This window comes from Schistocerca americana, chromosome 5 (assembly GCF_021461395.2).
Source record: "Schistocerca americana isolate TAMUIC-IGC-003095 chromosome 5, iqSchAmer2.1, whole genome shotgun sequence".
Classification (NCBI taxonomy): domain Eukaryota; kingdom Metazoa; phylum Arthropoda; class Insecta; order Orthoptera; family Acrididae; genus Schistocerca; species Schistocerca americana.
Window position 1 is genome coordinate 48510215 of NC_060123.1, and position 72089 is coordinate 48582303.

Consider the following 72089-nt stretch of genomic DNA (forward strand, 5'->3'; position numbering starts at 1 on the left):
GGAATTGTGCTTTGATATTAGTAACGTTTTCACTGTTCAGATTTCGTTAATATTGATTCCGTCACTGGTTATAGTACTAAAAAGTCACATATAAGAACTTTAAAATTTTCTTGAAATGATTTCAGTCGTTTGGCGGTATTAATTAGCGATTTTACGAAGGCTCTTATAATGCCTGACATAGATTTTTCATTTTGTCAATGTTAAAAACGCCGGTGAGGCGAATAAATGTTGTTAAATCTCTTTCTTTTTTAGGTTCAGCACCTTAACATCCCATTTCTATGCTTCATATCATTTCAGGCAACTACGCCGCTCCGTAATAAATAATGCTGCAGTCTTTGAAAAGAAGTCAAAAACTCTATAAAACGGCAAATTCCACCGCGTACACATCACAGATGATTGTATGTTGTATTTAATCGTAGCGGCACCTATCTCAATAAGGCTCACATTCGTTTTTTATGAATCCCTATGTGTTCACAGACCAATCACTTTGCCGATTCAAAGCTTCGGGTCGCCTGAAATATTTCACCTGTATTTGAAACAGACGTTACACATTCTGTATTTCTCCCTCCCTCCGTCCCTCTATCTATCTCTCTCTCTCTCTCTTTTTCAATTTCATTTTGCAGCACAAGCGCGCGCGCGCACACACACACACACACACACACACACACATTTCTTTTTATTATGAATTTGGCCAGCTATGGACCGCATACAACTTAAGACTTATGGTGTTTCTTTTTCTTCCGTTCTTCCCAGAACTTCTTCATTTTCTCGCCAACTGCTCGTCTCTGCTCATCTGTCCACACTGTCTTGAGTCGAGGTTTTGGCTCATCTTCTTTATAGTTTGCGTTTTCTATAAGTAGCCTAAAGTTATTCCTATCACGTTTATTTCTTCTGTAACACCTATTTTGTTGGCGTCTTTCTTTACTGCTTCTATCCATCCTACAGTATTTTTCAGCTTACTAACGTAATTAAAAATTTTCTTTGTAATCCGTGTTTCTTCCATTCTTTTTAAATGTCCATAAAATTTTAGCCGTCTCTTCCTCATTGTATCTGTGATCTTTTCTGTATTTTTGTATAGGTCTTCATTTCTCCTTTTAATCCACCTGTTTTCCTTGTTTTTCTCAGGACCTAGAATTTTTCTTAATATTTTTCTCTCTCTTTTTTCTAGTTCTCTTAATTCGCCTTTCTTATTCAATGTTAGGCCCTCTGAACCACACACACACACACACACACACACACACACACACACACACACACATATATATATATATATATATATATATATATATATATATATATATATATATATGAAAGATGCGCACCGAAGTTTTATTACCGTAGCTTAAACATGATAAGATGGTAAAGAAATTACAAGACAAGCGAGAGGAATAACTGTATCTGACCGTCGAGTTTTTCCTAAATATCGAAATTGCAGTACATGTTCATCAAAAGCGTACACCTTGATCCGAATTAGTACAAGATGCAAAGAAAAAGGAGAACTATATCTTTGACTCATCACATTCCAGTTGTGTTTGCTCTTCCATTGTTAACGAACATCTTGTTTCATGTTCACGGTAACCTAAATGAGTGGCCCCAAGTCGGGGTACAAAAAACATCACCATCAAATTACAGAACATTCTACAGCCTAAACTACATTCTCCTCATACAGCGCCTTAAACGCCTCATTGGGACGTCGGATAACTCGGCGCCAAAAACCATTTGATAAAGAAATTGATAAAGAAACAAAATCGCGAAATTGTGGACCACACTACACGCCTTCAGTCAGCAACTGGACAGTTTATGATGTGTTGCTTGGACAACTGAAGACGTGCACCTTTTTGTACTGTAGTGAGCAAATGCATTTTTGGAGGTACTCGACTCCAAATGTGTTCTGCACGTATTTCCGTGAGCAACATTCACTGAGCAAATGGTTGAGAGGGACCGGCGTGCTCTGACAGCAGCAATTCCGTCTAATTTGAAACCGATTGCGTTTGATACAGGGTGGTATTCATCTCTGGTACCTGTTGGTTAGGAACTCTTTTACGACTAAGTGCTCAAATTAATGCCTCTAAATTTTTATGTGGAAACTCTTAATGGACTTAAATAAAACAAACGTTATTAGTATTCTCCATCTTTATTCTACATCACAAATTGTAGTGTGTAACGCGGCAGTGTGTAACACAACTATGGGGGTGCCTGATAACAGGGTGCTGTAATCGAATTTCGAATTCGAAGAACTCGTTCACACGTGGAATACCCTCTCCTTCTCCATGAAAGTGACAGACCACACACTGAAACCGTGACTTCTGCACCAGTCCAACGCGTTCGTTTCACTGACGTCCATCGCATCCCACAGCATCCCGACTTGACCGCATCCAATTTTCATGTGTTTGCAAAACTTAAACACATCTTCGAGGACTTCACTTTGATAATGATGAAATGGTGCAAGCAGAGGTGTGGTAGTGGCTCCGCCAACAAAATCAAACGTTCTACAGTGACGGCACCAACAAACTCGTCTCTTGTTGGGAGAACTGTATTCGTCGCCACAGTTGACTATGTTTGAGAAATAAATATGTAGACTATTTTTATTTAAAAAAACGTTAAGAGTTTTAACATAAAAATTCCTGAGGCATTTCTTTTCAGCACGCTTTTATAAAGACATTTCCGTATTGTAAGCATTCTAGGGAAACGTTTAACAGAAAAATAATCATAAAGTCATAAATGAAAAATACGGTCTGTCCGTACATTAAGCAACACAGTTATATCAGGAATCATCACTCCTGATCATACCCTATCAATGAATAACTCTTGAACACACTGAAATTCTAATTCACAAAAGCCGAAGTATTGATGAGTTGTTGGTAAGAGCAAGGGTAGACCAAGTGAGAATGAAGATTCACATGGGAATGGATCTCTTGACGTAAGTACTTCACGTGGCTCGGCCGCGAGATGTGGGAAGAAGGCAACACCACGACGATACCTCGTGCGGCAGTTGCTTCGCCTGAGTTGAACGCCTAAAAAAATGATATTCCAAAAATCATAGCTTATTGCACAGAGGGATGCATGACTTCCCCTGCTAGCTGACACTTGCTAAGCATGCCCAGCTTTCTGTGTCAGAGAACAGTCCATGATGGAGGCCCTACACCAAATGTTCCTCTACTAAAAGAGTCAGTCAGAACAACAGATCTCCACTAAAACCTAATTAAAACAAAGCGCAGGTACCAAGTGGCAGTGTGGTTATGTGCGTTTACACTTTCATTAGCTTACCCTCCAACAGGACCAATCAAATCTGCTATCTGATAACCCACTAGTGCCAATGGCGTCAGCGCATCTAGCCGCCCACCGGGGTAAGAAAGGACTGTTTTAATTGCATCCTCTAGGGACCCCTTGTGAGTGGGGACGTAAATCTCAACAGCCTACCTACATTCAAACGAGCAAAGTCTGGTTCTAATTAGCCGCCACCTTGTGCATTTTAGTTTGTGAGTTAACGACTAATATCATACCTAACGTTAAGTGCAGTGACTCCTGTACCTGGGAATATTAGTTACCCTTCACCTTGTTCAGTTCAGTGAGATTAAAAATGTGAAATTCGTGCATAAAATTTCAATAAATTGAAACTAATCAAGATGTGAAAATTTAAATTAGTTCACTACATTTCTTCCATTTCGCATAAGGGGTTCCGGAAAGGCTCAAAATCATGAAAAGTTCAATTTTTACTTTTTTGCGTTTTCTGAATTTGCAGACTATTACCTTTTAATAGATATATAATTTATTCAATTCCGAAGACTACAACTATTTTTAAATTTTTTTTGAAATGTGTTCTACATGGGCGTGACCCACTGTGGCGCTGTTAAACTGCTGTCAAATGGTGTTATTATTAACGTCCGTGTTCATCAGGTACATTTTAGTCTGCCTCATGCAATAATGGAGGTGATAAAACCTATTTTCAGAGACTTAGCAGCACCTGAACTGTTGAAAAAGTGTATTCACAGAAAAACTCAAAACCCCAATGAAAGTGTAAATAGTGTTATATGGTCGAGATTCCCCAAGACTGTATTTGTTGGAATAGAAACACTTCACTTTGGTGTGTATGATGCTGTTGCGACTTTCAATGATGGCAACGTTGTAAGGTGCAAGGCATTTAGAAATATGGGAATGAAGATAGGTTCTAACATGGTATGAGCGATGCTTGCTTTAGAGAAGGAACGCCTTCGGGCTGCAGACAGGGCTGTAAAGAGTCTAGAAATACAAACAAGAGTAAACAGGAGGAGGAACAAGAGGAAGCTGGAGGAGGAGTTTGCAGAGGATGAAGATAATCCATCCTATGGACCTGGAATGGACTAAAAAGTTAATCCAATCTTTGTCGCTCGATTCCCAAAACTTTTATTTTCTCATACTAATTACATGTTTTCTAAGGATCTTCCAAACATATTTGTTTCAAACTTTCAGTAAATGTTACACAGTACCTTCTGCATAATTTAACACAGCCTTTTTCCAAACAACTGTATATTTTTGAATATATAAATAAAAAATTGCAAAAAAATGTTGTGAATTTTCATTACAATTGAAAAAAAATCATCTTTAATAACTGAACTAAAATTTTGTAAAATCCCTGTGTTAAGTTTTAGCCCATATTCCAATAAATAATCTGTAAAAAGTTCAACTTCCTACCTCAAATATTTTGTGAGGAAAGATGTATTTTATAAGCGTTATTTTAACATTGCAAGTATAGGGCGTTCCGGAGCCCCTTAACTAAATGTTCTACTTCGGCAGGGTAACCTGTAAGTTTTTTTTAAATAAAACTGCCAGTTCGTATCTGGGAAACCACTGATGAGAGGTAGTGAACTGAAATGGAGAAACATGGGAATCAAGACGGTTAACTTTTTATCATTTCAAAAGTTACTGTCATAACTGTTTGTACATTTATGTGGCTGTGAGGCAAGTTGGTCGATACCTTCATAGAAAAATTTCTGCAGTTTTCCCACGGAACCATGATTGTATCCAGACGTGCATCTCTACAGCCGAAGCACGAATATCTTCAGGGCTCCAAAAACATGTAAATCGCATGGGGGAGAGATATGGACTGTGTAACGGAATCCCGGCGAAACTTCTGCAGCATAGTCGAAACGACCTTGGCAACATGTAGGCCCTGATCCAACATTGGCAAAGTCCGATTATATTTCCTCCTCCGTACCTGAGTGGGAGGCTTTGGATTCGTCAATAGCTGGCTTTTCTTTAGTTCCACTTTTATGGAAGAACTTCTTATTCATCCTAACGTATCATTTCTTTCCCTCAGACGAACACGAATACGATCGTCTGGCTCCTGGGTCAAATTCGTTCACCATGTTGCTGAAGGAGAGAACGACTCTGATCTCCTTGTCATTCACCAACATCTGGAGACTGCGCACTGGAAATTCCTGCGGTTGCCGCGCTATCGAGCACATTTTGCTAATATCCTTCTTCTCATCTTCACAGCGTGTTGGTTGAGTTTACTTCTGGTCTTTGGAATCTTCCCTGATTTCGGGTCCCAAATGACGTGAGGCTCCGTTTTGTTAACTTTTTGTCGTTGTAGACATGTAAAAATAATAGAGAGGCAATAGACTGTGAGTGAGTTTCTTGGTTATTTAGAATCTTTTTCTCTTGTTTTGCTTATAATAATTATTTGTCTCTCTATTTTCACGATGATTTTGACTACGGTCTTCTGAATGTTCATGGAAGTGGTGGTGGTGGTGGTTAGTAATCAACGTCCCGTCGACAACGAGGTCATTAGAGACGGAGCGCAAGCTCGGGTTAGGGAAGGATTGGGAAGGAAATCGGCCGTGCCCTTTCAAAGGAACCATCCCGGCATTTTCCTGAAACGATTTAGGGGAATCACGGAAAACCTAAATCAGGATGGCCGGAGACGGGATTGAACCGTCGTCCTCCCGAATGCGAGTCCAGTGTGCTAACCACTGCGCCACCTCGCTCGGTACGTTCATGGAAGTGCCAAGTAAATCCGATAATAAAAAAAAAGGAAAAAAGAAAAAGTGGTCGAAGCGCCTGATTACCATACGGTGGATCGGGTTCGATTCCCTGCTGACCGAAGATTTCGTCCGCTGGGTATTGTGTTGTCCTTATCTTCATTTCTTCAACATCGACGCGTAAGTGGCGTCACATAAATAGACTTGCACTTTGCGGCCCGACGATTCCAGATTACTATTATAACAGTGTTACCTAATGCAATAGAAAATATTATGGAACATAGAATACTAAATTTCATAGAAAAATTAATGAGGCACCAAGTATGTTGGTAAAAGTAATGGAAATGCCTTGTGGCTAGGGTCTCCCGTCGGGCAGACCGTTCGCCCGGAGCGAGTCTTTTGAGTTGACGCCACTTCGGTGACTTGCGTGTCGATGGGGAAGAGATGATGATGATAAGGACAACACAACACCCAGTCCCTGAGCGTAGAAAATCTCCGACCCAGCCGGGAATCGAACCCAGACCGTTAGGCATGACATTCCGTCGCGCTGACCGCTCAGCTACCAGGAGCGGACGGTAAAAATAATGAAATGGTAACAGACAAGAACAGAAAAGTTCATTTCTGTTGCATGAGCTTTCTAAGGCGGTGGACTAAGGTTGCAATAATAAAGAGAATTTGTGAGAAACCTTGAGCTGTGTGGTGAAATAAAACAAAAAATGGTTAATGTTTATGTACATATGCACTCAAGATTTCAGCAACATAATTTAGTTTTAGCTACGGAAACCATTTACTAAGTATTCGAGGATTCCAGTCTGTGTTGTTAAACCAATGCGTGAAAGGTTTCTGGTTTGAGTAGTTCTAAATTTGTTTAAAATGGTTTTTTTTCTTAAATTTTATACATCGTTTATTTTTCTATCTCAGACACACATTTCTTAATTTACGTCTAGTTTTGATCATTCTCAAATTTATGTAGTTTAGTAACCTAGCCTTTTATATCTATTTAGGAACTATACATCAGAATCTGACAGACGTTGGCTTAAGCAGCTACATAGTTTTTGTACATTGGGTTTTAGGAGCTACATAGGCGGAGGAGCGGAAATGAATGTTGTTGCAAAGATGTATAGCTTTATTATCCAAATATACAATTTGCTTACAACCGAATCACACAAGATAATAAGCATCAAGTTTGAAAGATCACTATAGATGCAGGACCTTATTAGAAACTTTTAAGTATACACATAACAGTAGTTAATTCCAAGTTAGACATTCAGTTTCAACATGAAATGCTTGTCAAATAAACGCTTAATAGCAACTGGCAGGCCTTGAATAACTAAAATCCGGTATTGAAGAAGATGATCTGCAAAATTCAAGTCAATGGTCAATAATACTAAAACTGATGTACACTACGCCAAGAAGAAGAATAACAAATCATTATGCTTAAATAAAATTTGCAATAAAAGAACCAGTACTCATAACACCAGAACAACAAATGTAATTACGCTCTACCCGAGCGAACAATTGCAACAACAGCTTGTCTTTCGCACATTTACCCATAAACTAAAACAATAAAATGAATATCAGAATTAACATTTAACAATCACTATTAATTTATCCCCAAAACGATATTTTCTCCAGTTAAAAATGCATCATTAAATTGCATCATTCACTAGAGCTGCAAGGACTGTACGAAATAGTATTGCCCAGGAGGTTCACAAACAGGCGTACCCAACTGCATACAAAACTCAGTTAATGGCAGTATAAGGTCTTGGTCAACTTTGCACCGAAGCGCTGCCCATTTACGCTAAGTAGTACTAGAGCCCGCTCTGTTTCCTGTAAGCAACAAACTTAAAAACAATTTGCACTGGCGCTTGAGAAGTGCTGTACGCCAAACAAACACACCCCAAGACGCCGCCACAGTCTGTGATTTCCAAGGACAGCAATGAACAAACTTCCGACCATCAAGGCAACACTAGACGTCCCGTACTTGTAGCCCTCGCGACTGCATGTTCGTGTTGTCTGCCGCTGATTACTGCTCGGAACCGCAGGCGCATCTCTAAGTCCGTGCTGTTCCGTTCCTCCATAGCACGCTGGCCTCCAGTCCTGCTAGTCTTCGTTCGCTGATTCCGGTTAGATCTGGCGGTGCACCACTTTGTACACTATCGTCCTCCCACACAGGGCGGGAGAACTGCAGCAGACTTGGGCACCAACTGCTGCACGGACCAAGTGCTCTACGGGACAGAACTTGGTCAGCGCCGCGAAATCACGGCACAATGTACCCCTCCAAACTGACTGTCACCCCCAACCGTTTCATTGCCTGGGGGGAGAAACGTCTCACTGAAATACAAAGACGACGTACGAATCTTCTGGTTCTGCTCTTGAAGGTACAGGCACATTGCAATCAAGGCATAGGAAACCACAGTAAATACTAAAATACACATTCCACTTCACTCACCTCGTAAGATTGTCTAAGATGAGAAATGTGACCACGAAACTCCATTGCTGTAACAGCCTGCTTTAAAATGACATAGACCATATTTAAGCATTTCGTAAGGCCCCAGAAAGCATGCTAAGAGCTTCTCCCTCCTCCTACCTAAGTAGCTCTAAGAAAATTCCTCAGGTAAAAATGGTCTCCTACATTAAGCATATTCGCTCGTCTCCCTTAGTATAATGTTTGTTTGCCTGCCTACGTGCAGTTAAATGTTTCTCCTAGCTCGGCGCCACTCCCAGTTAACTTCAAGAGATATTCTACTAGATAATAAATCATCAGTAGTCCATAACTCAAACAGGAGTGAATTCGACCGAAAGGTAATTGTAAGCCCACTTGGAGTGTCTTTATGAAGCGCCGATTGGCAATATTGAAAGTATGCATTGACCACTTTATTTTTTATCCCACCATTTATGGTCGTGATAGATGTATACAATTAGTGAGATAAGAAGATTCCCATTGAGTTCACCTCTCACGTAAAAGAACGCTGTTTGAAAGGTATAGAAGTGATAACTGTAGCGTTGTCCGTTACCAGAACATGACGTGGACGAAAGCCACCAAACAAACGTTTCAGACAACTAATGGAAACCTGTTTTGTTGCTGTTCGGATGGGAAATACCCAAGAGGACTTCAAAAATGCATCCGCCCTCACTTATTCGTATTTTATTTCTGCTCGGATGTAAGTGACTGTTACTATTCAGTCCAAACATCTATAGTTCATTACAACGAATGGCAGTCACCTCACGATAACTGTCATCAGGGGTATGTAGATTTCTGTCGGCAAACCTAAAATCCATCTATACTCAACAAGAGTAGTGATGTTCCGCCTTTTTACACTGGGAAAATACATTGACCATTGCTCCGCCCTGTCCGAGGCCGAGGAACTGACCAGGGGCTATGACCGCCGATTCCACGACGGTTGACGACATGCCACTCAGCGGGTTTCTGTGATGTGTATGCTGCGCGGCTGCTACCGGGAAGATCACTGTAAAACTCTTAGCAATACGTGACCTTTACATTAATTATGTCTCATTGACACATAGGACGTGACACAGGTCTTCACCACCATCTCTCCGATCAACCGTCCTGAACCCTTGCAGGGATTCATATGCAGTGAACCCCTACAGTCTGGAGTCGAAAGTGTTTATATCGGCTGATGCCGCCATAGAGGGACCACACCTGCATATCAGCAGTCATCGTCAAGGTGTGTCATTATGTTTTGAGGTGAGTTACCAATTTTTTTGAAAATTTTTTCTTTTATTTTGGGTCCATGTGGAGTCATAAGGATATTAATATGAGTGATACTGGTTAGACCACAAGAACGGAGTTCTGGGGTAACTGTAGAAAAGAATATTTATGGCTAACTAGGTGCCTGTATTGCAGTTTGTCTGGGCATGAATTACCGAGTACTATGGCTGTGTCAGGAAATTGTAATATCTGTAGAAGGTTTCGCCACAAATCACAGCGATGCATTGAGTTCGCTGGACCTTGATACAAAGGAAGGATTAGTGTAATAGTTTCTCCTATTGATATGGTGTTAGCGTACTGGGTTCTCATTTATGCCGTAGCATAACTCAGGATGGAGGTTATTCAACGACCATAAATGAGTGCAGGAACTTTGAGTGACGCCACTGAAGTTCTGAACTCAGGTAACAACGTTACGCCAGGATAAAGTATAATAAAATTGGTTCAATGAGGAGTTGCAGAGAGAGCTGGGAACGCTATACATTGTGAGTGAAAATACCAAAACCCGAGGAGGGGACACAAGTTACTGAACATCCATGTCCTCTCCACTGATCGTATGGGAAAAATCAAACATCCCCTTTTTCTGGAAGGCTGTCCTAGGATGCGTCAGTCTTTGCTGATGATATGATGGAAGCAGCTACGTCAGGGATTTGGTCTGATTAAATGTGTCAGCATATGGGTAAGTTACTAGCAGTGGGTGACACGAAAATGTATGTCATGTACCATGAAACCCTTAGTAAGGCAAAGGCATTTGATCAGCTCGCTGAAGGGCTTGTCCAGCGGTATTGTAAGGAGAATGGTCCCGGATTTTTCAGGAAAAAACTCACTAGATTAAAACAGAAGTACAATGAGTCGGTAGAGACACACTCGGCAGAATTCGTAAAATAAAGTGGCAGACGTACTAAATGACGCACAATGCAGAGGCAGATAGAGCGGTTTTAAGGGAAGCGAAGAATAGGATCTCTGACGTATTCGTAAAGGGTATTTCGGAGTATATGTCATGGCAGATGAGAACGGAAAATCCTAGTGATTTGTTCTCGGCTATCAGAACTGCCATCCAGCTGTAAGACATCGATATTGCGGCTCAGAAACGGAGTAGCGAGGTATCTTCTTCTCTGACGTCAGTAGTTAAAGATGTCGACAGGTGGACCATGCAGGGACGTATTGTCGCCAGCGGCAGCATTTTGAGTATACTGATTATGGGCATTGGTCACTTGGCTGAAAGAGTAGGAAGCAGGATAAGCCGACTGAAAGGAAGTGCTTGTCAAACGCAAATGGGAGTGCCTCAAGAATCGAAATTTATTTCCAATCAAACGGTACACTCCATGGATGAGTGTAGAGATGGCTTGTTGCTTAGGTGGCGCAGTAAATAATGAGGAAAATAAATTCTAGGTGAACATGGGTGCGTGTTAGATGTTGATCTGGACGTTTTGGGTAGAAAGTTCTTTCATTCTACACGGAATAAGTCAGATGTTGTGGGTAACAATGCCGTGGATTCATTGGTAATTCCACTGCTCACCTTTAACGTTGGTGGTAGCCATTTTAAGGAGCATAGAGGAGTATTGTCACACATTGATGAGGGGTAATGTGCAATTCTCAGACTTGATTTTCTACACAAATATCGCACTATGTCCTACGGTAGCTTGGTGTAACGTTATCTTCACGGGGGAGGTGGAGGGGAAGAAGGGGGAGAGCTGCCAGTGAAATAACGTCGCAAGTTGAACCTGTCATGAGGGCATTGCCAGCTAAACTGCGTGAAAGTATAGTAAACGTTAATTCATGGGGTAACATGTCAGCAGATACAAGATAAATTGCCGGCCGTTATGGCTGAGCTGTTCTAGGCGCTTCAGTCTGGAACCGCGCTGCTGCTACGGTCGTAGGTTCGATTCCTACCTCGGGCATGGATGTGTGTGCTGTCCTTAGGTTAGTTAGGTTAAAGTAGTTCTAAGTCTAGGGGAGTGATGACCTCTGATGTTAAATCCCATAGTGCTCAGAGCCATTTTTAACAAAAGAATTAATCTCAGTTCGTATAGATATGGACTTACAAAGGGAAATCTTGTACTTAGAACCACTGGATTACAACGAGAAATGAGGTGTGCAGGAGGAGAGTGCGTATTATGGATACTCATGGAGAGTTTATGGTTCCCGTAACTTTAGAAAATTTCGGCATGGAAGAGGTTAATCTAGGAGAGTACCTCATGGTTTCCAGTTTGTCTTAGAAGCAGACAACACTGATAGTTTCCAGAAGGCCAGCCGAAAACATCGTTCACCGCACCATGTGGTCATTAACAGTACTGTTGGATGCAGTTTGGACTGAAGAATTCGTCGGATAAATTCCAGAAACTCTTGTATTAAGTGCTTTGCGGAGCGAAACTTAAAAATGTGTAAAGCCTACCTTGACGATATAATTGTATTTTCAAAGGATATGGAAGAACACGTAAAACAGCTGGAAGAAGTTTCTAAAAGAATACAGGCAGCATATCTAACACTCAGTGTCAGTAAATGCCATTTTGTTCAAATGAATAAACTATGTTGGCTATGTAATTAGCGAGGTAGCAGTAAAAACTGATCTATGACTAATATTAGTAGTTCGTGACTTTGGCCCACCACACACTGCAGAACAGGTACAGTCATTCTTAGGCCTTTGCAATTACTATAGAAATTCGTGAGGGTTCAGATGGTTCAGATGGCTCTGAGCACTATGGGACTTAACTGCTGTGGTCATCAGTCCCCTAGAACTTAGAACTACTTAAACCTAACTAACATAAGGACATCACACACATCCATGCCCGAGGCAGGATTAGAACCTGCGACCATAGCAGTCGCGCGGCTCCGGACTGCGCGCCTAGAACCACGAGACCACCGCGGCCGGCTAAATTCGTGAGGGATTTTGTGCAGATTGTTAAGCCCTTGAATTATTGATGAAAGAATTGAAATTCAGATGGACAGTGGAAATTCAATCTGATTATGAAGTCGGTATTTTCTAAATTAGAGGAAGAGTTCATCATATCATGTGATGCAAGCAATAGGGCAGTTGTTTGTGTTTTCAGTCAAATTGTGGATACAGAAATCATCCAGTGGCTTACGCATCAAGACAATTAAACAAAGTAGACAGTAACTATTCCACAACAAAGAAAGGAATACTAGCTGTTACTTATGGTATTATCTACATTTGCTGCCACATATACTGATAAAAATTCAAGGAATTTATTGATCACGCTTTCCTTAAGTGTTCGGATTAAAGATCCTTCCAGGGAACAAATATTGTGTCCGAATTGTTAAATCAGTTGTGTCACCCATTTCGCATTCTAAACCATCACATTCCTCCTTTCCATCCACAAGTGAATGGACCTAACAAGAGGGTTGGTCGCAAATTTCTTTTTAAATGTCGAGTTTTTATATAAATAATAACCTTGATAATCTGTACTTGTATTGGCAGTTCGTTGTCTCTACGTATAATTTTAAAGTACACATTGGCCACACGAGGTGGAATGCGGAAGGAATATGGCATCTTCTTTCGAGGTTCTAAACCCTAAATCAGGTGGTAATGAGGAATTGGTGAAGACGTTAGTGAGGTTTCGCAGAATGTCAAATAGACGAATACAACGTACCTGAATGCCAAGAACACTCGGTGGGGGTGGTGGTGGTTAGTGTTTAACGTCCCGTCGACAACTAGGTCATTAGAGACGGAGCGCAAGCCCGGGTTAGGGAAGGATTGGGAAGGAAATCGGCCGTGCCCTTTCAAAGGAACCATCCCGGTATTTGCCTGAAACGATTTAGGGAAATCACGGAAAACCTAAATCAGGATGGCTGGAGACGGGATTGAACCGTCGTCCTCCCGAATGCGGAACACTCGGGACAACATACCGGAAAATTGCCGCTTATTAGAGTGGACCAGTAAGTTTTTAGTGATAAATACGCTGGAGGGCAGAACAAAATGGTCAAATGGCTCTGAGCACTATGGGACTTAATATCGGAGGTTATCAGTCCCCTAGAACTTACAATTACTTAAACCTAACTAACCTAAGGACATCACACACATCCATGCACGAGGCAGGAATCGAACCTGCGGCTTCGGACTAAAGCGCCTAGAACCTCTCGGCCACAGAGGTCGGTGGAGGGCATGAAGTTTTCAATGAAATATCAGGATCTACATTAAGTAACAGAGATGATATCACCCGTAAATGTTAAGGTGAAACTTCCAAAGAAAACATCTATTACTGACGAATCAGTCCCTTCAGTGGAGTAGTAGATACTATGCCGCAGATTCATTCACCACAGATGGTACAGAATACAGTGGGCGAAGAAATTAGTAGTTCCGAACTATTAAGATAACGAATCACTAAGACTTACGAATCACGCCATTTGCACTAAGCCTGTATGACCGTTTTCTTTGTCTCCATATATATTTTTTCTTGTTTTTTTCTGAACAATCTGGTTCGTACGATTGTGCTTTGGGGTTACGCCTCTTGTTTCGCACTGAATAGGCTAGGATTTGGTAATATTGTATTGTTATGTAGTGTTTTTGTTATGCACTCGCGTTTTTCGAACGAAGGAGCAGAATTGTCGGTAAATTCTTTTCGCGTAACTGCTGTGTCAGCATGGACGGCTAGGAAAAACTTGGTAATTTTGCTGATCCTACAACTCATCCGGAGTGAAGTAGTGGGAGTGTCGCAGAACCAGCCTCTTAGGAGTGGTGCTCTCAAGAGAGCTTGACATCTAGTTAACATATCACCGATGGGCGCATCAGGAAACACCTATACTAAATTGCAGGAAGAGGCCAGAAAGAGCGGGACATTCAGGAAAAACAGCGCGGATTACAACTCTCTTTTGGGAAAATGAATGAGTAGTTGAAACAGGTGGTGAGGTTAGGTTAGTGTTGTTTAACGTCCCGTCGACAACGAGGTCATTAGAGACGGAGCGCTAGCTCGGGTTAGGGAAGGATGGGGAAGGAAATCGGCCGTGCCCTTTGAAAGGAACCATCCCAGCATTTGCCTGAAACGATTTAGGGAAATCACGGAAAACCTAAATCAGGATGGCTGGAGACGGGATTGAACCGTCGTCCTCCCGGATGCGAGTCCAGTGTTCTAACCACTGCGCCACCTCGCTCGGTGGTGAAACAGGTGACTAACCTTGTATCAGGAGCGCTAGTTCGGAAAAGAGAAACCGGGTGAATGCAGATGGGAAACTGTTGGAAACAGTGTTTGGGACAGCAGACAATGAGGATATTCAAAATTTGAACAACACGGTGGGGCAGGTGAAAGCGGTAACAGACGCTACAAAGGACAAGGTAGAATAGCATTCCACCAAACTGGTAAACATGGTTCTAAATAGAACGAGGATGGCGTGAGAGTTAACGACAGAGTTGGTACAGTGGGCACAAAGCACCAAACAGACCATAAATAGTGGTCTTGAAAGGATACAGAATAAACCGAATGTACCGGAAGGGAAAATAGCTGCAGCCAGATTATTATGGCATTTGACGGACAATTTAACGGAAGCAAGGTTACAAGAAACTAAGTTTCCATGCTATACATGGGCATCTGAGAACCACGGTGTAGCCACATTTCCTAGTCGTACGGCAGAGAGCACTTTATAACTGAGTTATGGCACATAACGGAACCATCTGGAGGCAACTGACATAGTATTTCTCTTAGTACGCAACAGCGCCACAGTAGAAAAAAGTGGAGAACCCAACGTTTCGGCAGCGGTTAAAGTGACCATCTGCAGGTGGTCGCTCATGTCGGCACCAATGATGTGTGTCGCTATGGATCGGAGGAAATCCTCTCTGGCTTCCGGCGGCTATCTGATTTGGTGAAGACTGCCAGTCTCGCTAGCGGGATGAAAGCAGAGCTCACCATCTGCAGCATCGTCGACAGGACTGACTGCGGACCTTTGGTACAGAGCCGAGTTGAGGGTCTGAATCAGAGGCTGAGACGGTTCTGCGACCGTGTGTGCTGCAGATTCCTCGACTTGCGCCATAGGGTGGTGGGGTTTCGGGTTCCGCTGGATAGATCAGGAGTCCACTACACGCAACAAGCGGCTACACGGGTAGCAGGGGTTGTGTGGCGTGGGCTGGGCGGTTTTTTAGGTTAGATGGCCTTGGGCAAGTACAGAAAGGGCAACAGCCTCAACGGGTGCGGGGCAAAGTCAGGACATGCGGGGACCAAGCAGCAATCGGTATTGTAATAGTCAACTGTCGAAGCTGCGTTGGTAAAGTACCGGAACTTCAAGCGCTGATAGAAAGCACCGAAGCTGAAATCGTTATAGGTACAGAAAGCTGGCTTAAGCCAGAGATAAATTCTGCGGAAATTTTTACAAAGGTACAGACGGTGCTTAGAAAGGATAGATTGCATGCAACCGGTGGTGGAGTGTTCGTCGCTGTTAGTAGTAGTTTATCCTGTAGTGAAGTAGAAGTGGATAGTTCCTGTGAATTATTATGGGTGGAGGTTACACTCAACAACCGAACTAGGTTAATAATTGGCTCCTTTTACCGACCTCCCGACTCAGCAGCATTAGTGGCAGAACAACTGAGAGAAAATTTGGAATACATTTCACATAAATTTTCCCAGCATGTTATAGTCTTAGGTGGAGATTTCAATTTACCAGATATAGACTGGGACAATCAGATGTTTAGGACGGGTGGTAGGGACAGAGCATCGAGTGACGTTATACTGAGTGCACTATCCGAAAATTACCTCGAGCAATTAAACAGAGAACCGACTCGTGGAGATAACATCTTGGACCTACTGATAACAAACAGACCCGAACTTTACGACTCTGTATGTACAGAACAGGGAATCAGTGATCATAAGGCCGTTGCAGCATCCCTGAATATGGAAGTTAATAGGAATATAAAAAAAGGGAGGAAGGTTTATCTGTTTAGCAAGAGTAATAGAAGGCAGATTTCAGACTACCTAACAGATCAAAACGAAAATTTCTGTTCCGACACTGACAATGTTGAGTGTTTATGGAAAAAGTTCAAGGCAATCGCAAAATGCGTTTTAGACAGGTACGTGCCGAGTAAAACTGTGAGGGACGGGAAAAACCCACCGTGGTACAACAACAATGTTAGGAAACTACTGCGAAAGCAAAGAGAGCTCCACTCCAAGTTTAAACGCAGCCAAAACCTCTCAGACAAACAGAAGCTAAACGATGTCAAAGTTAGCGTAAGGAGGGCTATGCGTGAAGCGTTCATTGAATTCGAAAGTAAAATTCTATGTACCGACTTGACAGAAAATCCTAGGAAGTTCTGATCTTACGTTAAATCAGTAAGTGGCTCGAAACAGCATATCCAGACACTACGGGATGATGATGGCATTGAAACAGAGGATGACACGCGTAAAGCTGAAATACTAAACACCTTTTACCAAAGCTGTTTCACAGAGGAAGACCGCAATGCAGTTCCTTCTCTAAATCCTCGCACAAACGAAAAAAAAAATGGCTGACATCGAAATAAGTGTCCAAGGAATAGAAAAGCAACTGGAATCACTCAATAGAGGAAAGTCCACTGGACCTGACGGGATACCAATTCTACACAGAGTACGCGAAAGAACTTGCCCCCCTTCTAACAGCCGTGTACCGCAAGTCTCTAGAGGAACGGAGAGTTCCAAATGATTGGAAAAGAGCACAGATAGTCCCAGTCTTCAAGAAGGGTCGTCGAGCAGATGCGCAAAACTATAGACCTATATCTCTTACGTCGATCTCTTGTAGAATTTTAGAACATGTTTTTTGCTCGCGTATCATGTCATTTCTGGAAACCCAGAATCTACTATGTAGGAATCAGCACGGATTCCGGAAACAGCGATCGTGTGAGACCCAACTCGCCTTATTTGTTCATGAGACCCAGAAAATATTAGATACAGGCTCCCAGGTAGATGCTATTTTTCGTGACTTCCGGAAGGCGTTCGATACAGTTCCGCACTGTCGCCTGATAAACAAAGTAAGAGCCTACGGAATATCAGACCAGCTGTGTGGCTGGATTGAAGAGTTTTTAGCAAACAGAACACAGCATGTTGTTATCAATGGAGAGACGTCTACAGACGTTAAAGTAACCTCTGGCGTGCCACAGGGGAGTGTTAGGGGCCATTGCTTTTCACAATTTATATAAATGACTTAGTAGATAGTGTCGGAAGTTCCATGCGGCTTTTCGCGGATGATGCTGTAGTATACAGAGAAGTTGCAGCATTAGAAAATTGTAGCGAAATGCAGGAAGATCTGCAGCGGATAGGCACTTGGTGCAGGGAGTGGCAACTGACCCTTAACATAGACAAATGTAATGTATTGCGAATACATAGAAAGAAGGATCCTTTATTGTATGATTATATGATAGCGGAACAAACACTGGTAGCAGTTACTTCTGTAAAATATCTGGGAGTATGCGTGCGGAACGATTTGAAGTGGAATGATCATATAAAATTAATTGTTGGTGAGGCGGGTACCAGGTTGAGATTCATTGGGAGAGTGCTTAGAAAATGTAGTCCATCAACAAAGGAGGTGGCTTACAAAACACTCGTTCGACCTATACCTGAGTATTGCTCATCAGTGTGGGATCCGTACCAGATCGGTCTGACGGAGGAGATAGAGAAGATCCAAAGAAGAGAGGCGCGTTTCGTCACAGGGTTATTTGGTAACCGTGATAGCCTTACGGAGATGTTTAATAAACTCAAGTGGCAGACTCTGCAAGAGAGGCGCTCTGCATCGCGGTGTAGATTGCTCGCCAGGTTTCGAGAGGGTGCGTTTCTGGATGAGGTATCGAATATATTGCTTCCCCCTACTTATACCTCCCGAGGAGATCACGAATGTAAAATTAGAGAGATTAGAGCGCGCACGGAGGCATTCAGACAGTCGTTCTTCCCGCGAACCATACGCGACTGGAACAGGAAAGGCAGGTAATGACAGTGGCACGTAAAGTGCCCTCCGCCACACACCGTTGGGTGGCTTGCGGAGTATCAATGTAGATGTAGATGTAGAAGAAGGCCGCTGTAACCACGGCCGAAACGTTGGTTTCTCCAGCGTAGCTTTTTACATTATGACGTAATACCATACAAAACTTTTTGTCCACTTATTATGGCCATGGAAGCCGACGCAGTTACAAGTGAAGGTAGGTAGCATTAGTTTTATCACATTCAAGCGGCCGAAACCAGTACAGATGATGCAACATGCCATGTATGGTAAGTTTTCTAAATATATATATAAATGAACTTGTGGATAACATCGAAAGCTGTCACAGGCTTTTTGCGGATGATTCTGCAGTATATCGAGACGTTGTAATAATGGAAAATTGTACTGAAATGCAGAAGGATCTGCAACGAATTAACGCAAGGTGCAGGGAATAGCAATTGAATCTCTATGTAGACAAGTGTAATGTGCTGCGAATACATAGAAAGAAAGATCATTTATCATTTACCTACAATACAGCAGGTCAGCAACTGGAAGCAGTTAATGCCATAAATTATCTGGGAGTAGGCATTAGGAGTGATTTAAAATGGAATGACCATATAAAATTAATCGTCGGTAAAGTAGATGCCAGACTGAGATTCATTGGAAGAATCCCAAGAAACTGCAGTCCGAAAAGAAAGGAAGTAGTTTACAGTACACTTGTTCTCACATTGCTTGAATACTGCTCGCTGGTGAGGGATCCATACCAGATAGCGTTGATAGAAAAGATTGAGAAGATGCAACTGAGAGCAGCGCGCTTCGTTACAAAATCATTTAGTAATCGCGTAAGCGTTACGGAGATGACAGATAAACTCCAATGGAAGACTCTGCGATCGAGACACTCAGTAGCTCGGTATGGGCTTTTGTTGAAGTTTCGAGGACGTACTTTCACCGACGACTCAAGCAGTATATTGCTCTCTCCTATGTATATCTCGCGAAGAGACCATGAGGATAAAATCAGAGAGATTAGAGCCCACACAGAGGCATACCGACAATCCTTCTTTCCACGAACAATACTAGACTGGAATAGAAGGGAGAACCGATAGAGGTACTCAAGGTACCTTCCGCCACACACCGTCAGGTGGCTTGTGGAGTATGGATGTAGATGTAGATGTAGAGTACAGTTGAATGTCCAGTATCAATGATTTATTGTGCACCCTTATCCGGTGAAATGGAACACAGTGGATGTGGGTATGAACTAGCAAAGAGCCAATAGACTCACAATACAGAAAAACTTATTCTCTAATGTGTTCCTGAAAGCTATGATGTTTCCAACAGGATGACAGCGGTGTTGTCACAGTGGTAACACTGGTTCCCATGAGATCACCGACGTTAAGCGTTGTTATGCTTGGCTAACAGCTGGATGGGTCACCAACCGGGTCTGCTGAGTGCAGATGAGGCCTCTTGAGGAGCTACTTGAGCGGGGCCGGGAGAGCGCGATGCTGGTCACATGCCCTTCCGTGTCCGTATCCAATGACGTCTAAGGGCTGAGGATGACACGGTGGCCAGTCGGTACCGATGGGCCCTCAGGGCATTTTCGGCCGGCGTTTGTTACTTTTTCCAGCAAGAGGGTATCATGGTCTAACCAATCATGGTGGTTCGGGCTAACACACAGGCATCTGAATTGGAGTTATTCCTGGGGAAATATGAAGTTAGAGAGTGTCATGGGGAACTCCTATCTACATTTTCAGAGAAAGGGCGCACGTTGGATTTATTGGAGATTCATTCCAGAGATTATAATTCGCAATTTTTACATTAAGTGGAAGCCACAGGGTATGATGAAGGTGCAGCTAAGGGACAATGGCATCCAAAGAAACGATATGGTTTGTGATATGGACGGAACATACTTCGGCCTTCCAGCCACCATTATAGCTAAGACAACGATCGAGCTGACATACCTTTTCAGTTTTGATCGTAGCAGGTGCTAGCGATTCTGCCAGTCTACAGCTTTACCTTTTTGAACGATGCTTCAATCTGGATATCCTTCGATTGTTATATAAATTAATCACAGAAGGGGAGGGTTTGCACAGAACAGATGTTGCAACTCATCCAGCTGTACCGAGTGAAGCTTCGTAGCCGTGATACGAATATAAGGATTCCAGTTAACAGCACTGAAGCGATTCGGGTCGCCATTTCTGTAATCTGCGTTTCTTGCAAGTGAAAGATTGAACATTCAGAATCATCTGTACATCAGTTACCTGTTGCCTGGCTTAGTACTGTGACAGCAAGTAATACTGAATAATTAATTCGAAACATAGATCTATGCATTAGTAAATAATGGGTAATGAGTGGAAACTTCCTTGCAGATTAAAACTGTGTGCCAGACCGAGGCTTGAATTCGGGACCTGTACCTTTCGCAGGCAAGTGCTCTACTATTTGAGCTACCCAAACACGACCCACGACCCTTCATAATAGCTTTAATTCCGCTAGTACTTGGTCTCCTACCTTCCAAACTTCACAGAAGCTCTCCTGCGAATCTTGCAGAAACAGCACTCTTGGAAGAATGGATATTCCGGAGACATAGCTTAGCCACAGCTTGGGGGATGTTTCCAGAATGAAATTTTCACTCTGCAGTGGAGTGTGCGCTGATCTGAAACTTCCGGGCAGATTGAAACCGTGTGCCAGGCCGACGGGGTACTGGCGGAATTAAAGCTGTGATTACGGGCCGTGAGTCGTTGTTGGGTAGCTCAGTTGCTAGAGCACATCCCCACGAAAGGCAAAGGTCTCGAGTAGAGTCTAAGGCACACCGTTTTAATCTTTTAATCCACCAGGAAGTTTCATATCAGCGCACACTCCGCTGCAGAGGGAAAATTTCATTCTGGATTAGGTAAAGAGTCGTTTGCAAATTTGTGTCATAAATTAAGGAATTATGTGCAAGGAGTTATGTTCTGTGAACTTAGCTTAACTTAGAGGAGAAAGATACCCAACAATAAGCGAAGTGCCGGCGCTGAGTCCGAGCGGTTCTAAGCGCTCCAGTCCGGAACCACGCGGCTGGAACGGTCGCAGGTTGGAATCCTGCGTCGGCCATGGATACGTGTGATGTCCTTAGGTTAGTTAGGTTTACGTAGTTCAAAGTGTAGGGGACTGATGACCTCAAATGTTAAGTACTATAGTGTTTAGAGCCATTTGAATTTTGATGAGCGAAGTAATTATGAAGGTGCCAGTATGTACATACTTAGTAACAGCGAGGACCTCAGTGCAAAAATTCAAGCCGAATTTTATAATAGCAATGTTGCCCAGCAAAATAGAATTACAATGAAAACTATAATTTTTGAGTTTTCTGGAATAATGTCCAAGTCAAGCGTGGCTCCACTGTACACTATGGTTGAGTAACGAGAATAAGAAGTTGGGGACGCTGAAAAACAAATGAACAAGAGAAACCTGATTCAGTGCCTTAACATTACCGCAAAAGGAGGCTGAGCGACATTCTGTTAACAGGGCAGCGTTGAGTAACGACACAGAAAGACAACGCAAGAACGCCACAGGCACTGTAAACCTAGCAGAAAAAACGCTCTGAAGCCCTGAAAGTAGACATTTGTGCAGCAGAGAACGCTGATAAGTTCGAGAAACTGCAACCGATTTGGTCACCTGTATGGGACATCTCGTCATCGACCCTTCCCCCACTCAGGCCGCAGAATCCAGTTTCTCAATCGGCATCACTGATAGCAATGAAAGGTCAGCTCCGGTAGTTGCAGGATAACCTGTTGACATACAACGATGTGTTACCAGCTTCTCCCAGTTTGCAGTCAGCAGTTTGCTCTGGGGGAGGAGGGGGGGGGGGTGGTGGTGGAAGGGGGGAGTTTGTTTGGGGGAGGGGGGGGTGACAAACTGAGCTGCCATTCCTTCCAGTCACAATGGTGAATGACGGAAAATGAGAGATGTGCAGATCTTCCGTGGATAAAGAACTAATCTGTCCGACTGTAAGCTATTCGGATTGGGAGCAGGGCACGTGGCTGCGCCACTCCCAGGCATTACGTGTACCTGTCCGCAGCTCGTGGTCGTGCGGTAGCGTTCTCGCTTCCCACGCCCGGGTTCCCGGGTTCGATTCCCGGCGGGGTCAGGGATTTTCTCTGCCTCGTGATGACTGGGTGTTGTGTGCTGTCCTTAGGTTAGTTAGGTTTAAGTAGTTCTAAGTTCTAGGGGACTGATGACCATAGCTGTTAAGTCCCATAGTGCTCAGAGCCATTTAGCCATTACGTGTACCGCCTTACCGGCGGTACGCTGAGACAGGTTGTCCTCCATGTCGCTGTTGGGACATCCACCTAGCCGCCTTCACGAACCCCATCGTCAGGGTCAGGCTAATTTCTGGGGGCAAACCTGGGCGTAACTAGCCTCAACGAGATCACCGAGGCTTCGGCAGACGTCCACAGTCAACCAAGGCTGTGGGGACACGCGGATGGCCGCTCCACATTACACAAGGCAGCGCAGTTAACTCTGGGCAACCCCAGGGGCTACAAGTGCGGTTTCCACGGGGGGGGGGGGGGGGGGGGGGGGGTCGTTGATGCGCCATCGGAGGCCATCAGTCCCCCAGAACTCAGAACTACTTAAACCTAACTAACCTAAGGACATCACACACATCCATGGCCGAGGCAGGATTCGAACCTGCGACCGTAGCAGCAGCGTGGTTCCAGACTGATGCGCCTAGAACCGCTCGGCCACGCCGGCCGGCACTTAGCGCATTCCTGTGACGTGTATGCTGCACTGCTCCTACTTGACCGAGCTCAGGAAGAGCGTGAATCACTCTGAAACTCTCAGCAATAAATGGATGTTAATTTAATGTTGTCTCATTGACACCTTGGGCGTGACATATGTCTTTATCACTGCCTCTCTGCTTATCATCCTGAAGCCCCATAAAGGTCACGTCGACCAGAACTCTATATTCAAACAAATTATGATCGTTTTCAAATTTCTTAAAGTGTTGATGTTCCACAAGGAGCTTATTAACGATTGACTAACGACCCCGCCGGCCAGTGTGGCCGTGCGGTTCTAGGCTCTTCAGTCTGGAACCGCGTGACCGCTACGGTCGCAGGTTCGAATCCTGCCTCGGGCATGGATGTGTGTGATGTCCTTAGGTTAGTTAGGTTAAGTAGTTCTAAGTTCTAGGGGACTGATGAACTTAGATGTTAAGTCCCATAGTGCTCAGAGCCATTTGGACTAACGACCCAGAAAGACTACGCAGGAACGCCATTGAGACTGTAAACCTAGCATAAATAACACTCTGAAGCTCTGAAAGTAAACATTAGTTCAGCAGAGAACGCTGACAGGTTCGGGAAACCGCAACCCATTGGACGCCTATATGGGGGATCTCGTCATCGACCCTTCCTCTACTCAGGCCGCAGAAACCTTGAAACCTTGAAACGCCTATCTTCATTATACAGTAGTACTGAAGAAACTGTGACGGACGCCCGAACAACAGGGAACTGACAAGCACTGAGTCTATGAAATACTGCACTGATAACCGCTAGGCACTAGACGAAATCTAGATTTGCCAAAAAAGTTAAAAGGACGTATGATTTCCGTGCTCTGTCATTTGTAAATCATATCACAGTTCCTGAATGTACCCACGTTTCTAATGGAAGGTAAACTGATAGACGGATTTCCTGTCTAGGTACCATATGAGCATTCCTTTACTGCTCGGTTTAAGACAAAAAATGTTAGCTAATAATGTGATTTTAGGTTTTGCTTCAGGCCATGGCTGTGCCGGGTTTCTAGTGGAGAAACGCGTCAGTTTTGGGATACGGACTCCCCGCTCATTCTGCAGCTATATCAGCTATATCAATACGCAAGCAAGCAGTTCTGGCTGAGGATACTCTATAGGAAGTAATTCTGGTACAAGATGCATAGTTACGTGTTCTACGAAGGTGGTCCGAGGCGAGCTGGAAAGTACTTTGCAGGTGACTGGCTGGCTGGCTGGCGGCGTTAAGAGGCAGGACGTGAAGCTCCAGTGCTATCCATCTTCATTGTCTGGTAATGGGCGCTTCTCGTGCGCTTCGGGCTGGGAGCATCTAGACGGGTGGAGCCAAAGAAATATCCCTCCTTGGTAGATTCTCGTACATGTCTGGAGTTGAACAGCGAAAACAGAAACACCATTTGTAGTTCCGACGCAAATTCAACAATAGAAAACTTTCTAGAAACAATTCATATTTTCGATAAGCCGTCACCACGGCGGTAGATTACGCAAACATGCACTGTCTTTCTCTTGCTCTTTGTCTTCATCTCTCCCTGAATCGTGAATTTACTTTCGAAATTTTTTCTTAAGTATATACTTTATTTACTAGCGATTCATCAAGAACATTAACCCATTTAATCACACTATGTAAGGTTGGAAGTAGTTGCCAGTGGGTAACTGATAAAAACAAATTTAATTTCTTTCAACAAATGGAAATTTTTATTCCTAAAAGCCCTTTTTTTTAACGGATGAACATTATAATCTGAAAGCACCCTCTAAATATCAAGTTACAATTTTACAGAGGCAGAAAGAACAACTATTGACAGTATGAGCTTTCGGGCTAAGAACCTAGCCGCTCCCTTTTGACACAGCCGTAGTCACGACCGCTCACAACAACCTCTGAAAGACTACACTGGTGCAAATGTGCAACACACCATATTACTTTAAACTAATAATTTTAACAACTCACACAAGCACATAAACTATGCACCCCGTAGGAGGGATGGAAATGGTAAAAAACATTAACTTTAGAGAAATCAACTTGCCACCGAAGATGCAACTTGATTATTTTTTTTCTAAACAAGCCTCTTACGGTGGAAGGGTGGCAACTTTATATACTAAAATGACCATTTAAATAAAAACCCATGAAATGCAGTCTTACATAAAATATACAAACATGCTCTACATTACACATATTTCAGGAATTCGGCGGTTACACTTCAAGCAATATATTCGTTAACACCGAATGCGACAAAAATGACAGAGGCAGCTATTAACGTACGGCAGACCGACAGCCAGACAGACACTAACTGCCTGACAAATGCGGACTGGAGACAGACGAGAAAGCTGGGGACGAGAGACTGACCAAGAAAACAATTAAATGAAACAACATATCACGAATCACTTAACTTCTAATAAACTGCGATGTCTGGCGAAGACCTGGCGCAGCACCACCAAAACGCTCTCCGGAACCGTCCGCTGCCAGCCGCTTCAACGGACGCAGGATGGCGCGCCGATCTCCCGTCTCACGGCGTCGCAGCTCGCCCCAGCCAGACCGATGTCGTGGGTTGACTCCTGTTGCTCTCGTGTCGGCCGCGAAGCCACTACCCCCCGCTGTACGGCGCGGCACACTGGACTGACGTGCCGACCTCACATGCGCCGACGCTCAAGACGGACAAGTCATCTTGTGTCTCAGTGCGCGTTCGACCAACCGTTCGATCAAACCGCCAGTGACCATTGCCTGAACAAACTCGAGCATACTGGTGGGCTAACACATACTAGCACTCCGGACGACAGATACTGACTGCCTCACACTGACCCGGCTGACCAACTGACCAGACTCGCCCCTAGCGAGCTCACAGCGCCCCTTAAATGCACATGAACAGGCTACCTTTCCCCTTTCCCAGCAGAGGGAGGCACTAAAGGTGCGATTGCCACAGCGGCGCCACCGCCAGAAACGGAGGGCGACTGCTTCACACAACGCACTGCGTCGCGCTCTTCAAAACAGCAATTTTTACCACGGCTCACTCCCCAGCATCTGTTCCTAAGAATTCACACTAAGTTCCGCTAGGAGGAGGGTGAGAAGTCGTCATCTACCAACCCCTCTGGCTAGTCTCCAAAATTTAACTTAGTGGGGATATGAGTTGAAAACAATATCGCGTCTGATTGGTGGATCAGTTTGTCTTTAGACTCGATTAGCTAAAAATCCATATGTTCTCATACGTGGAGCCTATGTGGAACCCCGACAGGAAATACGTATGGCATCGGGATTCTAGATTCTGAAGTAGGAGGGCGCTAGCGCCGAGCACCAAGGGCAGCAGTCACAAGATTCTGATGTCAGCTGCATTGCGGCAGCTGCTTTTGGACTTAGGAGAAATCAGCCCTTCATGAGTGCCGGTGAAGACTTCTGAGGTGGCCGTGACTTCTTGGTGGTAGGCGCTGCTCTGCTGAGTTGTGCGACAGGATCTAGTAGGCCTTAATCATTCTGCGACGCAAGTTCTTAATCAGGGTAATTTCGCTATTCTCATTAACTTCCTAGATCTTTGTCCACAAGTAGGTTATTAATTAACTTCTCGCTTTCTGATGCTTATATCTCAAGAACGTCACATCCCAGTGTCAGATGGATGACTTTGGTTCCTCTTTGATGGATGATTAACCTTCATGTGTCGATAATATGACGATACATGCAATTGTTTCTTGTTCTATCGGACTATATGATCCTTGAGCCAGCGTTATTAGAATCTGAGTTAACCTGGGTTAACGGAAACTTATTATGTAAATAATTAGGCGCCTTAATCAATACACAACCTAAGAGTAAAACTGTCGGCTTCGTTCTAAACTTGCAGTGTTTCACATTCGGCTTTTCCTGTGGAGCTACGTAGAGTTCACGTAAAAAAAAATGTAATTGTGATTGCACAGCTCCTTAATCCTCATGTACCAAGTACCTGAATTTCAAATGTGTACCTTGCCACTAAGTTTGTTATATCAGGTTACTGTACTGAGGGTTACTAAAACGGGAAGTATCCTAGATCGCATGGGTAAAATTAAAAAAAGAAATTTGTTTTCAAACAGGAATATGCGTCTATTCTTCCATCCAACAATGTCATTTACTCTGTAAAACTCTGAATACGTATGGCTCTACATTTGAAGGCTAACAAATCATAGAGATTACAAAAGCATAGTACGCTAAAGAAACATGATTGCTTGATTACTCATACAGTGAACAATTTTTTTTAGTTTACGAGTGTTAAAACTATTAAAATGAAACTGAATGAAATGTCCCTCACTTTTAGCACTCGTAAATTAAAAAAACTGTCTCAGCATGTATAACTATTTTAGTTATGGTTCCCCCAATTTCAAAATTATCTCTGAAGAAATAATACAATGAAAAAGCTATAACAAGCAAATTCATAAGCATAGTAAATGAGGTACTATTCGCCATAAAATTAAGCATTTAATTGGAATAATAGATTTAACTTGTGTATTAGTCATATTTCTCAAAGTAAAATTTGCTGTGTTGTACATGTTTCATTTATTCGTCATCGAAATGTACTTGAGAATTACAATGAAGTGATTATAATGTAGTTCAATGAAACAATGTGCATATGTGATAGGGGATAGGGGCAATGTGGGGACTGGCTACGTAATTTTTATATATATATATATATATATATATATATATATATATATATATATATATATATATGTGTGTGTGTGTGTGTGTGTGTGTGTGTGTGTGTGTGTGCACTTCGGGTGTAGAGTACCAACAGCCACTGTAATCCCATTATCAAACGATCCAATAGGAACTCATCTTAATAACCAGATCCCTTTGCGTACCATAAGCATAGTGACATGCCTGGACGAAATTTTATGTTCTGTGAAGTCACTCATGAAACCTAAAAAAAGTTTTAAAACTGTCCAGGACAGTTGCCCTAGCAGTTTCCAGGGCCCACACTGAAATCCACCATCAGGGACAACTGGTCCATCTGTCAAGCCATATTCTTACAGACTCTTTTTATTTTCACGTTTTGTTTCACTTGAAACGACTTTGCCATGCCTTTTGGACTCCATATAGTCAAAAATTACCTAGCAGTTTGATTTTGAACAAATACGCCTATAACGGTTCATCAGTTTCTTGTAAGAAGTTGTAACCGTTGTTATAATAAGTCTCCCAAATATTGTTCAATGTTTCATCGTGAATACTTCATAGCACATTTGTTACCCATGATTTTGAGGGCGAAAGTGTACACTCATTTTTAACTTTTTGTTCCATCGCCTACACATGTATACAGTTATTAAACGCAATTTACTTAGAAAGATAGGAATGTCTAACTCTTACTGTGCGTACAGCTAGCAAGCAAAGAGGATAGTATACAGGCATTCATAGACGAATGGCAATGATGGCTATTAGTACAGACACACGGTTATATTTTACGCACCTTTTTGAGTCGGTTTTAGCTACTCCAGTTGGAGTACATGCCTCGTGAGGTAGCTTATGCTTACGAGACTCCTTGTTTTGAAAACTTTCTTGTAGCTGTTCGGCCTGTCGTAGACTGAAAAGAACACCGAAGATTCGATATGAACAGGCATTCTCTCTTTTACCTCAAGGAGCTGAATTGCCCTGCTAGTCACGATCAGTAGCACTGATGGAGTGCGCTAAAGTTCACTGTTACGGTGAGCAGATGTGGCGTTGAATTTAGCTCCCATCTGCACACGTTTACGGACTGTCGGAAAATTGACTCAGTTTCATCTGCCCTCGTAACTTATAATAGGAAGGTAATGCAGCTGTGTAACTCGCGAAGCAAGCCACTGACGGATATTTGAACAATTCATCATCGGAACATAAACTGTGACTCCGTAGCGGAACAAAATGAACTTGGGCAGTACGGAAGTTGACTGGTGGAGCTCTCGGGAATTTAAATTGGACTGCTCTGTTCGTGCCTCGTGAGCGACTACGCGCCAGATATGCCAGTGCACAGCAGATCATCAAAAGGGCAAAACTTCCCCATCGATGGACCTTCAAGGGATCGAGTCTAAGTGACTCGTCTGGCCCTCGACAAATTAAGAGACGTTGAGGATCATCCTCTTGGCCAGAACACACAAGAAGGCGCTGATGAGTGTCACTAATACCAAAAGTTAGTAAATGGTTGTTCAGGGAAGTACAGTAAGTTTCACATACGATCAAGATGTATTACCGCAGCATATGCTCCGGAATTTCATTCGGGCTGTGTAGCAAGTAACTTGCAGGTTTTAATCAAGAATGAACTTTGTTCCGTGAATTTATTTTCAAGAGAAATTTTTTTTTCTTTTTTGAAGAATTTACTTTATTTACTGGCGATTCATCAACAACATTGACACATTTAACCACACTAGGTGAGCGCGCAAGTAGTTGACATAAAGTAACTGGTGAAAAATTTACCTTTAACAAATGTGAATTTATTCCTAAAAGCTTTTTCAAAACAGATTTAAAATTACAAGCAGAAAAGCACGCTCGAAATATCAAGTCACAATTTAACAAATGTGGATTTTATTCCTAAAAGCCTTTTCAAAACAGATTTAAAATTATAAGCAGAAAAGCACCCTCGAAATATCAAGTTACAGTTGTATTTAGAGGCAAAGAACAATGTTAACAGTAGGAGCCTTCGGGCTGAGAAGCTTGTCTGCTCCCTTTCAACACGGCCATAGTCACGACCGCTCACAACAAGCTCTGAAAGACTACACTGGTGCAAATCTGCAACACACCAGATTACTTTAAACAAAAAATTTTTAACAACTCACACAAACATGTAAACTATGCACCCCGTAAGAGGAATGGAAATGGTGCAACCATCAAATTATTTACAACCGAAAGTTCAAATTTTTAAGGACTCTTACGGTGGAAGGGTGGCAAGCTTATAACCTAAAGTAACTATTTAAATAAAACCCATAAAATGCAGACTTACATAAAATGTACAACATGCTCTACATTACACATATACCACCTCGCAAGATGATAGGCAAGATAAAAACACATTTCAGGAATTCGGCCTTTAAGCAATAAATTCATTAACACCGAATCCGACAAACATGACAGAGACAGCTATTAACGTACGGCAGGCTGACAGACAGACACTACCTGCCTAACAAATGAGGACGAGAGACAGACGAGCAAACTGGGTTCGAGAGGCTGACCAAGAACACAAGTAGAATTTAATAATTAACTGAAACAACATATTACTAATCACTTAATTTCTAATAACTGCGATTTCTGGCAAAGACCTCGCGCAGCACCCCCAAAACGCTCTCCCGAACCGTCCGCTGCCAGCCGCTTCAACGGACGCAGGAAGGCGCGCCGATCTCCCGTCTCACGGCGTCGCAGCTCGCACCGACCAGACCGGTGTCGCGGGTTGTCTCCTGTTGCTCTCGTGTCGGCCGCGAAGCCACTACGCCTCGCTATACGGCGCGGCCCACTGGACTCACGTGGCGACCTCACATGCGCCGACGCTCCAGGCGGACAAGTCATCTCGTGTCTCAGTGCGCGACTGTCCAACCGATCGATCCAACCGCCAATGCCCATTGCCTGAGCCAACTCGAGCAGACTGGCGGCCTAACACATAGAAGCACTCCGGACGACAGACAGACACTAACCACCTCACCTATGCGGACGAGAGACAGACCCAGATTAACTTGGCTGACTAACTGACCAGACTTGCCGAATCAGACTGACAGACTGAGCTGACTGACCAACTGCCTCCGACTGACTGACTCCGACTCACTGCGACTGACAGACTGACCCACTGTGGAGCTCATAGCGCCCCTAAATGCACGTGAACAGGCAACCTTTCCCCTTTCCCACCAGAGGGAGACAACAAGGCTGAGATTGCCACAGCGGCGCCACCGCCAGAAACGGAGGGCGACTGCTTCACACTACACGCTGCGGCGCGCTCTTCAAAACAGCAAAACTTATTACGGCTCAAACTTCTAAGCGCCTAAGAACACTGTAATGTCTAGAAAATCTGAGAGTACTGATGGTAAAACGCCGTATTTCTTGGTTTGTCTGTTGTAACTTGGGTGCAGCGAAAACACGTTGTTTCTAAGCGCCGCTATATCAAGGGAGTATAAAAAAAAGTAACTCTGTAGTACGATTTGATAACGTGAAGTGGCTGAAAATGAAACACTACTTGATCATAAGTATCAGGACACCCCTAAAAACAAACGATTTTCGTATGAGGTGCATTGTGCTGCCACCTACTGCCAAGTACTCCATATCAGCGACCTCATTACTCAGTAGACATCGTGAGAGAGCAGAATGCGGCGCTCCGAAGAACTCACGGACTTGGATTGCGATCAGGTGATTGGGTATCCCGTGTCGTACATCTGTGCACGAGATTTCCACACTCCTAAACATCCCTAGGTCCACTGTTCCCGATGTGACAGTGAAGTAGAAACGTGAAGGAACACGTACAGCACAAAAGCGTACAGGCCGACCTCGTCTGTTGACTGATAGAGACCACCGACAGTTGAAGAGGGTCGTAATGTGTAGTAGGCAGACATCTACCCAGATCATCAAACAGGAATTCCAAACTGCATCCGGATCCACTGCAAGTACTATGACAGTTAGGCGGGAGGTGAGAAAACTCTGATTGCATGGTCGAGCGACTGCTCCTAAGCCACACATCTCGACTGTAAATGCCAAACGACGCCTCGCTTGGTGTAAAGAGTGCAAACATTGGACGATTGAACAAAGGAAAAACATTGTGTGGAGTGACTTATCACGATACACAATGTGGCGAACGGATGGCAGGGTGTGTGTATGGAGAATACCCGGTGAACGTCATCTGCCAGCATGTGTAGCGCCGTCAGTAAAATTCGGAGGCAGTGGTGTTATCGTGTGGTCGTGTTTTTCATGGAGGGGGCTTGCACTATTTGTTGTTTTGCATGGCACTATCACATCAAAGGCCTACATTGATGTTTTTAGGACCTTCTTCCTTCCCACTGTTGAAAAGCGATTCGGTGATGGTGACTGCAACACGATGGGGCACCTGTTCATAATGCACGGTCTGTGGCGGAGCGGTTACACTACAGTAACATCCATGTAATGGACTGGTCTGCACAGAGACCCGACCTGAATTCTATAGAACACTTTTGGGATGTTTTGGAGCGCCGACTTCGTGCTACACCTCACCGACAGACATCGATACCTCTCCTCACTGCAGCACTCCGAAAGAATGGGCTGTCATTCCCCAAGAAGCCTTGCAGCAGCTTTTTGAACGTATGCCTGCGAGAGTGGAAGCTCTCATCAAGGCTAAGGGTGGGCCAACACCATACTGAATTCCAGCATTACCGACGGAGGGCGCCACGAACTCGTAAGGCATTTTCAGCCACGTTTCCAGATACATTTGATCACATAGTGTATGTTGGTATATAAAATCCCATTGTTATGCTCCATTTTTTAAAAAAAAGTCACTTGCAAGCTTGTTTCCTTGTTGCTTCCTGGAATTCTCTTCTGTATTCTACTCCGAAAGCTTCATTTCCCAATAACTGCTACGTTCCCAATTGGTAAGAGTCTTGCCCACCAGCTTCCCTCGTTCCCCCTCCTCCATCCCCTACCCATGCCCACGCCACGGTAAAGAGATGCATGCTCATCCTGGAGTTCCTACATTTCCAAAGGACAATACGTCAGCTTTGACCATTTACTCGACGTTTCTGGAGCACTGTATTCACTTTGGGGAAATCCTATGTATGTCTAGATCTCGCCTTTTAGTTAAGTGTTCGAGTTTTGCTGCACAGCTATTTGTCCTTTATCGGGCCACTTTATACCTATGGAGACACAGACACATCAAATATGTCCGTAGCATCTGTGCGACGTACACATAGCTACTCTTTGGTACAACATGCCCAGGGATTCCTTCACGCGCTCGCCGATGCTGGCACTAATGTGTCTTCCTTTGGATTAGTGTGTACATGTCGGCGTGCCGGAGCATGAGACTGCTAAGGTGCCGGCAACGCTACATTTCTGCTATTCAAGCCTTTTAGCTGTTTTATTACCTAAGACGATTTCAGCGTTGCAGTACGTGAGAATAACCTATCGCTTAGGCAAGAACGCTGGTCCTCTCTCTGTGGGTAAAACCTCTGGGAGACTAAACCCCTCTGTACAGCTTGTGCTTCCTCTTGTCAATCTCATGGAGAGAATTGTAGCTAGATTACGCCACTGGCGTAAGCAAGCGGAGCAGGAAGCGTTCCCCATCTGCAGTGTGACACTGAGGAATTAGCAAGCAAATGCTCCAGGCTGGAGACGTACAGCTATGGCAGCCTCCGAGCTGTCTTCGAACCGCGGACGCCATGGTGGCCGGCAGCTTCAGTGCTGGTAGCCGAGGAATGTGCCTGTGTAGTGTAGTAAGCAGCAGCAGCAACTGTCTGCCCGCACAGGAAGATGACGCTCGATTTCTAGGTACCGCTGGTATGAACCGTGGACATCCCAGGAGGTCGTCTCAAGTGGTTGGAAGTCAGATGGTAGGTGGCTGTTCGGTTGGAAGGCAGCAAGTTAACAACGTCCGTAGGGACGTCTGCAGACCGTAGCGACAGTTTCATGACCCATTTAAGGATGACGATCGCCATAGGCTGATACTGATTACACAGCCCAACGATGCAAAAAAAGTTTTTTGCTGGAAATACAGTATTGTATTGGTGCATGGGTTTCGAAAAAGACGGTCGTGTGAAACTCAGCTCACGCTATTCGTCCACGAGACTCAGAGGGCCATAGACACGGGTTCACAGGTAGATGCCGTGTTTCTTGACTTCCGCAAGGCATTCGATACAGTTCCCCACAGTCGTTTAATGAACAAAGTAAGAGCATATGGACTATCAGACCAATTGTGTGATTGGATTGAGGAGTTCCTAGAAAACAGAACGCAGCATGTCATTCTCAATGGAGAGAAGTTTTCCGAAGTAAGAGTGATTTCAGGTGTGCCACAGGGGAGTGTCGTAGGACCGTTGCTGTTCACAATACACATAAATGACCTGGTGGATGACATCGGAAGTTCACTGAGGCTTTTTGCAGATGATGCTGTGGTGTATCGAGAGGTTGTAACAATGGAAAATTGTTCTGAAATGCAGGAGGATCTGCAGCGAATTGACGCATGGTGCAGGGAATGGCAATTGTATCTAAATATAAACAAGTGTAATGTGCTGCCAATATATAGAAAGATAGATCCCTTATCATTTAGCTACAAAATAGCAGGTCAGCAACTGGAAGCAGTTAATTCCATAAATTATCTGGGAGTACGCATTAGGAGTGATTTAAAATGGAATGATCATATAAAGTTGATCGTCGGTAAAGCAGATGCCAGACTGAGATTCATTGGAAGAATCCTAAGGAACTGCAATCCGAAAACGAAGTAGGTTACAGTACGCTTGTTCGCCCACTGCTTGAATACTGCTCAGCGGTGTGGGATCCGTACCAGATAGGGTTGATAGAAGAGAAAGAGCAGATCCAACAGAGAGCAGCGCGCTTCGTTACAGGATCCTATAGTAATCGCGAAAGCGTTACGGAGATGATAGATAAACTCCAGTGGAAGACTCTGCAGGAGAGACGATCAGCAGCTCGGTACGGGCTTTTATTAAAGTTTCGAGAACATACCTTCACCGAAGAGCCCAGCAGTATATTGCTCCCTCCTACGTATATCTCGCGAAGAAACCATGAGGCTAAAATCAGAGAGATTAGAGCCCACACAGAAATATAAAGACAATCCTTCTTTCCACGAACAATACGAGACTGGAATAGAAGGGAGAACCGATAGAGGTGCTCAGGGTACCCTCCGCCACGCACCGTCAGGTGGCTTGCGGAGTATGGATGTAGATGTAGATGTAGATTCTTATGTTTTTAGGGTAGGAAAACCAAATATGATACTCAAAAAGCTGTAGCGCCCACCATTTCTTCACTTTTACAGTTACATTTATTAAATTAAGCGATTTTATAGTATTTAACAGCTTTTATACAGTTAAAATAATTTACAAAGGAGATGTAATGAGTGTAGATGACGTTGGTAGCACTGCTGAAAAGCATTTGCATGCAAAAGAGGTCGATTTAGTTTTTGTGTTAGCAGATGGTGTTTTGTTTACTGTCAACCTAACCTCACTTTCCTATTTCGTGTACATGTTCTCAGTACAATGTCCAATCGTGGATGTAAAAGCTCTGCTGGCAGTGTTTGTTATATTTTTCGTGAATTTGTGATTAAAAAATAGCAAAGAAACATAACGGACTTTGTGAAAAGGGTTTATCTACCATATTTTGGACCTAAACTTGGTGATCAAGATAAATCTTGGACGCCACATAAGGTATGCTATGTGTGTGCTGAGAAAACCGTCCAAAAAGGAGAAAAAAGCCTTTAGATATACTGTTTCTATGATATGGAGGGAGCCAAGAAATCATTCCGTGATTGCTACTTTTCCAATGTTGATATTACTGGTCATGAAAAACAAGAAGGTAGTAAGGTATCCTAACCGCCTGTCCGCCATTCGACCATTAGGGCATGGTGTAGATTTTCTGGCTCCTGAACAACCAGATGATTTAAATTCTATTCCTACAGAATTATTTTCTGATGTACCATGTTATTTAGATGGACCACATGGCGATTAATTCCATTGTAATACAGAATATCTAAAGCCCAAATTGGTTACTCATACCGAGCTTAACGATTTGGATAGGGATCTGGGCTTAACGAAAGAAACGCTAAATTGTTTTGCTCTAGATTAAAAGAAAATAACTTACTGGCAGTTGGAACAAGCATATACATGTATTTTAAACATAGCTGCACAACAGCAACGGTTCCATGTAATAAAATTATAAACAGCCGACCAGTTGCAATGGATAAAGAATTCTGTACCTATGTTTCAACGAATTTAAATTTGTCTTCTTCAGGTGGCAATTTTGCATTAGTATGGACTGATGTATCATCGCCGTTTTTACAAATGTCTGCATAGATCTATTTGTCAAAATTAAAATATAGCCCTAAAAATAGGGTTTGTCACGTAAATGTAAATTAGTACATGCATGTTGCAGAGCTCACAGCCGACATGTATAGAAAAAGAGAGCAGCAATTTTCCAAGTTTTTTCAACAAGAAGGTGATTTAGTGTACTGCTCAGACATTCCCGGTCTGATGAATGAGTTTGGTATTGAATACAAAAAAGAAGGCTGGAGGCTGTTAATTGATTCACCCAAAACTAGGTTAAAGGCCGTTTTATTACACAATGATAACATGTATTCATCTATACCTGTTGGACATTCTGTACCTATGAAAGAAAGCTGTGAAAATCTAAAAATAGTGCTAAATAAAATAGGCTACTCTGCTGGTGGTTGGATGATATATGGTGATCTAAAAGTAACATACATGTTCCTTGGTCAACAAGGTGGCTTTGCCAAATTTCCTTGTTTCTTGTGTGATTGGGGCAGTAGAGCTAGGGATCAACACTGGTGCAGAAAGAATTGGCCTGTGAGGGAGTCTTTAAAACCTGGTGAGAACATTCTACGCAAAAACCTTGTAGATCCAAAAAACGTACATATAAACTCAGGCCTAATGAAACAGTTTGTAAAGGCTTTGCCTAAAGATGGACCATGTTTTAAGAATCTCTGCCAAAAGTTTCCACACCTTTCATAAGCTAAACTAAAAGAACGCGTCTTTGTCGGACCTGACATTAGAAAATTGATGTTTGATGTTAACTTTGAATCAACAATGACCTTAAATAACATCGAAGCATCGATATCATTCAAGCAAGTCGTTACAAAGTCTTAGTGCACGAAAAAGATCTTGAATATGTTTCTATTATAGCTATAATGTTAAAGAAGTTTAAAACTTTAGTGCGTTTAATGAACCTGAAAGTTCACTTTTTGAACAGTCTCCCTGATTACTTCCCGGACAATATGGGAGATGTTATTGAGGAGCGTTTTTACCAGAACATTAAAGTGATGGAAAAACACTACCAAGGCCGCTGGAACACCAACATGATGGGGGACTACTGTTTGTCACGTTACCAACAAGTTCAGCGAGCGACTCATCGTAGAAAAAGCTACACAAGAAGCTTCAATGAAAAAAGAGAAAGAAAATACAAACCAATTCCAGCTGACAATTGAAACCTCTATTAACACATATCATTGCTTGAAGTAGCTTACTGTAAATGCAAACCATGCTTATGTTGTAACAAAGTGTTTCATTAATTTCCCCGTTTACCGTATAGCATAGGATTTTTATACTATATAATAAAAAGCATACTGCTTGAAAACTAAGGGTGATACAAAATAACTAAGGCTAGATTTAGATTCATCTGAAAAAAAAAACTATAAAGATCAGCTATCAAAGTAAAAAATGTTTTTCAAAAGAAATTTTTCGCTGGTCTGTGTTATCCAAAACGGGCAGTGGTTATGTGAGATCATTTCACCACTGTTTCTGAAACGACAGTGCTTTCTCTTCCCTAACTCATAAAAGAACATAAGCGTGACGTGTGGTCGTTGAACATTAATGACATCACTTCCTTAGGCTCTCAGTCTTTTCACTGTGTCATCATTGTCTTAGCCCTGGCTGTACCGTGACAGTGTTGCATTTCTACCTTTTAAGAGACCTAGTTGACTTCCGCAATGTCGGCATAAACTGAAGATAGCTTATTGTGCTAGAAGACCTAAGTATCTCCTGCCACTGTGGTTTCTTTCGTCACTATGTCGGCACTTTTTTCCGCTAAGTCAGTCACAGGACTCTTCCGCCAGGTTAAGTGAAGCATTGTGGCAACACAAAAAAAATTCGATATTCGGTTGTTAACATTAACGTTCCGTAATGCGCCATTTCTTGTGCTAGCCAACAGCTGCTTAGAGATGTGCTTTGGTCTGCAACAGCAAAGCAAGATGAACGACTTGAGTTTCAAATCCCTGATAACTGGGCTCCATCACAATCTATCCGCCAAGAATCGCAGGCGTAGCAAAGTGAGTGGGCCTCTTACTCTTGTCAGTTCGGCGTCCGAAAAGGCAGGAGACTGCCGAAGTCGTGACCTCTTTTTTTTTTTGTCATGAGTCTACTGACTGGTTTGATGGGGTCCGCCACGAATTCCTTTCCTGTGCTAACCTCTTCATCTCAGAGTAGCACTTGCAACCTATGTCCTCAATTATTTGCTTGACGTATTCCAATCTCTGTCTTCCTCTACAGTTTTTGCCCTCTACAGCTCCCTCTAGTTCCGTTGAAGTCATTCCCTCATGTTTTAGTAGATGTCCTATCATTCTGTCCCTTCTTCTTTTCAGTGTTTTCCACATATTCCTTTCCTCTCCGATTCTGCGTAGAACCTCCTCATTCCTTACCTTATCAGTCCACCTAATTTTCAACATTCGTCTATAGCACCACATCTCAAATGCTTCAATTCTCTTCTGTTCAGGTTTTCCCACAGTCCATGTTTCATTACCATACAGTGTTGTACTCCAGACGTACATCCTCAGAAATTTCTTCCTCAAATTAAGGCCGGTATTTGATATTAGTAGACTTCTCTTGGCCAGAAATGCCTTTTTCGCCATAGCAAGTCTGCTTTTGATGTCCTCCTTGCTCCGTCCGTCATTGGTTATTTTACTGCCTAGGTAACAGAATTCCTTAACTTCATTGACTTCCTGACCATCAATCCTGATGTTATGTTTCTCGCTGTTCTCATTTCTACTACTTCTCATTGCCTTCGTCTTTCTCCGATTTACTCTCAAACCATACTGTGTACTCATTAGACTGTTCATTCTGTTCAGCATATCATTTAATTCTTCTTCACTTTCACTCAGGATAGCAATGTCATCAGCGAATCGTATCATTGATATCCTTTCACCTTGTATTTTAATTCCACTCCTGAACCTTTCTTTTATTTCCATCATTGCTTCCTCGATGTACAGATTGAAGAGTAGGGACGAAAGGCTACAGCCTTGCCTTACCCCATTCTTAATACGAGCACTTCGTTCTTGATCGTCCACTCTTATTATTCCCTCTTGGTTGTTGTACATATTGTATATGACCCGTCTCTCCCTATAGCTTACCCCAACTTTTTTTCAGAATCTCGAACAGCTTGCACCATTTCATATTGTCGAACGATTTTTCCAGGTCGACAAATCCTATGAAAGTGTCTTGATATTTCTTTAGCCTTGCTTCCATTATTAGCCGTAACGTCAGAATTGCCTCTCTTGCCCCTTTACTTTTCCTAAAGACAAACTGATCGTCACCTAGCGCATTCTCAATTTTCTTTTCCATTCTTCTGTATATTATTCTTGTAAGCATCTTCGATGCATGAGCTGTTAAGCTGATTGTGTGATAATTCTCGCACTTGTCAGCTCTTGCCGTCTTCGGAATTGTGTGGATGATGCTTTTCCGAAAGTCAGATGGTATGTCGCCAGACTCATATATTCTACAGACCAACGTGAATAGTCGTTTTGTTGCCACTTCCCCCAATGATTTTAGAAATTCTGATGGAATGTTATCTATCCCTTCTGCCTTATTTGACCGTAAGTCCTCCAAAGCTCTTTTAAATTCCGATTGTAATACTGTATTCCCTATCTCTTCTAAATCGACTCATGTTTCTTCTTCTATCACATCAGACAAATCTTCACCCTCATAGAGGCTTTCAGTGTATTCTTTCCACCTATCAGCTCTTTCCTCTGCATTTAACGGTGGAATTCCCGTTGCACTCTTAATGTTACAGTTGTGGATTGGCAAGACAGCCAATCCACTACGACAGGAAGCTGAAAGGCACGCGTTTAAGCTCACGCAGGCTGGCGTGAGGTCTGGAGCAGGACAAGGAATTTATAGTAGCAAAGAACGTACGTAACTACTAGAATGCTTAACTTTAATTCATAATTGGTGAACATCGCTCTTGACGGTACATGTTTTACAGCATCAATAGTAACTGGTAATGGCGCCTTGCTAGGTCGTAGCCAATGACGTAGCTGAAGGCTATGCTAACTATCGTCTCGGCAAATGAGAGCGTAATTTGTCAGTGAACCATCGCTAGCAAAGTCGGCTGTCCAACTGGGGCGAGTGCTAGGAAGTCTCTCTAGACCTGCCGTGTGGTGGCGCTCGGTCTGCAATCACTGACAGTGGCGACACGCGGGTCCGACGTATACTAACGGACCGCGGCCGATTTAAAGGCTACCACCTAGCAAGTGTGGTGTCTGGCGGTGACACCACAGTTACCACCGTTGCTTTTTTTAATGTCACCAAAGGTTGTTTTGACTTTCCTGTATGCTGAGTCTCTCCTTCCGACAGTCAAATCTTTTTCGATGTCTTCACATTTTTCCTGCAGCCATTTCGTCTTAGCTTCCCTACACTTCCTATTTATTTCATTCCTCAGCGACTTGTATTTCTGTATTCCTGATTTTCCCGGAACATGTTTGTACTTCCTCCTTTCATCAATCAACTGAAGTATTTCTTCTGTTACCCATGGTTTCTTCGCAGCTACCTTCTTTGTACCTATGTTTTCCTTCCCAACTTCTGCGATGGCCCTTTTTAGAGATGTCCATTCCTCTTCAACTGTACTGCCTACTGCGCTATTCCTTATTGCTGTATCTATAGCGTTAGAGAACTTCAAACGTATCTCGTCATTCCTTAGTACTTCCGTATCCCACTTCTTTGCGTATTGATTCTTCCTGACTAATGTCTTGAACTTCAGCCTACTCTTCATCACTACTATATTGTGATCTGAGTCTATATCTGCTCCTGGATACGCCTTACAATCCAGTATCTGATTTCGGAACCTCTGTCTGACCATGATGTAATCTAATTGAAATCTTTCCGTATCTCCCGGCCTTTTCCAAGTATACCTCCTCCTCTTGTGATTCTTGAACAGGGTATTCGCTATTACTAGCTGCCTCTTGTTGGCACTTTCTGTGAGCGCGGGAGGGAAGTCGCAGCAATTTGTGCCTAGCGACGCTCAAATTGGCTACCGTTCCTTATGTTGGTGACCACTATGGGGATAGTAACTGATTAATCACCTACCAATGGCACTGAACCGAAACCCTCGGTACTGAGACTCCCATAGGACAATAAACACATGTGAACAGAAAAAAGGAAGATATCGTGAATGAGAGGCACTAGACGTATTGCAAGAATTTATCGACTGTTTCATGTGTGGCTCTTTTGCTAGTATCCTGAATCGAGGCAGGATTGCGCATCATTATTTTCAAAAATTGTTGAAATGGCTTTGAGCACTATGGGACTTAACTGCTGTGGTCATCAGTCCCCTAGAACTTAGAACTACTTAAACCTAACTAACCTAAGGACATCACACACATCCATGCCCGAGGCAAGATTCGAACCTGCGACCGTAGCAGCCCCGTGGTTCCGGACTGCAGCGCCAGAACCGCACGGCCACCGCAGCCGGCGGGTAATGTTAGACATGCAATTTCCTTAGTGATAATTTCTATCAAAATATCCAGTGCATCGTCATCTTTAGGACGGAAATTACAACGCAGGAAAATCAGCTACATCTGCTCATACACAGGGTCGCTTTCAACTGAAACAGCAAATGGCCTCGAAAACTGTCCGAAAACACTTGTAAGACTGCCAGTATTCTCTAAGGGTTTATAAAACCATCCTTGTAATTCTATCAAGGTCACGACGATTCTTCAAATCTCAAGTTTTCTTTAACGCCATCGAGCTTAGGGGACAGGACTGTGTTTGTCAAAATTAGTCATTATACAAGACGATTCTAATTTTAAACAAATCCCAATCAACAAAAATAAGTTGTTCCTCACCTTTCTGTGTGTTACTGTGGGCAGTGTGCAGTCCAATCCACTTAAAATCTGAGGTCCGCAACCCATTCCAGATGTTCTAATTTTCGTTCCTGTACTACTTTTTCCTACATATACCCAACGAAGCTGATGCTGTGGTATTCAGTCCGAAGACTAGTTTGATGCAGCTTTCCGCGCCACTCTATCCCATGCAAGTCTCTTCACCTGCGAATAACTACTGCAACTTGCGTGCTTCTGAATCTGCTTGCTGTAGTCATCTCTTTGTCTCTCTCGTCACACTTCACTCTAATATTAAATTAGTGATTTCTTGATGACTCAAAAAGTGTCCTACCAATTGAATCCCTCATTTTAGTCAAATTGTGACACATATTTCTTGTGTCCCCAATTCTTTTCAGTAACTCCTCAGTAGTTATGTCTTCAGTATTCTTCCGTAGCATCACATTTCAAAAAAGCTTCTATTCTCTTGTTGTCTCGACTGTTTATTGTCCATGTCTCACTTCCATACATGGTTATGTTCCAGACATACACCTCCAGAAAAAACTTCGTAATACTTACGTCTATATTCGATGTTGACAAATTTCTCTCCTTCAGAAATGCTTTTCTTGCTGTTGCCAATCTACATTTTGAATCTTCTCTATTTCGGCAGTCATCAGTGTTTCTGTTGCCCAAATAGCAAAACCCATGTACTACTTTAAATGTGTTGTTTCCTAATCTAATTCTCAGCATCACCTGATTTAATTCGACTACATGCCATTATCCTTGTTTTCCTTTTCTTGATGTTCCTCTTGTATCCTCCTTCCAAGACACCGTCCATCTCGTTCACCTGCTCGCCAAAGTCCTTTGCTATATAGTCCTTTGCTATCTGTAACCGAATTACAGTGTCATCGGCAAACCTAGACGTTTCTCTAAGTCCTGAACTTCAATTCTAAGTCATCATTTTTCTTTGGTTTCCTTTACTTCTCCCTCAGTCTACAGATTGAATAACATCGGGGATAGGCTGCAATCCCATCCCACTTTCTTCTCAACCACTGCTTCCCTTTCATGCCCCTTGACTCCTATAACTATCGTCTAGTTTCTATACAAGTTGTGAATAGGCTTTCGCTCCCTGTATTTTTCCCCTACTACCTTCTCAATTTCAAAGAGGGTATTGCAGACAACACTGTCAAAAGATTTATCCAAGTCCTATGTTCAAATATAAGGAGTAGGGTCAGTATTGCCTCGCATGTTTTTACATTTCTCAGAAATGCTTACTGATCTTCCCCGAGGTCAGCTTCTACCAGTTTTTCCAGTCCTCTGTACAGAATTGGTGCTAGTATTTGGCAACCATGATTTATTAAACTGATGGTTCGGTAGTTTTCACCCCTGTCCGCAACTCCTTTCTTTCGAATTGGAATTATTATATTCTTCTTGAAGTCTGAGGATATTTCAACTGTCTCATACATCTTGCGTACCAGATGGAAGTGTTTCGTCCTGGTTGACTCTTCCAACGCTATGAGTAGTTCTGACGGAATGTCGTCCGCCTCTGGCGCCAGTACTCTGTCAAATTCTTTTCGCAATAACGTATCTCCCATCCCATCTTCATCAACGTCCTCTTACATTTCTTAAGATTCATTTTACTAAGGTCTGAAACTCTTCTTTTCGATCTTCCGTGTTTGCGATTTAAAAACTGCGTTGTTTTGGAAATCAGCCTTATGCAAACACTGTTAGTTTGTTTTTATATTTATCCAGACATGTTTCAACGCCACTGTGTCATCTTCCGTGGGTCAAATTTTTATTTATGTAAAGTGCAGTATCACATTTGTAATAATGTCACTGCTGTAAGGCTAAGAGGTACAATATTTGCAATTTGCTTCGTTTTGTTTGGACACTCACCTTAAAGTTACATCACTAACTGAACTGTATTATTATACACCGATTTTAGTGCTCGTTTTCGTAGTTATTTTTAACAGTATCTCATCTGCAAACTAGCATCGAAGGGTATTGCGTATTTGTGGAGAGCTATTTCGAGGATAGAGGTTATGTTCGTTCTGTACTTACATTTTCCGTCCTGTTTCGTGTCCCTGGTAGGTGTCTCAATCAGCTGCTATTTAGTGCATTGCTTTCACTCAGTTTTCCATAATACAGTTCAGTTAGCGATGTAATTGTGAGTGTCCAAGTAAAACTAGTCAAATTGCAAATATTGTATTTCTTAGGCTTACAGCAGTTAAATTATTACAAATATGATATTGTACTTTACAGAAATAAAAAGCTGACCACAGAAGATGACACATTGGCGTCGAAACATGTATGGAGGAATATAAAAATGAACTAATTGTGTTTGTATAAAGCTGATTTCCAAAACAACCCAGTTTCCATAACATAGCCTGAAATGTCACCTCCCTTGTATAGACCCTGTATAGACTCCTTCCACCTTTCAGCTGTCCATTCTTTGCATAGTACTGGTTTTCCATCTGAGTTCTTGATGCTCAAACACCTGCTTCTCTTTTTCCAAAAGTCTCCTTGATTTTCCTTTACGTAGTATCTATCTTTCCCCTCTTGAAATATGCTTCTGAATCCTTACATTGCTGTTCGCTGTATTTTTGCATTTCCTCCCTTCGGCAATTAAATTGAGTGTATCCTGCATTATCCAAGGATTTCTGCTAAGCCTTGTCTTTTTACCTATATTATCCTCTGCTGTCATCACTACTTCATTCCACTTCTACCGTAATCCTTTTCCCCTGTTCTAGTCAACAATCTCCTAATGCTCCCTCTGCAAATCGCATCAACCTCTGCATTTTTCAAGTTATTCAAGTCCCATCTCCTTCGTTTATTATCTATTTGCAATTTATTCAGCTTTAAACGATAGTTCATAACCAATAAATTGTGTTCAGGGACCACATTTGACCCTGGAAATTCTTACAATTTAAAATACGGTGCCGATATCTCTGTCTTACCATTATATAATCAATCTGAAATCTTCCAGTGTCTCCAGGTCTCTTCCATGTATACGACCTTAATTTCATGATTCTTAAACCATTAGTGACGGTTAAATTATGCTGTGTGCAAACTTCCTCTCTCATACCTTTCTCCCCAGTCCATACTCAACTACTATTTTCCCTTCTCTTCCTTTTCCTTCTGTCCAATTCCAGTCGCCCATCAAGAAATGAATATCTGAATAATTTCTTTTATCTCATCATACGTTTCTTAAATCTCTGCATCATTTGCGATTTGCGGAGCTGCTTGGCATATAAACTTGTACTAATGTGGTGGGTGTGGTCTTGTTGTCTGTCTTGCTTTCGATAGTGAGTTCACTAGGCCGTTCGTAGTAGCTTACCCATTCCTGTTTCCTTATTCATTATTAAGCCCATTCCTGCACTACCCCTATTTGATTTTGTATTTATAACCGTGTACACACCTGACCAGAAGTCCTGTTACTCCTGCCACTTCGCTAATTTCCTTTATATTAAACTTCAACCTACCCATTCCTCGTTTTACATTTTCTAACCTACCTGCCTGATTAAAGGTTCTAACATGCAACACTCCGATCGCTAGGACGCATTTTATTTCTCCTAATGACGAGATCCTCCCAAGTAATTCACGCCTGGAGATCTGAATGGGGGACTATTTTACTTCCAGAATATTTTACTCAAGAGGATGCTATTACCATTTAACCACAGAGTAGAGCTGCATGTCCTGGAGAAAAATTACGGCTATAGTTGCCCTTGTTTTCAGCCATTCTCAGTACCAACACAGCAAGGCCGTTTTGGTTATTGTTACAAGGCTGCTGCCCCTCTTCAGAATCATACATTCGTCTGTTCTCTCAACGGATACCATCCGTCGTGGTTGCATGTATGGAACGCCTATCCGTATCGCTGAGGCGCACAAGCCACCCTGCCGACGGCAAGGTACGTGTTTCATGGAGGGAAAATCAACAACAGCAAGTTTTAAGTCACTGTAGTCACACCTCTAGCCCTAGGGAAAATACTTTTCAGTAAAATAAAAAGTCTTCATACTCTTCGTTCAGTTCCATCGGAAACTGACGTTGCAATGAGGATGTCACTTCAGGAATTTTACTATTCATAACGCCAATTTCTTCGTGTGCTCCATGCCTGCTAATTTATCAGAAAACTCTTCTTGATGTACAGAACGGTGACTCCCGTCAGTGGATTGTTGTAATTATGCGCTGTTTCACTGTCAATCAAACCTTTAAATTATTTCTGGATAGTACTGTAATCTTGTTTCATACCAAAGTTGCAGTGCCCGTCCATTACGCAACTGCTTCATAGAGACTGAAAATTATGCCTCTCTTCTGTCACTTCCATTTATTTATGAAGGCTCGTGGCGATAGACTGTTGTACTGCCTCTTTCTGTGCAACTGTGCGAGCAGCCACTGGATCTGTAGAAGTCCTTCATACTAGGAACAAATAGCGAACGGTAAACACTGCTGACATCATGACTCTGCCGAACTGAAGAGAGTTGTGCCAACTGAAAGCTGCCACACTGCATACCTACACGAAGTGCCGCGCTACCTCTGGTATTTCCGGGAACGATCGAGCAACGAAGAGACAGACCCTGACGCAGACGATAGTGTCCGTACGGTTGAAACGTTGAAGTGATGTCACCAAACTATACTCATAAGGTTTGCCATGATCGTTCCAGTGAATTCTGAGGAAAAAGTGCATTAACCATAACACTATCCTCCGTCTTCTGGCATGCTTCACGGCCCTAAGAGGTTTTGCTACTGTAGTTGATGAGAATTTCGTTATCATATGTCCACTCGTGAATCTGATACAGAGCATATTCTTCAACATAAACTTAGCATATTCATTGTAGAACCCTTGTGTGACAACAACAATGTCCACACCTACAGGTGCCATCGCGAAATGCCTTAGATGTGACACAGTACTGGTTCATTTACACAGTTAGTTGCGCAACCACTGTGAGCAGTGAGTAATTAATCAAATGGTTGTGAAGATCAAGAACATATGCTGCGATGCCTGGTGGGACGTCTGCTGAAGATTCAGATTTAGAACGTATGTACCTTTCCTGCTGTACACATATTTTTAAACGTTGTAGGTAATGAATAAAGTAAGTAAACTGACAAAGGTTGGTTAGCAATTGAGTGGTGAGGAAATCAGAAAAATTGGCGTGACTGTTGGTAATCGATCTGTCGTTAATAAGGCGATGTGTCACTGTAAGAAGACAATACGAATTTCAATGCCAATTTAGACTTTGTGGAAAAGTGTCTCTCCAAACTAAGATCAGACTTAGTTATTTAAGGTTAAAGCAGATTCTGTCATTGATCTTGATACATGCAATAAAAGCTGCTACGACGGCGGCTATTTAATGAGGTTAACGTATTAAGACTTGATGCTCACTCACCATGAAATTTTGCTGTAAAAACATTCAGAAATACAAGTTAACGCAAGAGAATGTTGAGCGTAAAAATTAAGTAGCGTAGCCTCAGCATCCCATTAAGTTTGCAGTTATCATAAAATATACATCAAAGAATGAACCATTCTCTGCATAAGGTGCAGTCAGAAACAGCGCCAAGAAAAGGAAGACAATGGTAGGTGTTGCCAATCTATCATTTGATCTCTAAGCAAATTACAAATGAAAAGTTGTTCCAAAATACTTTCAAGCTACATATATGTTCAATCAAGTCATCATTGGATTTGAGAGACTGTCCATACCCTTATATGTTGTATTGTACAGCCCCCTTGAATGGCATTGGCACAGTGTTCCACGTAAATAGATGATGCTTTTCAGCATGTCACTAGTCCATTTACATTCCCTCGGTTTAATTCATTGTCTTTCACAAATAGAGTCAGTCTACATTTTCTTGTCCTTGAAGTTACTCAGTTTGTACTACATTACCTCACAATCATGCAAATTAATAAAAATGCTGGTTCTATTAATACGACTAAGAGATGCTTACATGTGCATTGACGTGTTTCCTTTTCTTTAGTATACAGAGCAGTGGTTCCCATATGGGGGTAATTACCCCTCAGGGGTAAAACGAAATTTTCTGAGGGGTAAAAACTAACCGGATCGATTTTTTTTCAGTCATGAAACTAAATTATTTTCAAAAGATTATTACTGTTATCGCAATTTTATAAGACTTTAGTACTGATTATATCAGTTACCAATGATTATTTTTTCTCAGTTACTACCCTTGATGCGGTGGAGATTAAAGGTTCCTCACATAGTCCACCGCCTACGCACATATATTGCGCTTTGTCCTGTACGTCGCTGATGACAAAAGTGAGACATATACGTGCTTATAAATACCGTATCTCAAGAAAATATCTTCTCCAAGTTGTAGCTAATACCTGCAGCAGTTCAGAAATTGTTTCATTACTCGCATCGAAACAGATAAATGAATTAATTGACAGCACGACACCGCGTTACTACACAAGAGCTACTGTTGTGTTGTGCAGAGTAGCTATTACAATTATAATTATAATAATAATTATTATTATTAGAGTGGCTAGACACAAAGCATTAACACGTGAAGTCGTCCAATTTCTGTCAGTTCAGAATTAAGGAGTGCAGCAATGAAGCGATTTACGGACAGTGAGCATAGAGCACAAATCTGAATTTATTTGATTTTAGCCAAGTACCGAAAAGCAGAGAAGTACTGTGGGGGAAGCATGTCTTGTAACAAGGGTGTACCCTTACTGTAGATCGTTAGCTTTCTTTTCTGCGAATGCACACTAACTAAATATCATTATGCCTGATTCCACTCAGGGGAAATTATCAAAGAAAGATTGGGAACCACTGTTATAGAGAGTATAGTGTCGATGTTCTTTGTTATAGCTTGGTGTTCAATCATAAGAACCATGTGAACGATCGTTGAACTTTCATCTTACATGAGAATTAGACATTAGTTTAAATGCTCACTTTGGACAACTAAAGATCCTAAACAGGGCCAATAATCCACTTGCAGCTTTATTATTTTGTCCTTTTGAAGGTGGTACGCAAATATGATAGCTAATTCAGAGGATAAAATTAAAGCCATATGGTCACTCGTAAAGATAGTGTCTGGTCAGCAGCACAAGGTCTACGATGTAAAGTCAATTTGTAGTAAATAATATTTCTGTTACTTTACAGTCAGATATATGTACGGTATTTAATAAACACTTTCTGAGCGTTGCTAGTGAGCTAAAAAAAACTTAATTGCTATAGGGAATCACGTAACTCTCTTGGGAAATGCCTTTCCGAGATTGATGTCTGAAATATTCCTCTCTGATACTAACAATGGGGAGATTGAGTCAATAATTAAATAATGAAGGCTAAGGAGTCTCATGGATTTGATGGAGTGCCTAGCAGAATATTAAAGTATTGTATTTAGCCATATTTATAATTTTTCCTTTAAGAATATTCAGTTTCTTAAACGATTAAAGTAGTCGGCAGTAAAGCCGCTTTGTAAAAAGGGAGATACCGATAATGTAGACCATTTGAGACCTATTTCTATGGCATCGGTGTTTGTTAAAGTTATTTAAAAAGCATTGGACGTAAGGATAATTGATCATTTTATTTCACTTAATTTGCTATCAAATGTGTAGTTCGGTTTTAGAAGTGGTGTAACAATTGAAAATGCAATATTCTCTTTCCTCTGTAAGGTACGGGATAGACTAACAAAAGGTTTCGAACACTAGGCATCTATTTTGATTTAACTATGGCGCTTGATTGTGTTGATCACAAAGTACTGTCCCAGAAGTTCGACCATTATGGAATACTGGGAGTAGCTCACAGTCGGTTCACTTCTTACTTTAACAACAGACAGCAAAAGGTTTTTATCCACAGTGTACAGAATGGCTACGATGTGTGGTCTGAGCAGGCACAGTCAAATGGGGGGCAAGGGGGGGAGGGGTGCTCCAGTATCAGTGTTGGGGCCTCTCCTGTTCTTCATTTATGCAAATGATATGCTCTTCAGTATTATAAGTGATTATAAAATATTTCTCTTTACTGATGACACTAGCTTGGTAGTAAAGCATGTTGTGTGCAACATTGGTTTTGTTTCATATAGTGGAGTTCATGACATACGTTCGTGCCTTAGCAGATAAACCATAGTAAGACTCAGTTTTTATAATTTATAACACGCAATTTAAGTGAATCCGACGTGTTAATGTCACAGAATCGTCATATGATTACTGAAAGTGTACAGTTCAAATTTCTAGGTGTTCATATAGATAGGAAACTATCGTAAAACGCCTTGTTCACACACTTAAAGTTGTAATTTTTGCTGTTCAGACGGTATCTGAAGTAAATGATAGTTCGACACGAAAAGTTGTCCACTTTGCTTATTTTCATTCGCTAATGACATACGATATTTAATTTTGAGGTAGTTCTTCCCATTCGCAAAAGATATTTTTTGGCCCAGAAGCGGGTGGTTCGGGCAATGAGTGGCGTAAGTTAGCGAACCACTCGTCGACCCCTGTTCATTAGTCTGGGTGTTCTGGCATTGGCCTCTCAATACACATATTATTTACTGTCGTTTCATGTTAACAATATCAGCTGATTCCCAAGATTTAGCAACTTTGACTCAGTTAATACTAGGGCATGAAATCAATCTACATTTGGATCGCACTTTCTTCAATCTTGTGCAGAAAGGTGAGTATACTTCGGCATCCATTTTCAAACAACTGTCGTCGTACCCGTGGTCTAGGGGTAGCGTTTTTGATTACTAATCAGAACGTCCTGGATCCTGCATTCGAAAACCACCACCGTTTAAACTTCGATTAATCAGTATTCACATCGGAACACTTCCGGCATAAGAAGTCACCCTCATTCTGCCAACGGCCTTGTCAAAGAGAACGGAGGAGCGTTCAGTGGCTGAGGGCAATCTCTTGTCCTTCGGGTGGGAAACCGCCCTAAAAGTGTAAGAATCAGCAATGGTCAACGGTATGAGGACGCAGAAGGCAATGAAAACCACTGCATTAAAGACACGTAACGCGTATTCACACGAAATGTGGCCGGTCATTGAAAAAGTGTCATGATAATCTTTCCGTTGGCAAAAGATTGCGGAATAGTCTCCCATTCGGATCTCTGGGAGGCGACTGCCAAGGCGCAGATGACCATGTGAAAAAGACTGAATACCCCATTAAAGGATAACGTTCTATGAGTTGGGGCATGGAATGTCAGAAGTTGGAACGTGGTGGGAAACCTAGAAAATCTGAAAAGGGAAACGAAAAGGCTCACTTCAGATATAGTAGGGGTCAGTGAAGTGAAATTGAAACAAGGCAAAGATTTCAGGTCAGGTGAGTATCAGGTAATATTATCAGCAGCAGAAAATGTTATAATTGGAGGAGGATTCATTATGAATAGGAAGGTAGGGAAGAGAGTGTGTTACTGTGAACAGTTCAGTAATAAGGTTGTTCTTAACAGAATGGACAGCAAACCAACACCAACAACGATAGTTCGGGTATACATGCCGATATCGCAAGCTGAAGATGAAGAGATAGAGAAAGTATATTGGAAGGGTAATACAGTTCACAAAAGGAGATGAAAAGCTACTAACCATGACTGGAATGCAGTTGTAGGGGAAGGAGTAGAAGAAAAGGTTAGAAGTGAATATGGGCCGGGGACAAGGAAAGAGAGAGGAGAAAGACTAATTGAGTTCTGTAATAAATTTCAGTTGGTAATAGCAAACGTTCTGTTCAAGAATCACAAGAGGAGGAGACATACTTGGAAATGGCTGGGGGATGTAGGAAGATTTCAGCTATCTTACATCATGGACAGAGAGACATTCCGACATCAGATACTGGATTCTAAGGCATACCCAGGAGCATATATAGACTCAAATCACAATGTAGTAGTGATTAAGAGCAGGCTGAAGCTTAAGACATTAGTCAGGAAGAATCAATACACAAAGAAGTGGGATACGGAAGTAGTAAATAACGATGAGATATGCTTGAAGTTCTCTAAGGCTATAGATACAGCAATAAGGAATATCTCAGGAGGCAGCACAGTTGCAGAGGAATCGACATCTCTAAGTAGGGTAACCACAGAAGCTGGAAAGATTATCTTAGGTACAAATAAGGTAACTACGAAGAAAGTATGGGCAACAGAAGAAATAATTGAGTTGATCGATGAAAAGAAGGGAGTACAAAAACGTTCAGCGAAATTCAGGAATACAGATACGCAAGTTGCTGAAGAATGCAATAAATAGGAATTGGAGGGAAGCCAAGACGAAATGCGTGGATGAAAAATTTGAAGCAATCGAAAAAGGAATGATTGTCGGAAGAACTGACTCAGAATACAGGAAAGTCAAAATAACCTTTGGTGAAAGTAAAAACAAGAGTGTTAACATTAAGAGTACAATGGTAATTCCTCCGTTAAATGCGCAGGAGACAGTGGATAGTTGGAGCGACTGCTTTTAAGGCCTCTATTAGGGGGAAGATATGCCTGATTTGATAGAAGAAGTAGAAGCAGGAGTCGATTTAGAAGACGCAGGGTATCTAGTATTAGAATCAGAATTTAAGAGAGCTTTATAAAATTTAGATCAAATATTGGAGAAGGGTTACATAACATTCCACCAGAATTCCTAAAATCGTTGGGTGAAGTCGCAACCAAACTATTATTCACGTTGGCGTGTAGAATGTGTAATTTTGGTGACATAACGTCTGACTTTAGGATAAATATCATCCACACTATTCCGAAGACTGCAAGAGCTGACAAGTGGGAGAATTATCGCATAATCAGCTTAACAGTTTATGCATCCTCGCTGCTGATATAAATAATATACAGAAGAATGGAATAGAAAATTGAGGATGTGTTATATATCATTGTGACTTTAGGAAAGGCAAAGGCATCAGAGAGGCAATTGTGACGTTGTAGTTGATAACGGAAGCAAAACTAAAGAAAAATCAAGATACGTTTATAGGATTAGTCGACCTGGAAAAAAATGTTCGACAATATAAAAATAATGTTCGAAATTCTGAGGAAAATAGGAGTAAGCTATAGGAAGAGATGGGTAATATACAATATGTACAAGAGACAAGAGGCAATAATAAGAGTGAACTTCCAAGAACGAAGTGCTCGGATTAAAAAGGATGTAAGACGGGGATGAAGTCTTTCGTTCCTACTGTTCAATCTGTACATCGAAGAATCAATTGTGGAAATAAATGGAAGGTTCCGGAGTAGAATTAAAATTCAAGGTGAAATGATATCAATGACTCGATTCGCTGATGACATTGCTATCCTGAGTGAAAGTGAAAAAGAGTTACGTGATCTGCTGAATAGAAAAATAGTCTAATGATTACAGTATATGATCTGAGAGTGAAGCGAAGAAAGACGAAATTAATGAGAAGTAGCAGAAATGAGAAGAGCGAGAAACTTAACATCAGGTCACGAAGTAGATGACGTTAAGGAGTTCTGCTACCTAGGAAACAAAATAACCAGTGACGGACGGAGCAAGGAAGATTTAAAAGCAGACTAGCACTGGGAAAAGGGCATTCCTTGTCAAGAAAACTCAGCTAGTATCAAACACAGGTGTTAATTTGAGAAACTAGTTTCTGAGAATGTACGTCTGGAGCACTTCATTGTACAGTAGTGAAACATGGACTATGGGAAAACCGGAATACAAGAGAATCGAAGCATTTGAGATGTGGTGCTACAGACGAATGTTGAAAATTAGGTGGATTGATAAGGTAAAGAATGAGAAGGTTCTGCGCAGACTCGGAGAAGGAAGGAATATGTGGAAAACACTGATAAGCAGAAGGGACAGGATGATATGACATCCGTTAAGACATCTGGGAATGACTTCCATGGTACTGCAGAGAGCAAAATCTGTAGATGGCTGTAGAGGGCAAAAACTGTAGAGGAGGAGAGAGATTGGAATACAACCAGAAAGTAATTGAGGACGGAGGTTGCAAGTGCTACTCTGAGACGAAGGGGTTGACACAGGAGTGGAAGTCGTGACGCGCCGCATCAAACAACTCAGAAGACTGACGACTCTAGAAATAAAACCACTCACACACAAGGATTCAAAGATTACAGCATTAATTCACATGTTTCCGAATCGAAATAGAAGGGTTTGCTCATGGATCCCTCCTTCTATTCTGTCGAGGAGTTCCTTGAAAAATTAACTTAATTTCTGTGTTATTTTGTTGATTGAGTTTACTTAAAATTTGGCTTGTCTTTTTTTGGGTTCATAAACTTTTCATTTTATCTTTTATTACTAGTATGTAGTAATTTAGTGTACTGACACTTTTCATGACCTTGGAGATTTGATCCTCAAGGGAGCTAGACGTGAAAAATAAATAAATAAAATGTATACAAAACAGATCAGCGGATCAGAGTTGACTGGAGATAGCTGAGGTTGACGGACAGTGTCAGTCAGAAGCATAAGACCAATCTGATTATTTTCTTGTTGTGCTGATACAGGATATTACAAATCAGCCAGACACTCATGTAATCATCGGATGCTCCACAAGGACCACATTTCATGAAACATCTATGCAGCAGAATCAGTGACGCGTTTGCGTAACACCATGATGGTCAGACCAGCGGATCAGAGTTGCCAAGAGATAGCAGAGGTTGACGGACAGTGCCAGTCAGAAGCATAAGACCCATCTGATTATTTTCTTGTTGTGCTGATACAGGATATTACAAATCAGCCAGACACTCATGTAATCATCGGATGCTCCACAAGGACCACATTTCATGAAACATCTATGCAGCAGAATCAGTGACGTGTTTGCGTAACACCATGATGGTCAGACCAGCGGATCAGAGTTGACAGGAGATAACAGAGGTTGACGGACAGTGCCAGTCAGAAGCATAAGACCCATCTGATTATTTTTTTGTTGTGCTGATACAGGATATTACAAATCAGCCAGACACTCATGTAATCATCGGATGCTCCACAAGGACCACATTTCATGAAACATTTATGCAGCAGAATCAGTGACGTGTTTGCGTAACACCATGATGGTCAGACCAGCGGATCAGAGTTGACAGGAGATGGCAGAGGTTGACGGACAGTGCCAGTCAGAAGCATAAGACCCATCTGATTATTTTCTTGTTGTGCTGATACAGGATATTACAAATCAGCCAGACACCCATGTAATCATCGGATGTTCCACAAGGACCAGACGTCATGAAACATTTGTACAGCAGAATCAGTGACATGATTGCGTAACACATGATGGTTGTTCTGAAATAAAACATTCTTCGTACATAAGTACAAAATATCCACTATAGAAATATATAAAATACATACAAGTATACACTTATACAACCAAAGAGTTACATTCAACATCTATTACGGGACTTGGTTTTTTTGTGATTTAGTTTTATAACTTCTCTCGGTTTTTGTCGTAGTCGAACTTTACTAGATTTCTAATCACTGCACAGCACAACATTAAGAAAATTTGCAGTAGACACAGTGCGTGTCTATGTTAAATGTATATTTCATCACTATTTTGTTCATGTCGTCTCAAAGGTTTTCAAGGCGCCGCGTACAACTCCCCAGTCTTCCAAAAGACATCTCTTTTCTAGAAACTGAACCACAAGCAATCAGTTGCTCCCAAGACTGCACGAAGATAAGTTAATTTTTCACGTTCTTTACAGCATCACTCGCTGAGACGGTCCGGTTGCACACAGCAGCACACGCCAATCATAAGATTTCACTCGAATTTACTCTTCCAGCAAACTTCTTACTTCATTGCCAAACGTTTAATTGTTCCTTAAGAAACACGCAAAGACGTCAGCATAGTTTCAACTTAGAGTTTCAACTTTGATATTTTTGCTATTATTACACAGTCACATTTAGAGTTCGTTCTTGCGTATTTATTTATTTGTAATGAAATGAAATAGCTCTTCACAACGTTTACATAAAACGATTAGTATTTTACATTCATCCTTGTAATTTACAAGAATACTTATATTCCATCTTTCTAGTGGGTGAATAAATGATTAGATAAAGGTTATGCTGATTTACAGATCAGTGCATCATTTAGGCTAAAGAATTTGAACTTACAAACATAAATTAGTAAATTATAGCAGAGCCACATCTAAGATATTAGTTCAAGCAGAAATATTTACATTTTGATATCAGTGCTCTTCTTGAGAGCTCATATTAGTTTCTCTTACTTCAGCAAGAGTTACAGTTAAATGTACAGTCGAATTTAAAGGCTAATACGTACACGTTCTTATAATAGCTGTGTATTGTCTGACAGGTAATGATTACTGAAAAAATGAAAACTACGTCTTTAACCTTCATCAAAAGAGAAGAATAGAGAAATTATTAATTTGGCAACAGTGCTCCTTCTTCCTGTGTGTCCAGTAATGACACTCAAAGGTGTACTGTACACACAGTAAAAGTCCTGAAAAGTCATTTTGTCCGTTTAGATATGATCCACTACGCAAAAATTTATTCAGATTCTTAATTTTCGGTAAACAGTTCACTATTTTGGACTTTTCTTAACAAAACATTGACTCATTAGATACAGGCTACTTAAATAGTACACTTTCCTTAAAATTCACTGTCAGTTCAGAACACACAGCATAAAACAGTGATTTTTCACTTTCTTTTCTTATTTACAGAAACAGAATTGCTTATATTTTTATAAATATACGTCTTTTTCTCAGTTCAAAGAATAAAAGAAACTGTAGAGTCAAATAATTCTTTTAGATTTATGAAAGCCAAAGAGTAACTTCCTGGATGTGGTATCCTAATTATTTTATACACACTGTATGGAGTAGCTGCCATTTCACATTTATTTCCTGTAGTGTTGATGATTTTCCATGTGATCTGAGCAGTACTTTCTCTCCAACCAGGTATTTCTGCATACAGTCTAACTTTTTGTTACATGTGTTTTTTGTGATTCTGGCATGGTCAGTGAGTACAACCAGTGTGTTTCTTCCTTTTCTTCCAGTATAGATTCTTCTTTAGACAATCATTGCAATGTTTTTTTTTTTTTTTTTTGTATACAGACCAGACGGAAAGATCTGCCACTCTTCCAATTAATGTGAGCTCTGGGCAGAATAAATATTGAATATCAACAGAACGTTTATACAGCCACTTAGGTTGCACAAAAAGTTTTGACCACAGTTTCGAATGCACTGTGGCAATGATGAAGACTGCCCTACTGCAATCAAAACTGTGCTTTATTGACCAAATTTTGCGGAACCAAAGTGGCTGTATATACGTCCTGTACTAGTACCCTCATCCAATATGCGATTCTTAACCACGAATCTGGGAGAGATCCTGATCATTTAACATTAGATTACGTCCTTTCGCAAGACCAAAGAACTTCTTCCGGTGTTTATATAATGTAATGTTTGGACTCGCTTCCGTTGTATCTGAATAAAGGCTCTAAGCACTATGGCACTTAACATCTGAGGTCATGAGTCCCCTACACTTAGAAGTACTTAAACCTAACTAACCTAAGGATATCACACATATCCATGTCCGAGGCATGATTCGAACCTGCGACCGTAGCAGCCGCGTGGTTCCGTACTGAAGCGCCTAGAACCACTCGACCACAACGGCCGGCAGTTGGATCTGAGAGAAAAATTGATATAGGAGGTCCAAAAACCAAGGTGTGTGAGAGGCTATGCTTAAATGAAGCAGTATGTTACACGTAAACAGAACTATGACTGTGGAAGTAATTTTCCTATTGTGCTGATTGTAAGTGTGTAGGAGGCAACAGTGATTGTGGAAGTACTTATCCAGTTTGATAAACTGGAGTAATAAGTTTGTGAAGTTGGATGACTTTTAGTGGTTACCAAATAACTAATGAACCCAAAGTATTTTGTGTTATATTGTGGTTTGAATCATTATAAATAAAGAGGAGTCAGTTTCTGTCGTTTAATGAGTTCGATAACGTATGGGTCCAGTTAACACCAATTAGGTTTCTTTGAGTTTAATGAATGGCAATTTTTCCTTTCCCATTTTGGATCTGATAATGACTGATTATTTTTTTCTGGGATTAATTAATGCCAAGTTTTTCACCCAATTTTGGGTTTATATAATATCTTTACCTTTCAATAATTTGTGTTCAAACGCTGTGAAATAATCGTGTAAACGCTTGTAGCACTCAGTAAGTTAGTCATTTCGAAAAGGTGCATTGTCTAATTGGAGAATATTGTGCAAGAAACTAGTGGCTGTACCTTAACCTGTTCCTTCTCACCATTATTTCATAATACCTTAATGGAATTGAATGGTTATGAAATGTTGCAAGAGGACATTTTTCTTAAAATTTACGAATGTTGTGCAGTTCAGCGTCAATGTTTAGAAAATGGATGCCTTCAGGCCCTGAACTGAGGGAAGGAGGGGTGAGTGTTTCGAGAATGTACACGATGTCTGTCACTGGTGGAGAGGGAGTGAGCGGAATTCTATCAGTACATTTTTATTGAAAGTCATGAGTCGTACATATAAGACTAAAAAGAGGGAAATGGTGTACATTAATCTTAAATTGTAACTATTAGATGTACATTCTTTCCTGAACCATGTGAAGGATAAAAATATTAATGTAACATAGAGGCCGAAAACATGCCAGTGGGAGCATCCCTTAGTGGGGGAAGGCATAGAGGAAGTGAAGCTACAGCACATAATTTATGAGAAAGACACAAGACGGAGGTCACCTGAGGCGGTAGAAAGATACTAGGTAACCGACCTAGTTTGGCCCATAAGTGGGCTGCCACAACACGTCTCGACTTCCAAAACATGGCCCAGCAGTTCATCTCCAGCTGCCATCCTCAGCGAGACATCAGCTGCCAGTTTGGGAAACTCTAGATATGATTATGGGATGGAAGTCTAGGCTGTACTGGGAAGAGTCCCAAATATTAATCTGCGATTTTGCTACCGTGTTCGTGAACAGGCTGCGAATTATAGGCTTGTGGGTCACCATATACAGGAGCCATTAACTATATAAAGCTGGTTCAGAATCCTTTTTAGCGATTTACGGGAATGTAGTAGTCAGAACAGGTCTTTTGAACTTCTGACTTGTCTTTCACCATAGTCGTAGTTGTTAATGATATTAAGCATTATTCTTTTCTTGTTGAACTCGGATTGGTGCGCAGGTATTGCACAGGGTCATATCGTCACGATGACAGTAGTATCCTACAGGTCAAGTCAGTGGACAACGTCAACAGCGATAACTGTAGTCATAATCGTTGACTTCAGCAGTTAAGTTTATTGTGTGGCCTGCTGCTAGAGCCACCATTACCTTCTGTAGTAATTTTATCAGCAGTACTTTTACTGGTAAGGTCAGTAAGATTTACTACTAATTTTGGTCTTTATTATATAAGTAAGAGGTTGACTTTTTCTAACAAGTCGCGAGTTACCTTTCGGCGTTGTTGTTCTGCCAACTACGCGCAGACCTGGGGTATAGTAGAGGCTGTAAGTATTTGAAACATTACGTAACTAATAGGTAGTTACCCGTCACTGGTGACGCAGCATGGGGCAGCCGTGAAAAAGGGATAGTTTCGTCCGCCTGACTGATTTGTACCAATCACTGCGGTAGCTGGAGTTTGTCTATGCGTTAAGATCTTCGTAAAGCTGCAGGGGACGGCTAGCTGGCGTTTTAAAATGCGTGTGTTTGAAATCTCAATATTGTACGTGTAACGAGCGAACGTAGGAGTTGTGATCCTTGTCGAAGTCAGAGACAAATGCGATGACAGCCTTACTACTACTCAGACAATAAAACACGAGAGGCAGCTGTCTGTGGCCAGCATCGTTGGTGCTATACTGTGGGCCTGTAAGTAAGTTGATGCGGTAGTATCAGCAGTAGTGAATGCACACGTTCAGGTAATTGCATCAAAACATTTCAGAGTAAAGAATTAAATCAGTTAAGAAAACTATTAGCATTCTTGTTGATACGCCACAGAGACTTTAACACGAGTTGAGATAAAAGTGCAATTTTTTGTTGATATGCCACCGACACTTTGACACAAGTCGAGATAAAATACAAAGTTTCCGTAGCTGAAGTGATTCCAATCACGGTTTCACTAACAGAAAATAGACAAATAACGAAGCTCGGCAGCAGGAAAATGGGGGGGGGGGGGCTTCACATGTAACCCTCATCTTGCCCATTGTAGCTGACTTCCTTTAGCAAATTAGTTCCCTTATCTTAATCCAAAGGATGACTTAATAGGCCTGTATATATATATATATATATATATATATATATATATATATATATATATATATATATATATATATAGCTGTAAAAACCTGGGTAACACTTAAGACTCCTTATTCAACTCCTTCACCATATTAATTTATTGCCGTGGGCAAAAGAGGCAGATTATTATTCATCTATTGCCCTCCATATTTCCATTGATTTGCTCTCCATATGTCCATGGATTTGCCACTAATATTGCAATCATGCTTCAGGGGATTTCTTCCCCTGTTTCGGACATTACACTGTATTATGTTAATTTCCGGTCCATGCATCCCTCATCGAACCTCTGCAGGACTTCTTGCAACTCACCACGGTCCGCAGGCATTGTTATCTTCTTATAGACAACGGCATTATCTGTGACAAGCCCCATGGAGCTTCTGACGTTATCCTCTAAACCAGTGGTAGTTAATCTCGTGCCTACCGCACACTAGTTGTTGTTGTTGTTCCAGCTCTCATGGTGAGCGGTGAGTATGAACGACTTTAAAGATATTTTCATTAGGTTTCATTAACTTTTGAGATAAACCATTTGGTAAGTAATCATTATCTTAAGTTTTAACTTGCTGTTACATTGTATTACAAATTTTATAAAGTTACTTCTCTATTTTACTTCTCTACATTATATATCAGGAACAGGTGGACAGTTAAAATATTTTAGTAGTAACAGTGATACAAAAGTGGACGCTACCTGGAAATGGTTGACTTCACCTGTTCTAGGTCATTTGCACATATTGCAGACAGTAACGGTCCCATCACACTTCCTCGGCGTACTCTTGAAATAATTACATTTTGTTCCTAAGGTTTTTAACATGTCTGTGAATCAGCGACTGTTGTATAATACAAAATTTTTGAAAAACACAGCCCTCAGTCGCGAACCCAATTAATTTGTGACCTAGCTTTCGGTGTCAGCATCAAGTATGACCGCAGCTTTCGTATTTTTTGGTACGTTATGCTTGAACATTTCGTTTTAATTTTGTCCGAAGAAGGTGTCCCTTGTGACACCGAAACCTAGGTCACAAATTAATTGTGTTCGCGACTGAGGGTTGTGTTTTCAAAAAAATTTTTATATTTTGTTCCGCCAAAAGGGATGTATTGAGTTTCATTTGCGACGAACTCCTGAATCCAGTAACAAATCTGGTCCGAATCTAGGTAAGGACGTATTTTGTCTACCAAATGGCGGTGGAACCGTAAAAAATGCGTTTCTTTAGTCAATAAACACGGCATGAAAGTGGACTTCTTTGTCTATGGTACTCAGTATTTCGTGGATGGACAGAGCCAACTGAATTGCGCCAGATCAATGTTTGCAGAGTCCATGTTGATATTTATGGAGGAGACTTTAGTTGTTCAACTGCATCTGAATACCTGACCATAATAATGATCCATAATTATACAACAAACTAGCGTCAGCGATATAAGCCAAAAGTCATTTGCATGTGACTCACGATCTTTCTTGAAAACCGGAATGACATACGCTATTTTCCAGCTGCTAGATTGCTGCGCCAGCTACCTAAACAACCACTGATAGAAAGGAAGCACGTTTTGATCTGTAATCTCTGTGGAATCTCAAAGCCACGTCATCAGATCAGAGTCCTTTCAAATACTGAGTGATTCTTTTTCTATTCTGCATTTTTTTTCAGTAACTGTCATGTCGGCGTACGTGGAAGGACTGAAAGAAGGAACCGTATTAAGATCATCCGCGGTGAAACAGTTTCAGGCGACCGAATTCAGTATTTCGGCGTTCAGTGAGCTACTTGACAGATGAAATCGATCCGCTTATTGACTTTACGTAACATCAAAACTTCTTGGGTTTGTTGGTCAGATCGGTTGGTAAAATTTAGTTTCATGTTTATTGAATGCTTCACTCATTGCTCTCCTTATGTTCATTTCCATTTTTTTCTGCTTTGGTTTGACTTAACTCACATCTGTGTTGTTTAATAGCCATGTCAGGTAGCTTCTACGATAGCGGTCTAATGTGGCTGTTGTTGCTGACTATTCGGATGCTCTTCAACTTGTTTTCTGTAGCTCTTACAAACCAAAAATACTTTCCTACCATTCTCAACATTCCTTGTAGCGTCCGTAGTTAGTGATTAGTGATGATATCACAGCCTTATGATCACTGATGCCCTCCTCCACGTTAAATGGCTGTTACAAGGTATAAGACGTTACCGTCACGAGTTAGCTCTGTATTATGTCGAAGAAATATTCGGGCAGACACTCAGAATAATGTCTTTGGCACCAGTTCTGGTCGAATAACTCTCCAATTCTTTATCGGATAAATTCAAGTCTTCCTCTGTTATAGTAGCGTGATCAGGAAACGTATTCACGATATTTTACCACTTCTCGCTCAGACGCTCTGCCACTACAGCTCCTGACGCAGGTGGCCCATAAAAAGCACTCAGCTGCTACGTTTCACCCACGTTTTCTGAACTGGAGCTCAACAGGAACTGCTGCTACCTCACAGTTTTTATCTCTGGGGCTGTCCTAGTTGACAAACATATATTCTGCCGTATAACAAGCAGGTTGTTCAGTCATCATGTGATATAACTCGGCGGATCGTGGTCGCGATGTCGGAATACCACCACCCTGTGCGTGAGTTGGAGTGACATGGTGAGTGGGTGAAGTTAAAATCTTCCGGGTTATTAGGCCGCGTCAGATTTCTTCTAAAATGATCGAAGTTTCGACCCCTGTGATGGGATCTTCCTCACGATCTTCTGGTGTCCACTACTGCTAGGACAGTGAGTGGGTGCCTATTAGAAGCTACAGGAAGCGTCGGAGAAAGAGCATTGGAGAACCACTCATTTACAGCTCGAAATACGAGGCAGTGCCCATGGATGGTACACAGTCCACTTCTTGTGGATGGTCACGCTAAAGTAAGCATAGTGCAGCGAGGCTGCTTGTAGGATGGGAATTCTGTACCAATCGCTCCAGTTAGAGGAGAACTTGTAACACCGAAAATTCAGATAAAACACCTTCTGCATCATCCGAAGTTTTTCGCCGTTTATTACCTTCTGATTCTGAATCTGTAAGATTTATTACAGAAACTATATTTAATACGTAATCCACGTAATAGTGTATTTATTTCTGAGTGTATATAACTGATTGCAGTTATAATGAAAATATTGTAGATTGCTGGGTAATAGCCAAGGGAACTTTACTTAAATGTGTCGATAGCAACGACGGAATGGCAGTATCTGTGCCGCTGTTTATCTTTGCATACGGAGAGTCTATGATGCGCTGCGAGTAGAGAAGAAGCAGAGCAGCTTGATTCATGATAGGATGCGGAAGTGTTTCTTGGGTGCTTCCGCACACGCTGAGTGCAGTTATGATCACGGCAACGTATGCGGACCACATTCGTTAACCTTTGAGTATTGAGAACACTGTAGGAGTGGAGAGGCGGAGGAAGCTGAAGTTCTATTGCCTGTCCCATAATTATTCGTCAGGAACAGCGGTAGCTCAGCATTGTCGTCTGCTACATTCTTCATCGTCCGCAGAGCTACAACTTAGTAAGAACGTAAAGTGATAAAATATAGGTTACTTTGTAGAGGCGTTACCCAGTGACAGTTCTTTCACAAAGTATGACTAACATGAATAGTAACCTGAAATAATTAAAACGTGTAGGGCATCTGTATTGTCTTGTCCTCAGACACTGTTAGCAAGCGGAGTCCCTTTACATTCCATGCAATCACCGAATGTCGTAAGAATATGAAACTTGACTAGATATTTACTGCCAGTATTGTTCGTTTTCTAATGACCAGTTTCAGTCTACATTTTCTGCCTCAGTAACTGTTCATTCTTGTATTGCGTAACAGAGGCTTAACTAAATTGCAATTTTGAGTAATGTAAAATTTCACTGGCAAAACTGGTACTAAAGATACAGCACAAATTAAGAGTGCGCAATTTCAGTTATTCTGTATTTAGCTTAGCGAGTGACTTCTGCTGGCTTGGTATGTATTTTACTGTCGCCATTTAAAAAGTAAAATCAGTTGCTCATTTGATTAAAGTAAGTCACATTCAATATTTCAATAATCAGCAATAAATTGCTCTCCCTTTTCTAAATTTTGCATTACGTTGCGCAGGGGTCACTAAAAGTCATTTTTTACATAACAAAGTTTTAGTTGCATCTATTTAACGAGTAACTTCATTTAACTTTACTTTCAAAATTCAGAATTTCAGAATAAATAACGGCAAACTCAGTGCTTTCTGATTCATTTATGTTCTCGTGAACTGTTGCGTTGTGGGAAAGCGTGACACTCTTCTGTGGCCACGCCTGTGATTATTTGCTTAAATTTCTTTGCCATTACCTTTCTTAAGATTCTGGAGATTCATTTTCCTAGTGGACTGACCCCCCCCCCCCATAAACCATGGACCTTGCCGTTGGTGGGGAGGCTTGCGTGCCTCAACGATACAGATAGCCGTACCGTAGGTACAACCACAATGGAGGGGTATCTGTTGAGAGGCCAGACAAACGTGTGGTTCCTGAAGAGGGGCAGCATCCTTTTCAGTAGTTCCAGGGGCAACAGTCTGGATGATTGACTGATCTCGCCTTGTAACACTAACCAATATGGCCTTACTGTTCTGGTACTGCGAACGGCTGAAAGCAAGGGGAAACTACAGCCGTAATTTTTCCCGAGGGCATGCAGCTTTACCGTATGATTAAATGATGATGGCGTCCTCTTGGGTAAAATATTCCGGAGGTAAAATAGTGCCCCATTCGGATATCCGGGCGGGGACTACTCAAGAGGACGTTGTTATCAGGAGAAAGAAAACTGGCGTTTTACGGATCGGAGCGTAGAATGTCAGATCCCTTAATCGGCCAAGTAGGCTACAAAATTTAAAAAGGGAAATGGAAAGGTTAAAGTTAGATATAGTGAGAGTTAGTGAAGTTCGGTGGCTGGAGGAACAAAACTTTTGGTCAGGTGAATACAGGGTTATAAATACAAAATCAAATAAGGGTAATGCAGGAGTAGGTTTAATAATGAATAAAAAAAATATGAGTGCGGGTAAGCTACTACAAACAGCATAGTGAACGCATTATTGCGTCCAAGACAGACACGAAGCCCACGCCTACTACAGTAGTACAAGTTAATATGCCAACTAGGTCTGCAGATGACGAAGAAATTGATGAAATGTATGATGAGATAAAAGAAATTATTCAGGTAGTTAAGGGAGACGAAAATTTAATAGTCATGGGTGACTGGAATTCAAGAGTAAAATAAGGGAGAGAAGGAAACATAGTAGGTGAATACGGATTGGGGCTAAGAAATGAAAGAGGAAGCCGTCTGGTAGAATTCTGCGCAGAGCATAACATAATCACAGCCAACACTTGGTTTAAGAATCATGAAAGAAGGTTGTATACATGGAATAACCCTGGAGATACTAAAAGGTATCACATAGATTACATAATGGTAAGACAGTGATTTAGGAACCAGGTTTTAAATTGTAAGACATTTCCAGGGGCAGATGTGGACTCTGACCACAATTTATTGGTTATGAACTGTAGATTAAAACTGAAGAAACTGCAGAAAGGTGGGAATTTAAGGAGATGGAACCTGGATAAACTGAAAGAACCAGAGGTTGTACAGAGGGAACAACTGACAGGAATGGAGGAAGGACATACAGTAGAAGAAGAATAGGTACCTTTGAGGGATGAAATAGTGAAGGCAGCAGAGGATCAAATAAGTAAAAAGACGAGGGCTAGTAGAAACCATTCGGTAACAGAAGACATATTGTATTTAATTCATGAAAGGAGAGAATATAAAAATGCAGTAAATAAAGCAGGCACAAAGGAATACAAATGTCTCAAAATTGAAATCGACAGGAAGTGCAAAATGGCTAAGCAGGGATTGCTAGAGGACAAATGTAAGGATGTAAAGGCTTATCTCATGAGGGGTAAGATAGATACAGCCTACTACAGGAAAATTAAAAGACCTTTGGAGAAAGGAGAACTACTTACATGAATATCAAGGGCTTTGATGGAAAAACAGTTCTAAGCAAAGAAGGGATAGCAGAAAGGTGGAAGGAGTATATAGAGGGTCTATACAAGAGCGATATACTTTATGACAATATTATGGAAATGGAAGAGGATGTAGATGAAGATGAGATGGGAGATATGATTGTGCGTGAAGAGTTTGACAGAGCAGTGAAAGACCTGAGTCGAAACAACGCCCCCGGAGTAGACAACATTCCATTAGAACTACTGATGGCCTTGGGAGAGCCAGTCATGACAAAACTCTACCATCTGGCGAGCAAGATGTATGAGACAGGCGAAATACCCTCAGACTTCAAGAAGAATATAATAATCCCAATCCCAAAGAAAGCAGTTGTTGGCAGATGTGAAAATTACCGAACTATCAGTTTAATAAGTCTCAGCTGCAAAATACTACCGCGAATCCCTTAAAGACGAATGGAAAAACTGATAGAAGCCGACCTCGGGGAAGATCAGTTTGGAATCCGTAGAAATGCTGGAACACATGAGGCAATACTGACCCTACGACTTATCTTAGAAGAAAGATTAAGAAAGGCAAACCTACATTTCTAGCATTTGTAGACTTAGAGAAAGCTTTTGACAATGTTGATTGGAATACTCGCTTCCAAATTCTGAAGGTGGCTAGGGTAAAATACAGAGAGCGAAAGGCTATTTACAATTTGTACAGAAAGCAGATGGCAGTTATAAGAGTCGAGGGGCATGAGAGGGAAGCAGTGGTTGGGAAGGGAGTGAGTTAGGGTTGTAGCCCGTCCCCGATGTTATTCAATCTATATATTGAGCAAGCAATAAAGAAAACAAAAGAAAGATTAGGAGTAGGTATTAAAATCCATGGAGAAGAGATAAAAACTTTGAGGTTCACCGATGACATTGTAATTCTGTCAGGGACAGCAAAGGACTTGTAAGAGCAGTTGAACGGAATGGACAGTGTCTTGAAAGGAGGGTATAAGATGAACATCAACAAAAGCAAAACGAGGATAGTGGAATGTAGTCGAATTAAGTCGGGTGATGCTGAGGGAATTAGATTAGGAAATGAGACACTTAAAGCAGTAAAGGAGTTTTGCTATTTGGGGAGCAAAATAACTGCTGATGGTCGAAGTAGAGAGGATATAAAATGTAGACTGGCAATGGCAAGGAAAGCGTCCCTGAAGAAGAAAAATTTGTTAACATCGAGTATAGATTTAAATGTCACAAGTTGTTTCTGAAAGTATTTGTATGGAGCGTAGCCATGTATGGAAGTGAAAGGTGGACGATAAATAGCTTAGACAAGAAGAGAATAGAAGCTTTCGAAATGTGATGCTACAGAAGAATGCTGAAGATTGGATGGGTAGATTACATAACTAATTACGAGGTATTGAAGAGAATTGGGAAGAAGAGGAGCTTGTGGCACAACGTGACTAGAAGAAGGGATCGGTTGGTAGGACATGTTCTGAGACATTAAGGGATCACCAATTTAGTATTGGAGGGCAGCGTGGAGGGTAAAAATCGTAGAGGGAGACCAAGAGATGAATACACTAAGCAGATTCAGAAGGATGTAGGTTGCAGTAGGTACTGGGAGATGAAGAAGCTTGCACAGGATAGAGTAGCATGGAGAGCTGCATCAAACCAGTCTCGGGACTGAAGGCCACAACAACAGTGGACTGACGACCGCTTAATTATCCACTTTTTAGCTAATCAGTGTTTTTTGTATTATCAGTACCTTCTGTGAATTGAATATTACGTGGTACCCTCCCCCCCCCCCTTTCAGCAGGGTTGTTCGTGAGCGTTTGCTCTCTCTTTCACCTATATCAAAATTATCACCAGATTTTAGATTATTTGTAGAATAGATTCTCTCTTCAGAAGGGTCTGTTGTATACTTTCCTCCAACTAACGGGTATTGTTTTTCTTCGGTAACGATAGCCTTACTCACTGTAAAATTTCATGAGGCATACCCGATCACGGTCAATTATATAGCAAACCAGTAGGTCGATTAGGAAGGGGGAGGTTACAAATTCTATGATGGAAGGTGGCAGAAGCTGATATAGGCCATCGAGATGGACCGCCAATTGACGAGTCCACAGTATCGGACATCGCACGTGGCACGAGCAGCAGTAGATGGCTCGGATGAGGATGACTGTTTGAGCCAGGTAGACTTCGTATCAGGAAGACTGGTTGAGCCATGTAGACTCGTAGTCGGATAGACTGGTAGACGCTTGGACTCATGGACACGTGGATCAACATAGAACCCTCGTCAATACTGGTGGCCGGCAGTCTGTGACACCTATGACTAAAAATTTTGGTTATTTACACTGACTTGGTGTGTAATCGTTTTGCTGCTGCATCGGTTCTGATCCCGTAAGCCACAAGAATTCGGTTGTGAAGTAACTGGGCTATCGCAGCTGCAACAGTACTGCTTTCCTGCTGCGTTGGTATTTTCACTCCGGTTGCGTCCTGTGATATAGTAACCGCTTGGTACTGTAACGTAGTTCTTGTTACATCTGCAAGTATCCCATGATGCAGTATGTTCGGCCATCTTCGGTCTGACACGCTTATATGGCCCATTGCATTACGCGAGGAAAGTATCTTAATTTTTCCCCAGCAAGCGCCAACTACATGTTGTCGGTCCAACAGCAAGTAGGTGCTCTACGAGGAGCGTTCAATTAGTAATGCAACACAGTTTTTTTTTTCTCAAAGCAAGTTGATGTTATTTGGAATTCCAATACACCATATTATTACCTAGTCTTTGGGTTACATAGTTCTACTTTTTAACATAATCTCTGGTCAAAGCGCCGGTCTTACGCTACCTCACTGCAAGGTACTGTTTGTCCGCAAGGTACCATCCCACTTGTTGGTGTCGGAAACAACACAATGCATCAACAACTTCCCAATCATTGATGTACTGCTTCCCATGGAGTGCATCTTGCACGGGGCCAAACGGATAGAAGTCGGAAGGAGCAAAATCCGGTCTGTAGGGTCGATCCCAGAAGGCAAACAACCTTGAATACCTCATCTGGTGGACGAGTCTTTCAGCACTACCAGCAGAGACGTCCAGTTGTGTAACGGGTTGTTTGATTGTGACCGTCAATCACCTCGAACGAGAGTGTCCTCACGTTCCAAAACTGCAGGAGTCACAGCTGTCTGTGACCGGCCGACACGTGGGAGATGAGACATCGCAACCTTATTGCAATGATGACAGATGCCTTCCCCAACGACTCAGCGTGCTTTTGTTCACTGCTAGGTCTCCATGCCCCTACGAAAATATCTTTTTCCGTCAAAAGAAGATCAATTACAGCTTTCTGCTTGTAACGCACCATCTTTGCAGATGCCACCAATCGGAACTTCATGAAACCACAAGGGCTGAAGCAGAAGTTCTACGATATTCCATGACAAATGCCGCACTTTTTCAACCGAAACTGGCGGAGAAAAAAATATAGTGCTTACTTATTGAACGTTTCTCTTCCATAGTGTTTAAGAGATGAAATAATATTTCACAGTTTATATCGACATCAGTGAGACATGAAACGATGATGTACCTTGTTCCTTTCTTTAATCCGGAAGTGAAGAAAATGACTCACGAAAAATTGACTTTCCGTGCTACAGTGTAGGGGAGAGTCTTGGAAGTTAATACATTTGTGCTGACCATTGTTGATATGGGCCTCTGAGGCTAACTCGAAGAGGAATACAAGAGCAGAAAATGAGAAATTTCATACGCCATTCCGTTTACGTCCTGACTTGGAAATGAGACGCGGGCGAACCGTGTAAATCACGACTGCTGCACGGGGACGGTCGTTAGCGGATTTAACAAGCGGAGCATGAAACATGTCGTGCAGGAAGAACGCAGCAGGTGCGCCAACTACCTTGTCGTCTGGCGTGCCTGGTCGCGGAGTTAATTCGGGGCAGCTTCATTCCAGCTGGCTAAGTAACCACCCGTGTTTTCTCAGCGAAGTCTGTCCGACGGCCTCTGCCTAGCGTGTGCTCTGCAAGGCAGCACGTGCTGCGTAAATCTGCACACCAGACGACGAAATCTGTATGTCTGTTGTCTCGCACGGTGCCGTACACGACAAGCTCAGTCTGGCACAATACAGAACCTGATCTCAATACCGTCAGAGAGAGAGGAGAAAAGGAAGTCAGAGATGTAACGGCATTAGTGATGAATAGATGATAGCCATTTGTATGAAGACTTCATGAGCAACAAATTACATACATTACTGGCCATTAAAATTGCTACACCAAGAAGAAATGCAGATGATAAACGGGTATTCATTGGACAAATATACTATACTAGAACTGACATGTGATTACATTTCCACGCAATTTGGGTGCATAGATCCTCAGAAATAAGTACCCAGAACAACCAACTCTGGCCGTAATAACAGCCTTCATACGGTTGGGCATTGAGTCGAAAGAGCTTGGATGGCGTGTACAGGTACAGCTGTCCACGCAGCTTCAACACGATACCACAGTTCATCAGGAGTAGTGACTGGCGTATTGTGACGAGCCAGTTGCTCGGCCACCATTGACAAGACTTTTCAAATGGTGAGAGAACTGGAGAATGTGCTGGCCAGGGCAGCAGTCGGACATTTTCTGTATCCAGGTAGGCCCGTACTGGACCTGCAACATTCGGGCGTGCATTATCCTGCTGAAATGTAGGGTTTCGCAGGGATCGAATGAAAGGTAGAGCCACGGGTCGTAACACATCTGAAATGTAACGTCCACTGTTCAAAGTGCCGTCAATGCGAACAAGAGGTGACCGAGACGTGTAACCGATGGCACCCCATACCATCACGCCGGGTGATACGCCAGTATGGCGATGAAGAATACACCCTTCCAATGTGCGTTCACCGCGATGTCGCCAAACACGGAACTACCATCATAATGCTGTAAACAGAACCTGGATTCATCCGAAAAAATGAGGTTTAGCCATTCGTGAACCCAGGTTCGTCGTTGAGTACACCATCGCAGGCGCTCCTGCTGTGATGTAGCGTCAAGGGTAACCACAGCCATGGTCTCCGACCTGCAAACGTCGTCGAACTATTCGTGCAGATGGTTATTGTCTTGCAAACGTCCCCATCTGTTGACTCAGGGATCGATACTTGGCTGCACGATCCGTTACAGCCATCCGGATAAGATGCCTGTCATCTCGATTGCTAGTCATACAAGGCCGTTGAGATCCGTATTACCCTCATGAACCCACCGATTCCATATTCTGCTAACAGTCATTGGATCTCCACCAACGCGAGCAGCAATGTCGCGATACGATAAACCGCAATCGCGATAGGCTACAATCCGACCTTTATCAAAGTCGGAAACGTGATGTTACGCATTTCTCCTCCTTACACGAGGCATCACAACAACGTTTCACACCGGTCAACTGCTGTTTGTGTATGAGAAATCGGTTGGAAACTTTCCTCATGTCAGTACGTTGTAGGTGTCGCCACCGGCGCCAACCTTGTGTGAATGCTCTGATAAGCTAATCATTTGCATATCACATCACCTTCTTCCTGTCGGTTAAGTTTCGCGTCTGTAGCACGTCATCTTCGTGGTGTAGCAATTTTAATGGCCAGTAGTGTATGTGTCCGTATGCTAACACTTATTCCACTTAATATAAATACATGATCTCGTGCACGTAGTAATATAGCATTCTCAGAATTCTCGACGTGTCTGGATCAAATTCCTTTCTTCTTTCGGCCTCTTTCAAGTGTCATTGGTATATGGTGTCTTTGGATGTACTTGTGTCGTGAATTAACATTTTAAGACAGATACTCTCTGCACATCAGCTTATTATCAATAGTTTTCTGTAGTTTCGGCATTACGTCGGCAGGTAACCAGAGAGGGAAACTGACCACCTGTCTCGATGAAAAGTTATTTGGGTTCTCTTGATGGTAGAACCTGGAGAGATGAAAATACTTTACCATTTCGCCCGTGACTTTTAGGATAGGGCCTAAGTGAAGCTGAGGATCTTTTGGATTCTGCATTCACACGCC